At 42.5% G+C, this 70898-nt stretch overlaps 5 protein-coding genes across 12 annotated transcripts in view; 3 read left to right on the forward strand and 2 right to left on the reverse strand.

Annotated features, from left to right (window-relative positions):
• Window positions 1–1307: 1307 nt before the first annotated feature.
• popdc1 (popeye domain cAMP effector 1) lies at window positions 1308–9981 on the forward strand. The gene is made up of 8 exons (XM_085421996.1): window positions 1308–1435; window positions 3024–3275; window positions 4295–4419; window positions 5329–5516; window positions 5653–5761; window positions 6416–6583; window positions 6687–6828; window positions 8492–9981. The coding sequence occupies exons 2-8, from the start codon at window positions 3047–3049 to the stop codon at window positions 8614–8616; spliced, it is 1086 nt and encodes a 361-aa protein (XP_085278122.1). The 5' UTR covers window positions 1308–1435; window positions 3024–3046; the 3' UTR covers window positions 8617–9981.
• Window positions 9982–17407: 7426 nt separating this feature from the next.
• On the reverse strand, window positions 17408–33866 carry cnot10 (CCR4-NOT transcription complex, subunit 10). 3 transcript variants are annotated; one of them, XM_085421999.1, is made up of 19 exons: window positions 33661–33866; window positions 32042–32133; window positions 31160–31321; window positions 30929–31079; window positions 28573–28709; window positions 27754–27822; window positions 25380–25463; window positions 25100–25217; window positions 24787–24936; window positions 22112–22314; window positions 21227–21348; window positions 20679–20858; window positions 19352–19432; window positions 19140–19253; window positions 18821–18951; window positions 18708–18740; window positions 18415–18542; window positions 17944–18019; window positions 17408–17739 (listed from the first exon to the last, which is right to left on the reverse strand). In XM_085421999.1, the coding sequence occupies exons 1-19, from the start codon at window positions 33674–33676 to the stop codon at window positions 17597–17599; spliced, it is 2190 nt and encodes a 729-aa protein (XP_085278125.1). In that variant the 5' UTR covers window positions 33677–33866; the 3' UTR covers window positions 17408–17596. The 3 variants fall into 3 exon arrangements, with proteins under 3 accessions (XP_085278125.1, XP_085278126.1, XP_085278124.1); XM_085422000.1 differs by having other exon boundaries at window positions 18415–18539; window positions 28573–28712; XM_085421998.1 differs by having other exon boundaries at window positions 28573–28712; window positions 33661–33865.
• Window positions 33867–35235: 1369 nt separating this feature from the next.
• calhm6 (calcium homeostasis modulator family member 6) lies at window positions 35236–39525 on the forward strand. Its single transcript, XM_085424227.1, has 2 exons — window positions 35236–35799; window positions 37474–39525. The coding sequence occupies exons 1-2, from the start codon at window positions 35254–35256 to the stop codon at window positions 37906–37908; spliced, it is 981 nt and encodes a 326-aa protein (XP_085280353.1). The 5' UTR covers window positions 35236–35253; the 3' UTR covers window positions 37909–39525.
• A 3797-nt stretch (window positions 39526–43322) lies between these two features.
• On the forward strand, window positions 43323–47646 carry LOC146658397 (calcium homeostasis modulator protein 5-like). Its single transcript, XM_085422002.1, has 2 exons — window positions 43323–44166; window positions 45115–47646. Exons 1-2 carry the CDS (start codon window positions 43624–43626, stop codon window positions 45505–45507), a joined length of 936 nt encoding a protein of 311 aa, XP_085278128.1. The 5' UTR covers window positions 43323–43623; the 3' UTR covers window positions 45508–47646.
• Window positions 47647–54266: 6620 nt separating this feature from the next.
• The window catches only part of tcaim (T cell activation inhibitor, mitochondrial), an 18906-nt gene continuing 2274 nt past the window's right edge, over window positions 54267–70898 (reverse strand). For 4 of the 6 annotated variants that reach the window (XM_085422006.1, XM_085422005.1, XM_085422003.1 and 1 more), the window contains 10 exons: window positions 64324–64456; window positions 63861–64011; window positions 63523–63778; window positions 63031–63153; window positions 62793–62890; window positions 57583–57621; window positions 57410–57501; window positions 57095–57327; window positions 56893–57024; window positions 54267–55016 (listed from right to left, as the gene is read on the reverse strand). In XM_085422006.1, coding sequence (XP_085278132.1) covers window positions 54791–55016; window positions 56893–57024; window positions 57095–57327; window positions 57410–57501; window positions 57583–57621; window positions 62793–62890; window positions 63031–63153; window positions 63523–63778; window positions 63861–64011; window positions 64324–64456 — 1483 coding nt within the window. In that variant the 3' untranslated portion in view covers window positions 54267–54790. The remainder of the gene's footprint in view (window positions 55017–56892; window positions 57025–57094; window positions 57328–57409; window positions 57502–57582; window positions 57622–62792; window positions 62891–63030; window positions 63154–63522; window positions 63779–63860; window positions 64012–64323; window positions 64457–70898) is intronic. The other 2 variants (XM_085422008.1, XM_085422007.1) reach the window with 2 other exon arrangements.

Genomic DNA, 70898 nt, shown 5'->3' on the forward strand with positions numbered 1-70898 from the left:
CTTCATGCGCTAAATCGCAGTGCGTGGAAGTCAGTGTCAGTCAGGCTGCAGACATGTTTGCAGACAGGTAGACCGTATACCTGAGCACGAAAACAGTCTGTAGTGTTGTTACTCACAGGGCCATAATTTATGGGGCAATGAAACTTTTGAAACTTGCTTCGGATTTTAAATCAAACGATCAAGATCTGTTAGAAGTGCAGAATTTATCTTTATTTTAAGGGGTTTAGCAAAATGATTGCATTATATGACTTATACACACTTTTATACAGTTATAGCGGCGCCAAAGAGAATGGACAGTAAATTAAATTATGGACAGTAAAAATGTAGCAGATCTAAAACTCTGGATTTGATTCTAAGTGTTGACGTTTGGAGAGTTAATGCAAAGAGACACAGATGAAGGATGACATCATCAGGCTGCAAAGCCAACAGAAGCCCGTCAGAGAGGAACAACTTTAAGAGTGGCAAATCAACAATCGTGGACATTTTTAAGAAGGATGCATTGGCCAGCTCAGCAGTAACTGAAGGCCTGGACAGCAACTAAAAGGAATAAATTCTTTCTGGGTTTTGGGGGGTTGTTGGGTGCTGGGGTCCTGATCTTTGAGACTTTTCACTCTCATTGTTAAGTGCATTTTGTGACAAACGCACATACTCAGACAAAACACAGAAAACACAAGATTGCTGGTTTGTGTATCCATTTTTTCCTTGTAGGCGCTGCTTGTTTTTTATTGTTTTGTCTTACAGGTGCAGCAGTTGGAGACTCATTGTTCTTCTGTCACAGGACAGCAGACGTCTTAAATTCATATGATATTGACGGATTAGATCAATATGTGTTGTCAGTGGTACACTGACTGATGTTGTTCTGTGACAATAAATGATTTTACTGTGTAGATGCCAAACACAAACTTAATCAGTTTTCTAAGCACATGAGTCTGGAGTTCATTTTGTCAGTATGTTAGGAAGTCTAATGTATAAATATATTTTCAGCCTTAATGCCTCTGAAAGTGAAGTTACTGCGGGTTTGTCAACCAAACGCTTCGACAAAGATCCACACACCCAGCAGAGTCATTCAGATGCTGGTGCAGTCTCACTGCTTGTGTTGAAAAAGTTCACATATAAGAGTATTAATAAAGTATGAATAACAGAGGGTCGTTTTGTGTGATTGGATCCATTGAGGAGAAGAGAAGGATGATCCGAGCAATTCTGACGATTTTGGAGAGAAGAAGCAAATTTTCTTAAGAACTTCTTCTGAAAGTTAACCTTTGATCTGTCGCCCCCTGTCGGAGCTCTTGGGCACTGCTCTCGCCTTGTTCCCCTTTTAGCGTTTTCCTGTCAGCTGTGTGGAATGTGAGACGCACACAGCATCAGAGGCTCCAGCTATCCGGCCGCTTTTCCCTCTCACTGCTGTCCAGAGCTCCTCCGGCTGCTCCTCTGATCGGTAAGTGAAGAAGTCCTCACTTTTACGGGCTTTTAAGTTGAACCTAAGAAATTCCAGCGCAGCTGCGCAATGTCTATTTCTACATGTGAGCTCTGCGCGTGCTACAGCTGCTGTACAGAAATATTCACTGGCGTCCACATTTACAGTCAGATGTTGATAAAAGAGCTTCTTTACCATGAGCTGTAACGCGTTGTGTAATCTGACTACTGCTGCGTAGACTGTAAGCTGTACTTTCCCACCGGCGTTGAAAAGACAGAAACATGAATTCATTCATGACTGCAAATATGCAGCTGTGTATGTGTGCGAGTCTTCTTCAATGACAAACATGACGGAGCTCAGCTAGACCCAGTGTAGGAGCTCACTGTTGCGTTCACTAATGAATAAAAACGAGAGGGACAGTTTCTGTCGTGAACCTAAACCTAGCATCAGTAGAGTGACTGTATGACTTAATGAAGGGCAGCTGGGTTTCAAACAAACCGAATTCTAAAATAAACGTGTCAGGGGAGATTTGTGACAGAAGGATAGCAGGAAGGCTCCGAAACCAGTGAAACCAGCTCTGACGTATGGTGTGGACACTGTGGGACCAATTAAAACCACAGGAAGCTGACCTGGAAGTGGCAGTGGGAAGATAAGATTTTTGTTGGGAGGGACCAGAAAGGATAAAATTAGAAATGAGTATAGGACAGCATATATGAATAACAAGCAGAGAGCTAGTTTCACTTTAAAGCCGAGTCTGGTCCACCTTTGTTGTCCTGGAGTGAAAACAGATGACAGTTAATTATGCACGTATTTGAAACCATCTACTTTACTCTCAGATGAAATTTCGAAATGGAGATTTTGTCAGGTCCTGACATCTAAAAGACCCTTCAGTTCATAGAAGTAATAAAAGAATAAAAGCTGTTATTATTATCATGTCTGGTTTTTCCTCCTGGTCATTCCCACAGTTTCAATGGGAAACTAACCTGTAAGAACACTGGTTTGGTTCAGTTCGAGATGTTGTCCTCAAATTATTTTTGTAGGGCAAATGTTCACCGGTGTAACTGACATTCTCGTTTGGTTTAATGTTACATTGAACAATGTTTAGTGGATGAATGGGAGCAAAATGAGAAGTGTTTTGTCTACATGGAGGAAAATGTTCTAGCATTCGTCTGCCTGTGAAACGCAGCAAACATCATGGTAAGTATTAACGTGCCATCCTGGAGGAAGGGGACTCGCTATGCTGCTGCCATACGTGACACTGACCCCAGCCAAATGCTAAACCAGTGAAACTACAGTTGGAATATATTTAAAGCCCTTCCTATTTTGGAGCGCGTCTCATTGTTGCCTGCTGTTAATTCCAGTAACACCAAAGCAGCTGAAGTTCACTAACAACCCACTTCACTCCCCAGATCAGTTTAGCAGACTCGATGCTGTACTCTGATTAAAAGTGTTCCTTACATTGTTTGAGAAGTATATTAACATACAAGTACCTTAAAATATTAGAAGCAAAGTACTTGAATAAGTATACTTAGTTACCTTTCACAGCTGTGTAGTTTGTATGCTTTGAACAACCATCCTCCCACATTCACTTGTGCTCGCCTTACTCCAGTGTCCAAGGTGCCTAGCCAAAGGATGTCCTCCACCCCAGATGGGCCCACCCTCCTGCTCACCACGCTGTCCTCCTTCCCTTCTTCCATCCCGGCCGCCACGTCTGCAGATTCAAATGCCACCTCGTGCCAGGAGTGGGAGCAGACCCACCACCTGCTATTCCATGTGGGAAACCTGTCCCTGCTGTTGGGCCTGGCCATCCCGACTACTTTGGCTCTGCACATGATCATGCTGCGCCTCCTCCTGACAACAGGTCAGTTCACAGCTCGTTCCCGTGATGGGATCCAGAAGCAATGTAGTGGGGAAGATTTAAGGAACATAAAGTTATCACATCGTAAGCAGATGCGTATTCTGAGTAAAAGCTGCCCGTGCGTTAGTAAACTTCTACCAGGACAGGCTTGTTGACAGTTGACTGTAACGCTGGCATTTTAAAGATTTATTGGAAACTGTTCTGCACAAACAGGGGAGACCCTAAAAGGCTGTGACAGTGGGAGATAAAAGCAGGATGGAAAAAGCACTTCCAACATGTTTATCTTTGCTTGGCAAGAGAATGGAGACAGGAAGCAGCAGGACTTATTGAGGCTGTGGTTGTAATGTTGACAGCTCCGTTATTTATGCTGCTATTTTAGAGCAAGTCAAGTTTCAGTCTCTCAGAGAGCGAGTAAAGGAAGAGTGCTGAAATGTGTAAGGCAGCAGTTTTGGTGGTTTTATCATAAGACTGGATGGGTAATCATTATATAACACCGAGTAAGACATTTATTCATGTATCCAGACGAGCACATTTCTAAATAATTGTCATGATGTCTAAAATCAAAATATGTGAATGCAATGATTATGAATTTGTGAGCGATACAAAAGTAAAGTTTTGCACAATACTCCCATATATGAGCTTAGAAACAGAGCAGTGTGTGGCTCAGCGTTGTCCCGTAAGTTTCCCATAGAGCGATTTATTTTAAACGTACTACATTTATGGAACAATTAGACTACCTCGCTTGTTTGTCTCACTGCCCAAAGCTTTATTATTGTTTTGCTGGCAAATTCAGATTCTGAAGTTCGAAATGTGCAAAAGATAAGTGAACAGAAGAAATAAACTGGGAGGAAATCATAAATGAATGGTGGGGGTGGCTCAAGACTTTTGCACAGTAGTGTACATTAAAGTAATTTCTGATATTACAACCATACCAGATAATTTCTCCAAGATAAGATGAAGTGTTTCTTGTCTCAGCGTGGTGTGTAATCAAGTGCAGTGTGTAAGTCGGGTTGTTCTTGCAGGATGTGGTTTATTCATCGCGTGGGCCACGCTGTTCAGGTGCAACATGGATCTAATGGTGTGGAACGTGGTCTTCCTGGTGATCAACTTCGTGCACCTTTTCTACCTGTTGTATAAACGCAGGCCGGTGAGTTCAGCATCAACATCACTCACATTATACAAGATCATTGCAGGCCGCCCACGTGTGCTCATCAGAGGAGCAGTGGAGCTTCTAGCTAATAAATATGGGTTCAGTTCTGTTTCGTGGTAACACAATGCGATTATGTCTGCAGCAGCACACACCTACACTTTGGAGCAGCAGACAGGAGGAGCAACAAAGTGCGGCCGTAGTTGTTTTTTCATCAGAGAATTAAAGCCTTTCATTCATTAAAGTTCAAAAAACATTTTTATAACTTTTATAAAAAACATTTTCTCTCGAGTTACTTTGATTCTCTTAATAAGTGACTTGACATAAAGGACTGTTTTTATTTCTTTCATCCTTTAATTAACCAGGAAAGTACGAATAAAGCTTTTTTCATAGTGTCAGTGTCTGAAGTGTTTCTGAAATATATCTGGAGGACAAATTACAGCTGTTCTGGAAACTTGCCAGAGGTGTTTTTGTCTTCGGTGCAAACGAGACACGACTCGAGTGTACAAACTGTGGAGGCAACAGAATCATCCTGGTTATTCATGCGCTGGTTCCCTTTTCTTAAATGGTCAAACTCTCTGTGTGTGAGGTTTTTGAAACACTTTTGTGACTATTTACTCTTTATTCTCTTTATTTGTAGTACAACAGTTTTAAAATGTATCCACACAAAGTAGCTAAACAAACATAGTAAATATGCAGAATGCCCCATTTAAGAACAATATGCATCATGTTGTTGATTCATTAACTTGTGAATTCATATAATTCATGTATACTTATTATTTTCTATACCATAATTTATAAATGGCTCGTGTCATTATCCCAACTAGGCCTGTGCTTCAGTGCGCTGGGCTACACTGACTGTGGATGAATGCTCAGGTCAGACTAACCGTCTCAAACTGTTGCTGTCAGATTAAGATTGACAGGGAGCTGCGGTCAGTCTACAAGAGGATGTTTGAGCCTCTGCATGTGCAGGAGGCTTTGTTCCAGCGACTCACGGGACAGTTCTGCACCATTCAGACGCTGAAGAAAGGCCAGGCCTACGCTGCTGAGGACAAGACGTCTGTAGACGAACGCCTCAGCATTCTGCTCAAAGGAAAGTATGTGCTGTTTGTTTCCCTAATGAAAGTCACATAGGTCTGACTAATACACACGATTAAGGTTATTATTTTAACACCGTGCTTTTCTGATTTAGTTGGTCAGAATTTTGAATTTCATTTTTTTTGTGTGTGATAGGATGAAAGTTTCATACCGAGGCCACTTTCTGCACAACATCTATACCAACGCATTCATTGACTCTCCAGAGTTCAGGTCCACTGAGATGCACCGAGGAGAGAAGTTTCAGGTAAATTCACTTGCATGGAAGCTCTGACATAAAGGATGGACATCGTTTGCAGGGCCGATTTCCTTCTCTGGCTGTAAAAACATGTCTGACTTTGCAGAACATGAATATTCAATAAAGATTTAAGGAGGTCAAATTTCTTTAAACAGAGCTCTGGAACATGATAAAGTTTCACATGCATGGTAATTCAATGTAGCATATTTTTGAAGTACTAATAATACTACTACTAATAATAATAATGCTAATAATAATAATAATAATAATAATACTAAACATAGTAAAATAAATGTTCTTTTGCATTCAGAAATAACAAAAAGCTTTTGAGAAAGTTGTCATAAAATAAAGCGCTTAATTCAAAAACTTGTGGAAAGGTATCATTTGACTTTCCCGTCTTCTTTTTTCCTTAACTACACTTCATGTAAGCAGTCTGAAGTAATGTTAACTTTAAATCCTCTGAGGTCTCTGAACGTTCCCTTACTCATCTCCTTACAGACTTCTGTTCAGCCATAGACGCGCAGAGACGGCACAGTGTCTCAGTCAATCTGTAGATAGACGACGAGAACAATCAGGCCCAAGAAAACCGTGAAACGAAGCATATAAAAATATGTATCCCTACCTGTGGACACCTTAACACTTGTTAATGTGTCTGATTGACAGGTGACCATCATGGCAGAAGAGAACTGCAAGTTCCTGTGTTGGTCGCGAGAGAGACTTACCTATTTCCTGGAGTCAGACACTTTCCTTAATGAGGTTTTCAGGTTCCTCATCGGCAAAGATATCACCAACAAACTGTACTCTCTGAATGATGCCACACTCAGCGACAAGGTGAGTCCCGCTGGTGTCGATTTATTGGAGCATCTTGTTTAATGTGACAGCTGTAAGAGTGCTCACTGTGCTGACGAGGATGTTGGTCATGGATATGTTCTAGGCTGTGAAGAAAATGGACCGACAGCCCAGCCTGTGCTCCCAGCTGTCTATGACGCAGGTGAGAAACAGCATGGCGAGCAGCAGTGACACCGACGATGTTCTCAACCAGATCCTACGAGGTGGATCTGCTGGATCATCACTCCGTGAGTCTTAATGGGATATTTACTCTGTCACTGCAGCACGTGCTACAGCAGCGATCCACAGCTCTGCCAGTGTTCCCAGCAGCTCAAACGAGTGGGGCTCCCTCACTTCCTCCATAAATGTTCAGTGATGTTGAGGTTTATCTTTGGACTTCTGCATGTTGCCTCCTCGCAGGCTTCTGTTCACACGCACACATTTATATTTCTAAAGGTGCTGCTGAGATGAAATCCTCACCAGATGTTGGTAACAATCCATTCAATCCACACGTGAAAATTAAAATATGTTTAACAGTGAGAAACGACACATGAACACAGTGAGGTGCAAATAGTCATGAACTCTGAAATCCTGGCTCAGCTGCAGAGGGCTGGTGCAGTGGATTCAAGCGGAGGCTATGGCCACCTTGGGCGCCATGCAGATCCTGGTCCACAATACACTGGTTTGACTCGAGACGTTGTTGGACGCAGAGCGGATGGAAATTAAGTGTGTGCATGGGGATAGTCACATAGATCCCACGGTGCCAGTGGAAATAACGTATACATAGACTCGAGGCTGTGGTTTGACAAGTTAATGGGGCAGTGTGAAGAGGTGCGCTCACAACGTGTAGGGACATGTGATGTTTGTGCTGCGCTCAGTGGTGATGCAAAGTCGTCTAACACTGCTGATTCTACTGGTAGGGCAGATAGTGTGCTAGTTTGGGCCATTAGTGGGGGTCCTGTTCGAGCACACTGGCATGGACCCCATCATGGCATCATGGCACAGGGTATCGCTTTCATAAGTTCCTTCATGAGGACGAATGCAGTTGGGATCGCTGGCTGGACCCTGTGTTGTTGGCACTTCGGGAGGTGCCCTAAGCATCCATGAGTTGCTGTTCAGCAGGAAGCTGCAGGGGCTGTTGGACCTTAAAGAACACCGTGAGGAAGGTCCAAGCCCGGGTAAGAGTGAAATTCTGACGTTCCTTGTAGCACACCTGTGCATCAGAGAGGTTCCTGAGGCAGGCGGGGCTCACAGCCAACCTGAAGAAGTGTGCGGTTGGATGGAGGGAGGGACAGTATCTGAGGTCCCACTTGGGATGGTTGTTACCGACATCTGGTGAATTTTATGTCAATAACACCTTTAGAAATATATTTCTTCAAAAATTGGTGAAATGTTTACTCGCTGTATGTGATGTTAAAACAGTTCTTCTGTAGTGCTAGCTAAATGCTGTACACACGCTTAATGTAATTGATCTGTGCAGCATGAATGCATAAAGATGAGAAGGGGGAAAGGATGCATGGTAGGATTGTAGGATGACATTAAGTAGCAAATATTATGCTGCTGGCTGGAAGCAACGCAAGGGAATAAGATAGCAGTGAAGGAACACACAGGTGGACTGTCTTATGCAGAAAATGTCATCTGAAAGGTAAACTGCATGGTGGAGTCAGCAGAGAATTCATTTCATTCACTTTTGTCCTATAACACCAAAACACAACACAGTTGCCTCAGGGCACTTTATATTGTAACGGCCAAGGAGGGGCGCCCAGCTGCAGTGGATGATACAGGACAAGGACACCCTGTGGAAGAGAGATTAATAATAACTAATGATTACATGCAGAGTGCTGCATATGCTCACACTTCAGATTGTTTAGCCACAATGTTCCATATTTTTTTCATTTTGTGTTTTTCTAGAGATTTCACCCGGCACCAAAGCATCCTCAAAAATGAATCCTATAGAAGAAGGCATGGAGGATGATGTGTTTGAAGAATCGGCCTCGTCTGACCACATGCCCAACACTTCCACTGAGAATGTGTAGCCAGCAGCGCCCACAGGGGCATACTATGGAGTCCAACACAGCTGACACAACTTTCCTTGTGTTAGCTTGAGGGAACGCAAAGCCCCATCAGACACGATGGGTATCATGACGGTGGTTGTCAACTTATGTTTCCTCACATAAAAATGTGCATCTCATGTGTCATATGTCTTTTCATCCCTGTGACTGCAACATACTAATTAGGAGATGTTATCAGAGAAGAATCTTTAAAAAACTTCAAAAATATAACTACAATGTAATATTGTTGCAAATAGGACCAAAGTTAATGCTGCAAACATCTTTAATACAGTGATTTAGCACAAAGTAAACCTTTTTAATTGAGATAATATATTTATTTTACCCCTGAGTGCGCTCTAAAGCTGAAACTTCAAACTGGATCGATAGCGTAATAAAGGCTATAGGAGCAGTTCAGGCAGTGTAAAGGAGACACGTAAATCTCAGAAGGTTGATTATGTTCTCTCACTGAAAACATCCAGATGAACAGAATCAACCTTTAAAGTATAAAAACATTTATATATTTTCTGCATCACCAACTGAGACATACAACTTAACAAATTTCTCATATAAAATTTATTCTCCCAGCAAAGAATCCTTTTAAGAATCAGTGAAACGTGGTACTAACTCATTTTAATCTGAAACTCTAAACCACGGAGTTTACAAAGACAGCCACTGTCATCATGCAAACCTCTGTGTTTAAGTCCAACATAGCTCACTAACCCTTAATCTTGCTTCATAGCACATCACTCACCTCTATAGTCTATAGATATGTTTAGCACTAACTGGGATAGCTGCAGCTCAGGAGGCAGAGCAGATGGTCTACGGTTGGCTGGTTTGATCCCTGGCTGATCTCCAGTCTGCACGCTGAAGTATCCTCAGGCAAGATACAAAACCCAGAGTTGCTCTCTGATGCACTCATCAGAATATGAATGTGTCATTGTTAGATAGAAAGCACTTAGGCTTAGAAGGTCTTGCATGAGCGGATGTGAATAGATGACTGAGGCATGCTGTACTGACTTTGAGTGCTCAAGTAGAAACTGTTCATTTACCATCAGTACATATTTGTCTCAGACCTGAACAAACAGCAGCAAAGTTGATACATTATGTCTTATTACACTATAATGTTCTTAGTTCTTACTGCAATTGTTTCATTTGGAGTTCACTGTGTATTAAATGTATGTGATCACATGTATGTACAGTGCATCCAGAAGGCATTCACAGCTAGTTCCATATCCTGTCATGTTACGGTGCTTTTCCACCCTAAAACCCTACACACATACCCCGCAGTGACAAAGGGGAAAATGTTGGCTTGAAAATTCTTCAAAATGTATTAAAAAAAACAAAAACGAATTACATGTGCATATGTTTCCATAGTTTTCACAGTCAGACCTGAGCTAAGGAGCATCCTGTTTCCACTCAGTATCTGTCACATGTTTCTACAACTTTGTTGACCGTCGTAAATTCAGTTAATTGGACAGGATTTGAAAAGGTATGCATCTGTCTATATGAGGTCCCCTAGTGGACAGTTTATACTGAAGCACAAACCAGTCCAGGAGTCTAAGAAGTTGCCTGTACACTTCCAAGACAGGATTGTAATTGAGGCCCAGAACGGGCGAAGGGTACATTTCTGTCACATTGAACAAATGTTGGACCTTTTTTATTTTAAATTCACTTGTTTTCTGTGTAGTTAGTCATGCATTTTTAAATTAAATACTGTGAAGATATCCACACAAGCTTTGGTGTAGAAGTGGCCGTAATAATACTGCAAAGATCTGATTTCTGATTCACTGATAGTGAAGAAACGCACACATCATGGGAAGCAGCAGCCTATTGCAGCGACACTAAGGGAGGATTCGGGGTCACCTGATCCAGCCCTAACTGTGTCAGCAAAAAGGAAAGTGTGCTTTAAGTCTGCTCTTTTGGGGTAATACGGTACTGAGAGTTCATTAAGATTTGAGCCCTTTTTGAAATGATTAAACTATTTTTAGGATTTAAACCCTTTAAATCTCAGTTTAAACATTTGAGTTACTAAATAATTATTGAAAAAAAACTAACAGAAAGCTGCTTTTTTCCATATAAATAGTACGGGAGTGGGACGCTGGTGCTGATTAGAGTCTTGGACGTTTCAAAGATCAGCAACAAAACTGATTTTCATGCATTTTCGTTCTTTTGTATATATGGTTCCAGATACTCCCTAAAACGTTCACCTCAACTAAAACCACATGTTTAATCTCTGCCATTGCAGTGTAAAACAGAAGTATTGATTCCTTACTGGAGGGATGGATTTTGTCATTTAAGTTATTTAAAAAAGTTACAGAATTACTGAATCTAACACAGAGCATGAAGTTAGTTTGTACAGTGGGTCAAACGTCATCCTGCTTTACGCCTCCTTGTTTGTTGCAGACTAAATATATATGATGGATGAAAGTGGAGCTAAAGGCAGAGGAAGAAGGAGATGCTGCGGCTCGATGATGACAAAATGTCAGTCTACTGGAAGTGCAAAATACTACAGACCCCTGGCGGCATCGTGGTGGGGGGCGGCATCACAGCAGAGTGAAGCTGACCCCCCACCCACTTGAAACGTAAAGGCAAATAGGCGGAGCGGTTAGTGCTACGTTTGTGCTGATTTGTGCAGGTAAAATTAGCGTTTGTGCTGCTACGGTTTCCGAGATATTAAACTTTATTTTATAGGTCATTCAAAGGTCACCATCCCCCCAGACTGCTCCAAAACAAACCAAAATGGTCTACTTTTTTAGTGCTACGTTTGTGCTGGTTTGTGCAGGTAAAATTAGCGTTTGTGCTGCTACTGTTTTAAAGATATTAATGAAAATGTAAAGGTCAACCAGCCCCCCCACATTACCCAAATCCAACAAAAGTGGTATCAAACGTTTGTGCTGGTTTGTGCTGCAAAGATTTTCGTTTGTGCTGCTATCATTTTAAAGATATTAATAACAATTTCTAGAGGTCATCAGAGGTCAACCAGCCCCCCCACATTAATTAAATCAAACAAAATGGGTGTCAATCAACTGTGCTACGTTTGTGCTGGTTTGTGCTGCTAAAATTTTCGTTTGTGCTGCTTCTGTTTTAAAGATATTAATGAAAATGTAAAGGTCAAAAGGTCAACCAGCCCCCCCACATTACCCAAATCCAACAAAAGTGGTATCAAACGTTTGTGCTACGTTTGTGCTGGTTTGTGCTGCAGAAATTTTTGTTTGTGCCGTTATTATTTTAAAGATATTAACAAAAATTTCTAGAGGTCAACCAGCCCCCCCATATTAATGGAATCAAACAAATGGATGTCAAACATTTGTGCTGGTTTGTGCTGCAAAAATGTTTGTTTGTGCTGCTAACATTTTAAAATGTTTAATAAAATAACGTCTTGATGCGTGCTTAATCATCCAGGTAAGTAAATCCCAAAAGGTTGATTCTGTTCATCTGGACATTTTCAGTTGGAGAAACGTTTCGTCATCATCCAGGTGACTTCTTCAGTCTCAGCTGACTGCAGGTTTCCCCAACCTTATAAACAGTACATTTTTGCATAGTGAAGGAAACTAGCGCCACTGAATGAACAATGTGCCGGGGGGTTAATTCCATGATTGTTAGTATGCAAATTCTTATGACCATTGATCAATGACAACTAATCAAAGCCTATTGATCAATGGCCATGAGTACCATTCACAGAAAGTGGGGAATGGCTACAATCACAGCATTGTAGGATGGCGAAAGATGTACCCTTGGGCCCCCCTTCTCGATCCAGAGATGGTCAGCATCCTGACAGCCCGATGGACGAAGCTGTCTCTCAGTCTGCTGGTTCTGGCCCGGAGGCTCTTCAGTATCCTTCCTGATGGCAGCAAACTGAAGACGCTGTTGAAGGGATGAGTGGAGTCACCTGTAATGGAGACGACCTTTCAGATAGGCAGGTGCAGTAGATCTCCTGGGGAGGGAGGCAAGAGAGGTCCCCACAATGCTCTCTGCTGCTCTCACTACCCGTTGTCATTTTTTCCTGCAGAACCCAGTGCAGGAGTCATACCACACAGTGATGCAGCTGGTGTGGATACTCTCAACTGTGCCTCTGTAAAAGGTGCTCATAATGGGGGTTGAATCTCTTGTGCTTCTCAGTTTGCAGAGGAAGTAGAGTCACTGTTGGTCTTCTCCACATTCAGGGACAGGTTGTTGTTGCTGTACCACTCTGGCAGATGGTTAACTTCACCCCTGTAGTAGATCTCGTCGTGGGTCAGCAGAGTGAAGAGAAGGGAGCTCAACACACATCCTTGGGGAGCCCCCGTATTCCGTGTTCTTGGGCTGGAGGTGTTGCTGTTGACCCGTACTGTCTGCTGTCTTCCTGTCAAGAAATCTAGCAGCCCGTTATACAGCAAGGTGCTGATCCCCAGCAGATCCAGTTTGTGAATGAGTTGCTGGGGAATGATGGTGTTGAATGCTGAACTGAAGTCTATGAACAGCACTCTGACATATGAGTCTCTAGTGTTCAGATGTGTGAGGGCTGAGTGAGGGGCAGTTGATTCCATCATCGGTTGAGCGTTTTGACCGGTATGCGAACTGAAATGGATCCAGGTTGGGGGAAAAGCAATAATTTGATTGGATGCATGACTAACCGTTCAAAGCACTTAACTTAATAATGATGGAGGTGAGTCCTTAAAGCAGGAGATAGATGACTTCTTGGGTTCAGTAATGATGGTGGAGGGATCTCCACACACTGTCTGGGGATTGTGTCACCACGGTCTGTAGAGTGGGCTTGTAGTCTGTGATGGTTTGTATTCCTTGCCACTGCCTCCAAGTATCTCTGCTGTCGCTGAAGCTTTGCTGTAGCTGATGCCACGTGACAGGTTTGCCCTTGGTGTTCTTAGACTCACCTAATTCCCGGCTCTGAAGGCTTGCATTTTTCAACCTTAGGAGCATTTAAACCTGACCTGTGAGCCATGGTTTCTGATTGGCCCAGACAGTGATAGTCCTGGTCTCTGTGACATCATCGATGCATTTTGGGATGTAGGCAGTGACAGTTTCTGTATATTCCTGAAAGTCTGTGGTGTTGTCGTGTGTGGCACCCTGTGGTGGAAAAGCAGTGCCTCTGAGGACCCTTCTGGCCACACCTGTACCTGCTTACGAACTGGTTTGGTGACTTTGACCAGGGGCCTATGGGAACCCATGGCACACCTAGATTTCTGCCTGTACTGACCCTTATGCAAAATAGGTGGAATTAAGACAGTTCCAAAAGCAAACACAACTGATCAGTGCTGAGAGTGGTCCTGTTGCTGAGGTTGGGATGATCCTGTAATCTCTTATGAACGACCTCCAACGCTTCTATGACTGGGATGCAAGTGAAGACAGATGTAACATCTCTCTCTCACTGTACATGTACTGTTTATAAAATTAGGGAAACATAACCTGCACAAACAAAATAATTTGCAGGACAAATGTTTGACATCAATTTTGTTCGATTTGAAGAAGGTAGGGGGGGCAACTTCACTCACGGGTGTTTATAAGGTTGGGGAAACCTGCAGTCAGCTGAGACTGAAGAAGTCACTTGGATGAGTGACGAAACGTTTCTCCAACTGAAAATGTCCAGATGAACAGAATCAACCTTTTGGGATTTACTTACCTGGATGATTAAGCACGCATCAAGACGTTATTTTATTAAACATTTTAAAATGTTAGCAGCACAAACAAACATTTTTGCAGCACAAACCAGCACAAACGTTTGATACCACTTTTGTTGGATTTGGGTAATGTGGGGGGGCTGGTTGACCTTTTGACCTTTACATTTTCATTAATATCTTTAAAACAGAAGCAGCACAAACGAAAATTTTAGCAGCACAAACCAGCACAAACGTAGCACAGTTGATTGACACCCATTTTGTTTGATTTAATTAATGTGGGGGGGCTGGTTGACCTCTGATGACCTCTAGAAATTGTTATTAATATCTTTAAAATGATAGCAGCACAAACGAAAATCTTTGCAGCACAAACCAGCACAAACGTTTGATACCACTTTTGTTGGATTTGGGTAATGTGGGGGGGCTGGTTGACCTTTACATTTTCATTAATATCTTTAAAACAGTAGCAGCACAAACGCTAATTTTACCTGCACAAACCAGCACAAACGTAGCACTAAAAAAGTAGACCATTTTGGCCCGTTTTGGAGCAGTCTGGGGGGATGGTGACCTTTGAATGACCTATAAAATAAAGTTTAATATCTCGGAAACAGAAGCAGCACAAACGCTAATTTTACCTGCACAAATCTGCACAAACGTAGCACTAACCGCTCCGCCTATTTGCCTTTACGTTTCAAGTGGGTGGGGGAGAGGGCGGGGCGGGGCGGGGCTGGAGGGAGCAGCGTCTAATAACCAACATCGCAAAATAAAAACAAAACAACAAACACGAAAACAGCAGACATCATGATGCAGACTTATAATTTGCACCCATGTTGTTGGGTTTTCTTCGAAATTCTATACGCGAAAAGTGAGCGCGAGAGCCCTCAGTGCGCATGCTCGCTGCTGAAGTCAAAGTAAACTTTTTTGCTACATACAGTCCGACGAGGCTCCAGTTACAGCAGTGCAAGCAAACAAACAATAAATATAAGAAGAGTAAGAAAATAAATATACACTTTAGGACTCGGGGCAAAGGATCAATAACAATTTATAATTTATATTTTGATGATTTAATGTCTCACACACAACCCGTGGAAAGGGGAGGGGCCGGCTGCTTCCAAATAGAGCACATTTCATTCATAATGTTGTGAATCCAAGCCCATCATTCATTCATGCAGAGGGAGTCTTCGCCCAGGGCGCCGAACAGGCTAGGACCGCCACACAAACTGGTTCATCTCAAAGACAAACTTAACAATGTGCTGTACAGTGTGGCTCGGACTCTACATTGGACCAAACAGCCACTTCACAAGTGCATAGCACAACAGAAGAGTCACCTCCAAGACTCGGCTGTTCATCGGCATCTGAAGGTCAAAGGTCACTCTTTCAAGGATGCCGATGTTCACATTTTGGACAGAGAGGACAGATGATTGGAAAGAGGAGTGAAAGAAGCATCTGTGTCCACTGTGAATGACCATCTTTGAACAGAGGGCGGGGCTTATGACACCAACTGTCTGCCATCTATAATCCAGTTTTGAGATCAACAGATACTCAACATTTGATTGTTCAGCATGTCAGCAGCCTGCGTCTATTGCAGCATAACTAAGGGAGGATTCAGGGTCACCTGGTCCAGCCCTAACTATATGCTTTAGCAAAAAGGAAAGTTTGAAGCCTAATCTTGAAAGTAGAGATAGTGTCTGTCTCCTGAATCCAAACTGGAAGCTGGTTCCACAGAAGAGGGGCCTGAAAACTGAAGGCTCTGCCTCCCATTCTACTTTTAAATACTCTAGGAACAACAAGTAGGCCTGCAGAGCGAGAGCGGAGCGCTCTAATAGGGTGATATGGTACTACAAGGTCATTAAGATACGATGGGGCCTGATTATTTAAGACCTTTGTAGCTGTCGCATTGAAATGTAATTATTATGTGATTGCAATGTTCAAAATTTGGTGTTTAATCTGGATTCATGTTGTGTTGTCGCCACCTACTGGTGGGCCTGAGTGTGGCACTTTGTGGTGCGCATGCTTTGGGGTGATGCTCAATTAAGTGCACATGTCACCAGAAACTGAAGGCTGGAGCCAGAAAGAGAATGCTGGCTTGTGTAAAAGGTGGAAATATAGAAGATATGGACTACAATTGCTCATGAATGTTCAGTAGAAAGGTGCACACGGTATGTTGGTGCATTTACTTTGTGTGTATCTTTTATTTGAGTTGTAATTTTTGTTCTGCTGATGTAATATCCGTGTTTTTATTGATCATTTCACCATAGTTTTTCACGGTGTTTGCTGGTGAAAAGAAGATTAAAATACTGGCTGAACATCAGTTGGCCCTTTATTCTACTTCGAACATGAAAAACCTTCAGGAGCAGTTACAACCTTGTATGTGAGGAGCAGGATTTTGAATTCTGGATTTAACAGGAAGCCAAAACAGGAGAAATCTGCTCTCTCTTTCTAGTCCCTGTCAGGACTCTTGCTGCAGCATTTTGGATCAGCTGAAGGCTTTCAGGGAGTTTTTAGGACTTCCTGATAATAATGAATTACAGTCGTCCAGCCTGGAAGTAATAAATGCATGAACTAGTTTTTCAGCGTCACTCTGAGACAGGATATTTCTAACTTTAGAGATGTTGCACAAATGGAAGAACGCAGTCTTACATATTTGTTTAATATGTGCATTGAAGGACATGTCCTGGTCAAAAATGACTCCAAGGTTCCTCACAGCGTTACTGGAGGCCAAGGTAATGCCATCCAGAGTAAGAATCTGATTAGATACCATATTTCTAAGCTTTTCAGGGCCGAGTACAATAACCTCAGTTTGATCTGAATTAAGAAGCAGAAAGTTAGCGGCCATCCAGGTCTTTATGTCTTTAAGACATTCCTGCAGTTTAACTCATTGGTGTGTGTTATCTGGCTTCATAGATAGATATTGATCTGATCTTCTCCACCTGCTCGCCTCACTCAGACTTTGAGCCTTTAGACGTTCTGCCCGAGACTTTGGACGCACTTCCACCAGATCTCCGGACTACAACCCAAAGACTACAGATGGAGAGGCTAACCATTTAAGACCAACTACACCTCCGCAGTCATTTACAATCCAAATGTTTTACACACACACACACACACACACACACACTGCTGTCCTCTTCCACATCCTCCCAGGCAAACATAAACCGAGCCACATGTGATTCAGTAAATAAAATTTATTTTCATTCTTCACACACAAATTCCTCATACAGTGAAAATAAAAGAGGCCGCTCTCTCGGCCATTTGACACCAACGCAGATGGTGTCAAAAGTCCCCTCAGTTCATACAGCTTCATAAATATCAAGGTTCGGCCAGGATGTGTGGTCTGGAATGGGTGAGGTGGCTCATTTCCTCTGGATCTGAGTAAAAGATGAGGGCAACTGGAGCGGCTGGATGGGTTTCTTACGGAAGTCCGGGGAGACTCTCTGTTGCGTGGTAGGCAGCAGCTGGTTGCGTTTGATGATCTGCAGAGCCAGCTGAGTGTTTCCTGAGGACCAAACATAACATTCAAGGATCAGGTTTAAAATGCCCTCACAAACACAACAGCTCAGCCTGTTTCCACTGTTTGCAAAGCCAATACGACGCTTTGATATGTGGAATACGAGTGTGACAAACCAACCCAACCAAAACAGGGCGTCAGGCGAAAAACACGTTACAACAGGTGTAACTGGTGACGCAGCAGCTCACTGACCATTCTGCAGCTCCAGGTACACTCCCAGCAGGATGGCTTCAGGCGGGATCTCCTTGCTGTTCATCATCGACGCAGCCTGATGGTGACAGCACAAATTAAATTATTACTGAACTGTCGGGACGCTCACTGCTTTAAGCTTCCTGATGGGTTACACACATAATTACAGCATTAAAGAAACGGGGCGAATCAGATGCTTTTGAACAGTAACAGTTTCCAAAATGAATTTTAAAAAGGCTTTAATACATTTGTCGAGCATAAAATGCAGCAAAAACAATCAGCAACCAGTTTGATCAACATCGTCACTGAAATGTGATCGTCCCAGATTCTTCAACGTTTATTAGTTTCTCTTTTCTCCCCATAAAAACATTTCTTCGAACCACTGCAACAATGAAGTAACATGTCTAATGCCAGAGTAACTAGATTTTGATTGGCCAGTCCTGGACATGAGTTGCATAAAGTTGCCATGGTTACCTGAGTCAGGCACTTGCGGGCCTTGTCGTACTCACTCCTTAAACAATAGGCACTGCCCAGGTTAAAGAGCATCATAGCTCGAGCTGATGTCACACTGCTGGGATAACACAGTGGAGTCTGCTTCCCTGCTGCAACACGTACGCACACACGCACGCACGCACGCGCGCACACACACACACACACACACACACACACACACACACACACACACACGTTATTTTCCTGCTGCAATGTTATGCTGTATATAAGATTTTGGAATCAAAAGCAAACACGTTGCCTAAAAACAAACTCACAGGACTCAACAGGCTCATCTCCTTTGTCGGACCCTGCTGACAGAGAGGAAATTATTCAGTGAAAACAAGACTGCAGCAAAAGTTTAGGCGAGGAATGATTTCAGCCCACGCACCCTGGTCTTGTTCGTTCATCAACATGCCCACTGACACATCACTGACGTTCTCTGGATTAAGGTGAGCGATAGCGTCGGAAATCCTGTCCAATGAGATGAGGGCTTCGGCAGCATAGAGGTGACCGAGGAACCTGAACAGAAAAGGTCCAAACAGAGAACAGTTAACTCACTCAAGTACATGAAGACCCTGATCGTACAATGACAGGACTCTTTTCTGTGTCCTTCTTTCTCAGACTTTATATCCTTTTTACAGACTTTCTGATTTTTAAAATCACTTCACAAGGATCCTGTAAGCTTCTCCCCACCTGTAACCACTTACTTGAGCGATCCGGACAGCTTAGTTTGATGGAGCAGCTTCTCGGCGTGGTTTAGGGCTATCAGGTTGTCTCCCAGCGCCAACGCTACATAACTGCTGCAGGCCAGGATGGAGCACCTACTCACACAGCGAGAATCAACGAGTGGCATTTTGGTCCTAATGACATGAACCGTCAGGACGTGTAAATGAGCAGAGAATACGGAAAGCATCATTACCTGAGGTTTTCTACCTCCTGTTTTCTAAGAGGAGAAGATGGAGCAGCGGACAAAAATTTATCAGCATCCTGACCTTTTCCACTGCAAAGAAACACAGACCCTCCATCAGAGCACATATCAGCTCTGACAGTTTAATGTGACCGAATCACAGGCCACCACAATTCAGCCATCACCGTTTCTCAGTCCTGCATCAGAAAACATTCTGAGATGAAGGTCTCCTTGCAACTCCACCCTTCAGTCCAGATCCTCTTCCCTGTAATGGAGTGACTTCCAGATCTCTTCCTGGTGGGTTGGATCAACTGGTCAGTTTCACTGACTCCCGGTGTTTAGCTTCACTCCTGGATCTACAGCTGTGTCTGCTCTTTGTGGTGAGATGGCTGGACACACCGTGTGCACGAGTGTGGCACTGAGTTACAGGCTTTCTTGCAGTCAACCCAGGCAGTGGTCAGGCCGCCCTGTCTGGTGTGCACGCTTCTTGACCAGCAGCTGATATTTTGACCCCATTTTGACGTTCAGAATGACGAGCTGTGTTTGCAGTTTGTGTTCATGACTCTATGATGACTGAGTGGATCCAACTTGTCATGCAGAGGAAGGTAATGTTCCAATAGCTGAAGGCGTCACTGTAAGGATGTTGTTGCTGTTAGGCCAGTCTGGGTGTAACCAGGCATCCACAGTGTGCTGTTAGCTGCGGCTCGTCTTTGTGGCATCATTTCATTGAAGCTGCAAGCACAGCCTGAGTGGATCTTGGGAGAATATGTAATTTTTTCTGTGACCTTGTTGCCAGAGAGATATGAACCATAATGTAGTAGTTTTAGAGCCTCAGTTTATGTAAACATCTCCCATCTCTATACATCATTTTGCACTGGGTAGCATTGGGAATCTAACCTGATGATCCTTAATATCGGATGCTACATGACTTTATGCATAGCAAAAAACAAATCCAGAAAATGCATTTTAAAGATTATGTACGATATTAATAAGATCTATTCTTTGTTTTTCCATCATAGTTATATAATGCACGAAAGTACCAGACTTAATGAGTGTATATTTCTTGACATTATGACGGATATTAAGGACTCTAAGTTGTAGTCCTCCTCAGTATGCAGCAGAGAGTGTGCATTTTAAATTCAGCAGTAAATACAAATTTACACACAGATTGTGTGACTTTGTACAGTTTTTGAACATAATCACTGGAGAGATGTGTTGGGAATACAGAACAAACAGGAACACTTTATGGAAAAACAGAAATATAGTTTGGAACCAGCGAGTTAAGAAGGCATCACTGCCTTTCTGTAACAGGTGGGTGGGGTGGACAGACGTGTCTGACCTGCAGGCGTCGCTGTTCTCGCTGCCACTCTCGGTGCTTCCTGACTGACTCGAGTTCTTGGAGCTGTTCTCTGTCTTGAGTTCTTGCTGCTGGTGTTCAGGCAGCAGCAGCAGCGCATTCCTCAGGCAGATAGCTGCAAACTCCATACTGGCCACTGGAATAGCTGCTGATTGGCCCTCACTATACAAAGACAAACACTATGAGGTCAGTCTACCTCACATTAAACTACAGTAAGATTAAATATCAATTGGATGTTAAAATGTACACATGGACAACCTGTTAAATATGATAACTTCATGACATGATAGTGGAAACACAATAACCAGCATGTCAGTGATGTAGCAACTGATGTAACGTATGTTACTCTGTAATCATTGTATGTAGGCTGAGATGCTTTAAAACAAAACAAAAAACAGCTTTTGCTAACCACTTCCTGTTTCATACTGTGGACCCCGATAGTTTAAACCAAACTGGCAGAACTCTGTTATCGAGGAGTCATGTGTGTAATTTATTGGCTCCGTGTGGATTTATGGGTAGTGAGCACTGACCTGTACGTGGTGTTCTGCATGGACTGGGACGCCAGGATGATCTTGCGATGGTAGCCCTGGCCAACAACAGACTGAACGATACCTTTTTTACAAGGCAAACCTTTGCTTTCCTGCTCTGAACCCTTGAAATTGGAAAATAAAGATGATATAATTTTAGATTTTACCCCCATAAATCCATTCAAAGATGCAAAAAACAAACAAACATTTGACTAAAGTAGTGTGGCTGAAATATTTTGTCCATGGTAGAATAAGTTAGAAAGGAAAACCATTACAGGAGGACGGCCTTATGTATCCTTGAGCCACCAGATAGGCATCAAAAATAATAAAGGAGAAAATATGTGCACATGTGAGAGCAGTTTGATCTGATCTCCATCAGAGATGAACCCAACCACGGTGTCATCAGCATACTTGATGATAACATTGATTGGGTTGGTGTGTGGGGGGGCTTTGCTGCGGACCAGTAACCAGGAAGTATTATTAAACCATACTGTAGCCAGTGGTACCCTTGGCTTCCTGGCTTCCTACTAGATACACGTACGGTATCAATTTGAAAATTTGACGTCACTTTGTTCTCAAGATATGAACTCCAAGGTTTTCAATGGATGCACCTATGGCATGAATTTCAACTGTTCTTCTTGGGTTATCACATTCACAAGATTTTGAGAACACTTGACCTTTGACCTTGAAGTCAAGGTCAGAGATTTAAGCTTGTCCAAGACTTTTTGCATTCACAAACTTGGGTGCCATTACTGCCGGCCTAGCAGGGTGACAACAACATCCCGTTAGCCTTTTACGGCTGAGGGGTAAAAATGACAAAGAATAAACAGGTAAAAAGGAAAGGTCACCATCGAAATGCTCAAAAACATCCACATCTTACAAACATACCCCTTTGTTAGCAGAGATGCAGCACTCGGCAAGCCGCAGCCACAGCCGAGGGTTGAAGTGGTAAACCTGCACCGCCTCCATCAGACATTCAAATGCTGCCAGAGGTCTGCCAATATGCAGTAGCTGAATACCGCAGTTATACAACAGCTCGTAGCGTTTGTTGGCTAGTAAAGCGCACATCGGGATACCTGTGAATTTTTTAGCTGAAAACAAAAGAAAAGGACTTTTTGTTACTGAGGAACACATAACTTACACCTGTGTGTAAAAACACAAAATACATACCAATATAAAACATTTCTATTGTGTCAAAGCTGAACAAGTCCAACACAAGACAAGAACAACCAAAAGGGGATAAAAACAAATTACTTCTGTGAATTTTAAATCCTACATCATCTGAGTCTGCCCTGAGTCATTGCACTCATGAACATGCGTGTCCACGCCCCCCACCCAACTCCCTGGGCGAAGGCAATAACCCATCAGCCTTTACAGCTGAGGCGTAACAACAAAGATCAGCAGGGTGACAGACACTGAAAAAATGATAACTATATCAACCACTCACAAGGCTCAGGGTATAATGCACAGATTCAAACTGACATACTTGGGAGTAAATTTGCCGCCAGACTTCTCCGAATTAAAATCTAGAAATAACGGTCCTTTAATTATTGTGGCCCGTATGTCTTCCCCACTTCTCTCTCTGCCCCCACTTTCCTGTCGTTTCTTTACTGAATCTATCAAATAAAGCTGAAAAAGCCCCCCCCAAAACATTTAAAGTTGTACATAGCACTGGAAAATTTGAAAGCGAGCAGTGAAGCACACATAAATGAGAAAAAGCGGCTGCAGGGAGGTTATCGATTCAGGTTTGAGTTTGAGCCAATCGTTATCACGTCTTCCAGGAATGTCTCTAAATTGTTCCGTACTGGCAGGAGTTGAAGAATTGCATAGAAAGGTTTTAAAAGTATTGTTTTTACATTCAACTTCCTTTACATGGGAACAAACACGTACAAAGTTGATATGTTTAGGATCATGTTAGTCACTAGTAAAAAATCCATTACTAGGGATTGGCTGAAGACAGAGGCCCGTAAGCAGCAAGTTTGGACTGAAGTGATGCATAATGTTTATGATGGGAATGGTGACCTTCACTGGCAGACTAGAGTTGGGCAAATGTAAGTTTTTCTGGAAAAACTGGGTGGACAGATTTGGTAGAGTAATAGTTTCTGGTTCTGTGAAACCCTCAGTTTAGTGCGACAGACTGTATGTAGTTGGCCAACTAATTTTCAGGGTATAATAATTTGTTTGTCTTATTTGATTCTGCTACATGGATTATGTCAGAAGAAGAAGACACAAAGAAAAGTGGAAAGAAGAAACGATCAAATGTATTTTCTGCTTGAAGTTAACGTGGTCATTAATGCGTGTAAATGACAATCAGGGTGTCTACAATGTCCCAGGACAGGATTCTGGTGATGTTGTCATTTGCAGAGGTTCATAAAAATAGAGAACAGAAAAAAAAAAAAGTAAGGAAGTCCAGTCGCTTTCTTTGCAAGCTTCATTGGCTTTCTCAGATCTTTTACCATCAAAGTCTGAACCAGTTTTTTCCATAATAGCTGGTAGACGAGGTTTGCTGTGCTCTTTGTTATCGTTTTTCCTACCAGGTGAAACGTGACAGTCTCGGGCTTTTAAGTATTACAGACGAAATCTGTTATTTAACACACAGTTCACAAAAGTTAAAACAAAAGCCAAAAAATAAATAAATAAAAATAACCAACAACAAACAAGGTTGGCCAGATTCAGCTTCATCTTTTTGCTGACAGTACGTAGCAGTGAAACTTGTTTCCCCACCCTTCCTAAAATATAAAACCTAATATAATCACAGGCCCCGTTTAATGCTGGCTTTCACAACTGTCTCACTGGCTCCATAATACCAACTATGTGCACATATCTGAAGGTTTTACAGCAGAGGAACTGATGTATACGTGAAAGGATAGAAACAGCACTAACAGGATAGTCATAGTAATACTAAACACAAACTACTAACACTCGGTAGCTGCTCCTGTTATGCTAGCTTCGGTTTGTGTTATTACTGGTATCCAAAGCTTTGTTTATAAATGGGAAAATCTTCAAATTCTCTTCAAACCTAAATACTTTTTATTTTGAGTATGGACACAACTGTGGGAAACAGTAATGTGTATATCTTTCACTTGGTTACCCAAGTTTCCGCCATCAGCCCCAGCTGGTAATGGCAGATAGCTGCCGGAGGTCTGTCCCTGCTAACAGGGAGCTTTTCACTTCCCACTGTCACCAAGTGCTCACTCAGAGGAAGTCGTTTGATTGCTATGGTTTTTGCTGCTTCTATACATTATAAAGTGCCTTGAGGCACCTGTGGTTCTGAATTTGTGTTATATAAATAAAATTGCATAGAATATAAGTAAACTGGGGCAGCATACTGGTGGAGTGGTTAGCACTGTTGGTAAGGAGTTTGACTCCACCTTCGGGCTTCAGTTTGCATGTTCTGTTTGCGTGGTTACTCTCGCGGTACTCAGGCTTCGCATTTCTTGGGGTTAGGTCAACTCATTATTGTCCAGCCTGCCTCGTGCCCTGTTGGTAGCTGTGATAGGCTCCAGGCCCTCTGGGATCCTGATAAGTGGAAGAGAACAGATACATGAACTGCCTTCACTTACACTGGCCATTGCTACCATCTCCCAGCTGTGCACAGGTGTGGTCATTCTCTTGCAGAGCCTTCTTGAAATAGAAAATGCCGAGATTGTGTTTCCCCATTGCAAAATGAATGCAGCCCAGGTTGTTCCAGAACATACATCGAACACATTCACCTAAATGAAAACAACACGCATGCAATTAGCAAATCATGAAAGCCAGTTACCCCAGTAATGACGTCAACATCTGGAAATGCAATTAGGCAACAAAACCTGAGGACGACAAAGTAAACAGCAGGATTATAACAGAAAGCCAAATGATCCTGCGAGCAGCCGTTACCTGTCTTGATGGGCCCAGCATGTTCTGCAATATTGGAGCTGTTCAGCAACTTCACTGCTTTCCGGTAGTTTCCTCTCAAATACTCAAAATTACTCTTGAGGAACAGTGAGGGTGCAGACTGATGACAGAGAACAAGAGAGCGTGGAAGCAAAGTCAATTTCCAATGAACTGCAGCGCCCAAAGAAATATTTGAGACAAATTTTAAATTGCATCATATGCCAATCGCATAAGGCATACTGCATCCTCTCCCCTTTACATTAGAACTAACAAGCAGACTTACATTCCCTGCTGTGTTCATCACTGACTTGATCTCCCTTTTACAGGCCTTGGAGGATTTCATCTGAATGTACGCTCTCACTTTGTACTGCAGAAAGGACAACATCAGTTAGAACAGGGGTCGGCAACCCTGGGCACGCGTGCCACAGCTCCCACAGAGGCCAGCAGGTGGATGAGGGAAGGGGAGGCAGGAGGAGAGCCCCGAGGCGGCCGCCGGTCCGAGTGTCAGGTGAACTGAACTTCAGGTAAGAAGTTATGACCTGCAGTCTCTCTGGGTCAGATATAAACCAAGTTTAGGTGGAGTTTATTTTTGTTCTGCTGACTTTTTACAATCAGTTGCAATAACTCGTACTGCTACTAGCAAGCATGACGGAGTTTAAATACAGCTGGGTGGGTGCTATGTTACTGATAGTGAACTTGATTTTATTCATAAGGTTAGTTAGCAGAGTTGCCAACGGCTCCTTGAAAAAATGGAATGGTCCCTCATTCAGAGAAAATATTACACGTTTCGTATTGAGGGGAAAAGGAACACAAAGCTGGATTTATTCTGTGTCTTTGCTGCACAGCTGCCTCTTCTCCTCTCACCCTCTCTCTCCTGTCGCTACTTCAATCATGAAACTGATCAATGATCAGCTGATCGTCTCTCTTGTTTATTTATCGCCCACTTTGCGCCAGAAAGAGGAAACCAGCGGATGTCGTGCTAAACAACAGCAGCACGTTTGATCAGCTGTTGTTAGAATGTATTTAATATTAATTTCTAGTATCAGCTGATGTTTGCTGGAGCCAGAACAGGTTTACCTTTTAGGTGACATGGATGAGTTGAAGGGAAGTTATGAGCTGTTTCTGAGAGACAAATAACACCAGGATCCTTTTCTAAGCAGCTGACAGCTGGTAACTGTGCAGGGGCGGGTCTAGCAAAGTGTTGCCAGGGGGGGCAGGTAGGACATTAACAGGGAGAGGGGGGCACAAAGACATACTTTTCTTTCTTAGTCTCATTTAAAATGTTTTGCTTTTAATAAATAATTATCTGAGTCTTACAACCAAAGTTTTTATCTGATGTAAAATGTATAGAAATCACACATATACCAACAAGACTGTGCATCACTGTCACCACAGCGTTTGTTTTCATTCAAAGGCTTTATGGCTTTTATACCTGGGGGGCCGGTCTCTAGTCAAAATGTCCAGGCTGATGTTTTGTCCCAGTCCAGCCCTGGGCACGACACGCAGCGAGTTAATCTGAGAGGTGCATTAAAAAATAAATGGCCGGGCCAGCGGTGCACATCGCAAATTGCAACACAACTAATGTGTCCCATAGACACATTCTTAATGACGGTATCTTAGCTAACGACCCCAACTACCAGATTCAACTTGTAATTGGCTAAAAATCACTTAGCCTAGCGGTGACAGGGACGTTGTTAGCTGGTAGTTTTTTCAAGAGATGTTGAAATTTTCACGTTCTGACACTTCAAAAGCTTCAGCAGCTGTCGGCTCAGCGCAGCATCAGCACCGCGGAGATACACGGATACATCCGTAGACTCGAGACAGAATGTGTTTTCAGGACTTTCAGCTGTTTGGACCAATGTTTTCTTTTCTGATCAAACCAGAAGCTTTAATGAGCAGCTGGATTTGTCTCGCATTAACTGGCTCGACACATCGAAATGCAGCTGATTGAACTGAACAGCTCGACTCTGTGGGGTCAAAGTTTGCAGAACTACGAAGCAGCTGGACTCCACAGCTGTGCGTGTTCATGGAGCTGCATGTTCACCTGCTGGACGTCACTACCTGACAGGTTTAACTGTCTTCAGAACATTGCAGAGGCCTTATTGACAGTGTTTGGCTCTACATGTCTGTGTGAGCAGGTTTTCTCTCACATGAGTCCTCAGGTCTGAATGCTGGACACTGGGAGACCTGTGTCTCTGACTGGGAGACCAGAGATCACAGTAACATGTGTGTCTCTGTATTAACAAACATGCCATATTGGCCCAGTTTATTTTTCTTATCATTGTTGTGAGGAGACCATAAATAGCATTTGTATTTTCTGTTGTTCAGTTCATTTGCTGTTATGGATTAAAAGTGTTTTGTTTCTAAATAGCTGATAACTATTCGCTGACAGCTGCAAACATCTGTGAACAAATATAATCCTATAACGTTGTTCTATATAGTGAGTAACTGTTCATATAGAGCGTTATTACATTTATTGCTAATGCAGTCATACGGCACACTGACCTCTGAGGAAATGGTAGATGCACTCATCATCAGAAAGGTTGCCGACCCTGCTCTAAAAGCATGCATTACAAATATTACAGCCCCTGAGTTAGAGCATGCAGACGAAGGCTGAAGCAGTTAAAGAGTGAAACATGGGTGAACCCAGCTCTCACCTGGTGAATTTTTGATTTGGCTGCTTCAATCATAGCTGCTAACTCGGCCTTCTGGTTTCCTCCATCTTTCTGAAATAAAGCACAGAACTTAGTCAGCTTCATTTCACAGACTTAAACTTGTGAAGTCGGTGACCTAAGAAACAGCTTCATGACTAAGGTCCTTGCAGTTTAATCATTTAAAGCTCAGCTATTCATCGACTCTTTGATGTTAGTTCTGTTTGTGGTTGAAAGATTCATTTGCTTTGATAGAAACATTTTCTGTAAGAGAGTACACTGTTCTTCTTCAAACACTGTGACCACTGCAAACTGAATTCAGCTCACTGTAGTAAGAAATCTCACAACTGTGACTCTTCAAAGTTACCTTTTAAGCTGCAGCTGCAAAGCTTTCAGCGCTGATATGTTTTTAGATGCCTTAAATAAATATGGAAGGTGGTGAGCGATAACTGTAGCTCAAAAAGTGACTTTTTTCACTGCATTGTGCGTCCAACAGTTCAGACCCTTTCACATGAAAAACTGCTGATGGACAGTCTGAGCTGTGAGACACATTCTTGATGCATAACACCATGGATGCTGGAAAAAGATTTGTGGGCACAGCCAGAGATTTCATTTCAGATTTCAGGAGTGAAATCTCTGGCTACAACAGACGCTGATATGAAAGTCTGTCAGTTTGCACAGAACAGATTATCAGGGAGTATTCTATAAGCAGCAGCAGGTGTCTGCAGTGCTGCTCGAGGAGACGATCTTGAATGTGCACACTAATGGGTTTGCTTTTGTTGTGCACATTCCTGTTTTTATCACACATACTGTATTTGTGTCTACCTCTCCTTTGCCGTTCTTGTTGCTTCCTTGCACAGAGAGTTTGTCCAGCACAGTCAGCAGGTGGAGGGCCTTCTCTGGCTGGAAGGTGAGCAGGTAGAGATCCACCAACAGGAAGCACACAGACTGTGCAAACTTTTCTTCTAGGGGAAATAACATAAGACATCAACAACAACTACTACAAGTACAAAAACAACAACCATTATTATTATTAGCAGTACAAAACTGTGCAAAAGTCCTGAGCCAAACTCCTTCGTACTTTGGTCCCGAGGGGCCAGACTTTGTTTTTAACGTGGTCTTGAGTTGGGTCTCCAGGCTTTTCAAGGTCTTTGAACATCATCGACTCCAATAGTTCTAAAACAGCAACTAGTCATCTGCAGAAGAGCGGTTTGATTGTTTCAATCAGGTTTCACACGTCACCAAAGTACAGAACAAGTACTGGGAAGGTTACCAGTAGCATTTATACGGCCTCTGACACTGGACTCATCTCTTGTCCTGCTATCAGTGCAGCGTTACAGTTGTCCTTAATATTAGAGATCAGTAGGTATGAAATATTTACTGCTGATTCAGCTGCCTGATGCACTCCAATTTTTCCATGTAAACCCACAGGGTTCCATGATAGGACCAGTTATTAACATTACACATGCTTCCATGTATAACATTTAAAGACATAGTATACATTTTCACTGCTTTATTATTATTATTATTCCATGAAGCCAGATAAGATCACACACACACACCTCAAATTTCCTGCTTTTAAATTTAGATAAAAACTGAGGTTATCGTGTGTCATCTGGCTTCACTGATGATGGAGCGGGGAATCATCTGCATAGCAGTGGTGCTGCCTGAGGGCAGGATGTATAATGTAAACAGACCTGGCCCTTAGACTGAAACCTGTGGAACTCCATAATTAACCTGTGTGTTAAGAGGACTCTGCAGCACTGCAGTGTTGGGCGATCGTGGCAGTTCGCCTTGTAGTCGGAAGGTTGCCGGTTCGAGCCTCAGCTTGGACAGTCTCGGTCGTTGTGTCCTTGGGCGAGACACTTCACCCGTTGCCTACTGGTGGTGGTCAGAGGGCCCGGTGGTGCCAGTGTCCGGCAGCCTCGCCTCTGTCAGTGCGCCCCAGGGTGGCTGTGGCTACGATGTAGCTGCCATCACCAGTGTGTGAATGTGTGGATGACTGGATATGTAAAGTGCTTTGGGGTCCTTAGGGACGAGTAAAGCGCTATATAAATACAGGCCATTTACCATTTACTTTTAATTCCAATAGTATGCTCTAATCACGGTAATAAAATAAGAAAATCAGGTCAACAGTACGAAACACTGCACTGAGGTCTGGCTGGGCAAACAGAGATGAGTCCACTGTCAATTATTTACTTTCTTTTTTAAGATAACAATAAATAACAACAGTCGGCTGTCTGTTAAACGTTGTCTAAGGAGCTTGGAAAGAAAAGTGTCTGCACTGAAAAGGTTTCACCTCTCATCTGAGAAGCTTCTTCAGTTCTGGGACTACAATGAGCTGGATGACTGAGAACCTTCACAGACACATCTGTTAAAAGTTGTTTAGATTTGATCATTTTAACCTTCACTAACACAGTTTCTGTACTTTGTTGAATTCTGAAGCCTGACTAAAACTCTTCAGATAAAGCATTCTCTGAGCTAATGACTTCTCTGAGCAGTCTTGAAGTAATGGGATCTCACAGACATGTTGATGGTTTTGATTACTGAAGTTAACTCAGATCAATCAGAGAGTCTATATACATATCAGTACTACTAAACTACTAATCTCTATGAGACGTCTGCGAGTCATTTTTCTCTAATGATTTAAACTTTATTAGTGAAGAAAATCATTAAGTCATTACTTCTTAAGGTCATCTTTACTCTGATGCTTAAAGCCTTATTGTTGATTCAACCACAGTCTCTATAGTGAAGCAGTTGTTTGACAGGATGAAACGGGGAAAGAGCCCAACTTGTTTCATTGTTGTGTGAGCAAAACTGTGACATCATTACTGCTGCTGATACAACTACAGGTAAGGTCTCACAAACCCTACCCTGTACTGCCTGATTGTTTTTGTCATTTCATATATTCAAAGTATCGTCACCATCAGTGTAATACACAATACAGACAATAATAAAAGTCATTCTAAAAACCGTTGCATGCTGCACTTGAACTTAACACTTTAAACATACATAAGAGGGGACTGGCTCTCCATTCACAGTCAGTAAGATATTTCAGAAAGAGCGCACAACTGAGCCGGCCTTACAAAGAAGAAAAACGGCAGCTGACAACATCACATCCTGGAGCTGATGCTTTGCAACAACCCTGCCAATTAAATGCATGGAAGTTAGCACGACATACCAAACGGTTCCAGAAACTGGTAGAGCTTTTCTCCGATGCAGATCGCATCAGAGAACTGCCGCATGTAATAGTGGATGATAGCTTGATTGTAGTACAGGAAACTATTTTCAACATCATCCAAACCATCAACATCTTCTGCTGACGTGTGAACCTGAAACACAGAAAGTAAGCCAGGCTCTGAGTTTACTGCAAACAAGGATTAAACCTATGAAAAGAACTCGGTTTAATTACCTGGTTCTTCATTGACATCAGGGTCTGCTTCAGCAGCCCTGTGGTCGTCTGACCGCTTTTGTAAAACTCAACAACAGCTTTATTCATTGCAATCTTGTAGTCCTCTTTAGTGAGCTCCTGCAGGGCTTCAAGGTGTCTGAGCGCCTCGTCACATCTCCCAGCCTAGAAGAAAAAACAACGTTTCACAATGTTTGGATTTCTTCTCACAAATACGACAAATAACAAGAAAAAGAGCAGCTGGTCAAACCTGAGTATACAGCGTGAACTGATGAGCAGGAGTTTACGAGTACTTTCATTTTATTCAGGATTTCCACGGCCCTCTAAAAACTTGGCTGAGACTGGAATTGCCTCATAAATGTGGACGGTGTCACATTTTAGGGGCTGAGACCATTTCAGGTAGAGATACTGTTGTGGAGCGAGCAGTTTGCTCATTTTACTCTGGTTAGTGTGACTCACTCGTCATAGATGATGCACTCAAAAAGACTATCTAAAATACCTAGAAGACCCCTCATGCTGTGCAACAGTTAACATAATATACTCTGACACTGCCTCCACTCTGTCCAGTTAACCTCTTGAGCCCAGCACCCTCGGTACTGGGGGGCAAAACGGGGCAGATCCTGTTGAATCGGCTGTAACATAAGTCCCAGCGTGTGTCCACAGAAACCTCTAGATCTCAGCTAAACGCTCATATAGACCACTTCTACAAACACAGCAAAACAACATAAAAGTGACAGTTGCTTTGCTCCAAGTACTGAATGTGTTCATATTCACATCTCTCTCACTTCTCTAAAGAAGAAATTAGAACCACTTGCAGTATTTTTTTATATACACATTCATTGTCAGAAGACACTGTGGGTTAAGTTGAAATGTTTGATTATTTACCGTAAATGCTTCGTATGCGCTGGCTGCCATCTCCTTCTCCTGGTCTGTCATCCCCGGGGACGGTGAGCCGTCATGCTTTGCCTCATTTTGCTCTGATTTAAAAATAAATAATAATATTAAGTATAAGCTGAAACACCAATTTGTGAATACCCATAAATAGTATATATTTTATTTGTTGGTTACATGATAAACATTTGTGAGAATTTTTTTAGAAACGTTTTTGCAGCAAAAGTCAAAATTAAGCAAAATGGACTCACACAGATGATGTGAAGAAAATATTTGCTGAACTTCCATTAAGGGGGTGTACCTAATAAAGTGCCACTGAGTGTAATATGCATAACAATGTACAAACAAGCCAGCTTACATAAATAGTGCCTCTTTGATTGTATGATTTATCCATATAAAACCAACCTGTTCAGAGCATTCACCAAACAAGGCCAGGGTTAGGGTTATCACCTGCTCCTCCTGTCACAGGTCAGCCCTTGCACCTCGCCCCCCACCTGTTTGACCCGCTGCCCTTGGCTTAAAAACAGCTTCGTCCCTGGAGCCTTTCGGACCGGTGTTGTGCCAAATAGTGATCGCCTCAGTGAACGGGGTTTACAAAGGGCTTATATATAAAATTTAAATATTACCTGTTTTTCAAGTATCTTTAAACTCTGCGTGTTGTACTTGCATTATAACCTATCCAGTCCTTTTCCTCCACTTAAAATATGTTCACAGAACTGTTGTAATATTTGTTGCAATTCCCGCTTGGCCAGATTAGTCTTACTAAAGACAGTTTCAATCTTAACGAGATTTTTTTAAATATAAAAAGTCACTGCTAAAAACTGATTGTGGCTTGTACTTTGTTACAGGAATGTTGTTTCTAACTGACTTGATATCATTCGTGAGGGAAACATCTGACATGTTTCACATATTACAGACCAACAAGTTATTTATAACAGTTTAAATACGAACAATCAGTTCTTTGCAGACATAATCTTTTGGCACAACACCGGTATCGGACACGATCCCACCCACGGTCTGAGTAACGCTCATCACTCACACACTCAGACCAAGTCCTTTACAACCTGTTCTCCAATGTGCGCCGTTCTCTTGTTTTGTATATATTCCTGCTGTCTTACTATTTCTATTTTATACCTACACAGTTGGCGTGGACAACGTCGTACGTGTACATCGATAATAAAGGGCTACTCGTTCTAATCTGGTGCTGCATTAGCTGCTAGCTGTTAGCGGCTGACTGTTTTTGAAAGGGCTCGAGGACTTACGGTTTTATTACCGAGGTTTTACTATTGGCTGGATTAAATGTACCATAAAGCTCACGTTGTAAACGAGCGAGGACTAAAATTCCGTTGATTCATCTTAGTTTAGCCCAAACGAAGGCAGAGAGGGAAAAGCGCCTGCTGCAGCACACAAACCGTCTAAGTTAACCGAGAGAAGTCATTGGGATCCCGAGGATCCAGAACACACCAATAAATAAAGACTGAAAGACCAAGACATGAGTAAATCCCAGTGAAATACATGGGCGGCTTTTCATGAGAGACAAATGGGTCTGCTTAATGGGTTAAAGCTAGCTCTTGTCAACCACAGCAAGCTACTTGGGTAATCTTCACACTCACCTGTATTTTCTGCCATTTCTGAGGGCTTCTTAAGAGAAAATTAAAAGTAGACCAGACCGGGTTACTGCGATAAACTAAAACAACACCAGTATAACGAATAAATGTGGAAACTTTTCAAACACAGAGGTTAGCCTAGCAGAAATCTATCCAATTATCACGGCACTGTTTCTTCTTTGCTGTTTGGCGATAGCTTCAAACGTCGCATGATAAGGCAGTACCGCCCCCTGTCGATATGCGCGTGTCAGGAAAATCTTCTTCTTCCTTCCTTTGTTGGCGGTTGGCAAACAGCAAAATGGTGAAATACCGCCACCCTCTGGTGTGGAGTGTGAACTGAAGCGTTAAAAAACACTCAAATCGTCCCAAACAAATGAGTCTGCCTTAAAAACCAAAATATAGCCTGATAAAGTTCACCATACACCAAGTCCAGTTTCATATGGTAAATGGCCTGTATTTATATAGCGCTTTACTAGTCCCTAAGGACCCCAAAGCGCTTTACATATCCAGTCATCCACCCATTCACACACACATTCACACACTGGTGATGGCAGCTACATTGTAGCCACAGCCACCCTGGGGCGCACTGACAGAGGCGAGGCTGCCGGACACTGGCGCCACCGGGCCCTCTGACCACCACCAGTAGGCAACGGGTGAAGTGTCTTGCCCAAGGACACAACGACCGAGACTGTCCAAGCCGGGGCTCGAACCGGCAACCTTCCGATTACAAGGCGAACTCCCAACTCTTGAGCCACGATCGCCCCAAGTTATTGATCAATTGTCTTCTTTCAGCATAAACAAGATGCTATTCAAACCAGTGAGTCGAGATAGAACCGTCTCCTTCCTCCTGTTTCTTCCTGTGCTCCTCATTTCTCCTGTTTTCCTTTGGATTTTGTAAAACCATCACCCCTTCCTCTCTTCCTCCCATTGCTGTCAGGAAAATTGAGGTTCCTGAACTTCAAAGATTCACTCACCGGGCCTAGTTTGTTAGTCAGGTGGCCGCAGGGCTCTCTCTCTCTCAAGTTTGGATTAAAATAGCAAATTCAAAAAGAACATATATTAAGTAAATTAATCAATAAATCAGATTTTTGGAAATGTGATACATTCCCTTTGTACTTTCCTCAATAAAAAGTATAATTCAACTTGTTCTTTATTACTTTCTGCAAAGGTGGAAATGGAATTGCTGTTTAGTAGACTCTCATATGCTGACTGGGATTTCCTTTTAACCAAAAGTAACGTTTGACATTTATGTCCTGTTACAACAGTGCCGGATCTTACAGAGCCTGCTTTGTTTTCACTTTATTTGGTGAAATCTGCTCCAGTGTTTTCTAATTTCTGCTACATAACTTTGCACTTTTGCTGTAACAAAACAAATTTCCCACCTGTGAAACTAATAAAGGTCATCTTATCTTATCTTATCTTATCTTTATGCAGGTGTAAACAAGGGGCCCTATAATGCAGGAAGAGCAGTCACTGTCATCTCGTGTGCTATTTTTCAAAGAGGAAGTGGTAGAGGACTCAGCGGTGCAGCTAACGTTGAAGCTGGAAGTGAAACAGACGTTGTTTCTCAGCGGTCGCTTATTTACGCAGCAGTTGAAGATGGACAAGTTTAAGACTGTTCTGAACATTGCAGGCAAACAGACCAACCTTGGTTTTGGCCTGATAGCTCTGTTGACAGCGGGAGGAGAGCAGATATTCTCTGCAGTGGTATTTAAGTGTCCCTGCAACGAGCTGAACTTTGTCTATGGGATAGTGTTCCTGCTGGTGCCAGCTCTGGCTCTGCTGCTGCTGGGTTACATCCTCAGTAAGAAAACGTGGAAGCTGCTGACGGGTCTGTGCCGGCGTACGGACAAGCTTTTGTGCTGCAAGAAGCTGGTTGCCGCTGGTGTGGTCCTCTGTCAGATCGGCACCTTTGCGCTTGTTGCGCCTTCTACTTGGATAGCTGTAGCTTTACTCAATGGAAACTACTACGAGTGCGCCATGACAGGTACAAATGTGAGCATTTACAACAAACACGTGTGCAGAGATAGGAACTCTGAGATCCAGTGTGAGAAGGAGCTGCACCGGTTCCCGTGTGGGAAAAGCATTAGTGTACCTCAGGCTGCGAGAGAAGATGTTCTGCTTAATCTCCGAGCTGAGTCTCAGGTACGTAAAATGCTCTGCTGCTTTCACACTCATGTGAAAGAGTTCTTTAGATCTGTTTGGGTTTTTTATCTACAAACTATCAGCAAACTGAAAGTTATTTGCTCAATAGAACAGCTAGAGATGCCTACGGTGTAAATGCTTTGATTTTCATTGGCATTGTTTATCATATTTTTAATGTTATTATTTGTGTTACTTAATTCTGCAGTGGTTCCCAGTTGTGTTCAGGAGTTAGTTTATGTTCTCTCAGAGCTTTACGCTCCTGTTTATACAATCTGCTATGATCTGCTTTACCATCAAACGTCATTTGACCCAGTGTTTTGTAGGTTTTGGGTTTTTTCTAGTCATTATTTTGAAATTCGATTTGTGGTTTGGTTGGTGTTTTGTGTGTGTGTGTGTTTTGTGTGTGTGTGTGTGTGTGTGTGTGTGTGTGTGTGTGTGTGTGAGTGTGTGTGTTAGGGTTAGGGTAAGCGACTAGGGAAAGCATTGTGTCAATTAGGCGTCCCCACAAGGATATAAATACACACGTGTGTGTTTGTTTAGATTTCACTTCTCGTTTTCTCAGCATCATAAACAGCTCATTTTTTGTTGGACGCACCCTGGCATGTCTACATTTGGGTCTTCCACACTAACACTAAGTCTGCATGACTGTGACACTTGCTTACTTGGGTTTAATAGTCAGGGGTGTCCAACTCCAGACCTCGAGGGCCGGTGTCCTGCAGGTTTTAGATCTCACCCTGGGTCAACACACCTGAATCACATGATGAGTTTATTACCAGGCCTCTGGAGAACTTCAGGACATGTTGAGGAGGTCATTTAGCCACTTAAATCAGCTGTTCTCCCATTCTGGGTGAACTCTGCTGTCATCATGTGCTTCCAGCAACATGCAGCTAGGTGATGTAGGGCTGCACAAAAGTGCACCTGGGGTGGGTGAAAATCATCCGTGACCCCCAACCTTCCACCCAAATGGATAGATGGAGGATAACAGTTTGATGATGTTTTCATGGATAAGTCTGGATGGTAATTTGTCTGTATAACAAAGTTTGGATGATCATGGGATGGCTGTAGCCACTTCTTCCACTTAACAGATTGTTTTTGTTCCGATCCCTGGCTGCTCCAATCTGCGTGCCAAATATTCTCGGGCAAGATACTAAACCAAGCGGCTCTCTGATGCTTCCATTAAAGTAAGACAGTACAACAGTAGGTACGTAGGTTGTATATGTTGTGTTCAGCTAGAGGAGAAATGTGCTACAGTAGAACCAGTCAATTCACCATTTCAGCAGGTTGAGACTTTTATTACACGATTAGTCTGGAAGATCATGGTTAAGTTGATACATTCATGGGATAATTAGTCTGATCATCATTTTACTGGATCACATGGTTTGCATGATGAGTTTAGTGGATCATGTTGAGTTCATGAGTGTGTTTTTGTGCTTATCAGTGAATTAAAAGTGTAACAGTATAAACACAATACACATAGAAATGTGATACTGATATTTAATGACAAAATGTACCAGTGTTCTGTTTTCATTTGTAGCCGTTGACCTAAAGAACTTCAGAAACGTTGTTCCCTTGTTATTTTTTTTGACTTTCATTTCCTGGTGTGTGACTAAACGGTTAAACTGCTTTTATTACCTCTATTACCTGTTTACTATTTACTATAAATACTGTCCGTAGATTCTCGGTTGGATGCTCATCACTCTCATCATGTTGACAAACCTGGTGCTCACCTGTGTGGCTCGGTGCTCCTCCCCTATTAGCTACCTGCAGCTGCAGTTCTGGAAGGCGTATGTGCATGAGGAGAGCAATCTACTTGATTCCTATACGGCTAAGCACGCCAAAGCGTTTGCTGAGAGAAACCTAAAGACCTTCTTTGAAAAGACACCACCTGAAAATGTCATCACACCATCCAACCGAGACTGGGAGAAGATCTCCTCTCTCTACAAGTTCACCTCCAAAGATACCTACTACAGCACTTTGCACCGATATGTGGAGAACTGCCAGGAGACTGACAACGGGACGATGAGGATGAGTTCAGTCAAGTCAAACGAGTCTGTAGAAGATAACCCAGCTGTTCTTAGTTTTGTAGATGATGGGAGAATGCCACTGTGAGTCACAGACTACCCACATTAAACTGTAAAAGGTGTGAAGTAGAGAAGCTCTAGAAATGCTCTTAACTTCGTAATTTTGAAGAATAAATGAAATATGCATGAAATAATCATTTGTATGCTTAATAATGTAGTTGCATAAAGTGGGACAGTGAAGGATAGTGTGCAGCAACTTTTTATTATTTTGTATTTCCTTTGTCATGTCAGTCTTTAGTTTTTAATTCCATGTTCTGTTTGCAGACTCAGGAGAATCTGTCTGATCCTCCCGAGTCTTTCATCCTGTGTGAAGTTTGTGTGTCTGCATTTACCCCACTGCGTTCCCACAGTACCTCCTATATTCTGTTAATAACCTCTTTGCTTTGACCGTCCTGCAGAAGTTTAAAGAAGAGAAAAAGCAGATGAACTCTACTCTAACACTTTGTATCACTGTAAACATAAAAGGACGGCTACAAGAAATTTATGTCCTAACTTAGGTAGTAACCAGAAACGTGTTTTTTCCCTAGGCTGCAATCTTCCATGCCGTTCGAGTTGTTGTGGTATGCATCGAGCAGATGTGTAGTTAAATTTCTCAGGAAGTGTACATCAGGTTATGTAGAAGGTTGCAACGCAGAGCTAAATGGGGTTCTGGTGCATAGTTACCCATATGGTAAAGAAATAGAAAAAACTTATAAAAGACTTGCATCAGATGTGGCCTACTTCAAATAGTGAATCATAGAAGGCTTATGTGATCTACTCATGAAAGTGGCCACTTTCATTTATTGTTTTAGTATCCAAAACATACAAGTTTCATTTATATAATTTTTCAAGTTTTCACTCTTGTATGCTTTTCATACAAGATTCACACACGACACATACAAACTTTAGAAGATTTATAGATCTTTTCCATGTGGGTATTCAAGTACAACATGCAGTGAAATGTGACGTTATGATGTAGATCTGATGCAGGAGTTGAATCAATGTGTTACGCTTGTCTCTCCTTAACAACGTGACATCAGATCTCCGTCATATTAAAACTACAACTGCACTGTGGCCATGAAACATTCATCTTTCATGGCCACAGTGTGTTCTGGCACCGTTGTTTTATAGAAGTCGTATGAACGAGAACAGGCAAAGGTTTCCTTTGCACTGATTATTTTGTTGAGAAATGTGGGATTAAAAGTTTACCTCTGATTACAACGGCGAGAGTAAAAGGTCTTAACATCCAGCCTCTTAAGGTTACAGTGACACAACGTGTTTGAACACAGTTTCTCTATATGTGCTTTTACTAATAGTAAATCAGCTTTATTCTTAATCAAAGATATAATCAAAGTAAGTCTAATTAATATGATGGATGAGAAATGCAGTTTGAGTAATTAATATCTGACCTTTTCCTGTGATGGGTTTGTGTTGTATGTGCTTCTGTGGTGGGGTTCGTTGTACCAGTGAGAATCTGAGGACTGTAGTGCTTGGTCAGAACAATAAACAAATATTCAGAGACAGTATTTTAATATATGATTTAATAAAAGAAATTAAGCTGAGTATATTATGACTGAAAAAAGAAGTTTTGAAGACAAAAAGTGAGTGAAAATGTAACTGAAGTAAAACAGTATTAACTGAGTGAAACATGAAGAATTCATTTGTGACTGAATGTTCATATGTGATGGAATTAACAATAAAAGATGTTAAGTACAACACAGAAGAGAAGGAAATGTAACAAAATGATTTTAAAGCTTGAACTTTGTTGTAAATCCCACATGTGAAACAGTCAGAGAACCGAGGATGGTTGATGGACATCAGCTGAGTCACTGAGAATTTTCCTCTGTGAAGAAAACTCATTGAACTTTGTATTTTGTAAATATTGGAGTCCTGGACACACAACTCACACGTCCTTGTGTTGTCACTGTTTGTCTCACCGTAAACTGTCTCAGTACCATCCCAAGTCCTGCAAATGCACGTGAACCAGCTAACTGAAACTGTGATTTATTTCCTGTTGCTGTCAAAGCACAAAGGGTAGTGGCTTAATTTGCAGAAGTTCATGTTTTTACAGGCACTGAAGGACCAAGTGTTTGTTAGTTTGCTACTGAGTGACTGAGCACTCAGGCTCAACGTGTTTATGAAGTCACACAGCATTGATTAGCGGCTGCTAGTCATCAGAAGGATCGTGACCCGTGGGTTTCATAATCCACCTTTGTAGACTGACCTCTGATCCAGTATATATGGAGCTCAGTTATTTATTAGGCACTGAGAGTGTCAGGATGAAGGGGCTGTCTATCCGGTCGTTAAGTGATGACGTGACGAATCCTACTTCCGGGTCTAAAGTAGTCTGCGTTTAATATGGCTTTTCTGTTGTTAACATGTTTAATGTTATGTATTTTCTTCTATTTGATCTCAAAAAGCTCCTAAAACAGTCAGTGATCACTGTTGACCTCCCTTTATTACCGCTAATCATTTATTTAAGCTCAGTTTTTAAAACCTTAGGATGTAGCTACAGCCCAGCCCATGCAGCAGTATATGAATGACTAACCTCGTGTTGTGGATGGATTATCTCAGTTGTTCTCCTGGCTGAAGTTTGGTCCTTTTACAGCATCCTGCCATGCGATTACATTTGTTCCTGACCACCGAGAACACTCACGTTAACTTTTATCGAGTGGAAAAAAAGTTAGCTTGTTTATATTCTGCTAACATAGCTGTGTCGCTAGCGGTCACGTAGCACATCATTATATACCAGCTAGCCAAACTTCAGTAGCCCTACAAACGTCACTGCTGTTTAGTTTTCTGTCTTCATTTATGTTGGAAGTGATAGCAGAGCTGTACGTTTGAATTTGTTTCAAAACCCCGCAGTCAGGACATGCTATATTGTATTTAGATAGAAGCTAGCGAGCTAACTCCCTGCTAACTTCTAACTCCGTTAAATGTCATAAATTCCGTTTTCATGGATGCCTGGATGTTAAACTCAATTGTTACACCTGGTAGAGCAGAACGCTGATCATTTTATTAAAGATGAAAGACTTTAGACAGTTTTTCAACTCTCAGTAATGCCATAGTGATCGTTTGATATATGGACCTGCAGCGGAGTTTAGGACCAGACACGGCTAGTGACGTCAGACTGAACGACCGGATACCATGTACCAATTAGAAGATACTCCCTCTACTCGGATTCACACAGATCAGTTTACATTTATTGACACATTGTTTGAAAGAAGATGAATTCAGCAGCAACTGAAAGAGAAATCTTTTAGATGGATGTTCTGACACCCCCACTATACTCACAAACATCCTGTGCAACCTTCTCTGAATAAAGTTGAAAATAAGCATGAAACTGAATCGGAAAAGATAAGAATACAGATTAATACAAGTTCAATAGTTCAATTGGGAACATTTTAAAGTTTGAATAGTTCCTGCAGCTGAAAGTATGTGGAAGTACTCAGAGTTGGAGGTCGATTAGGTCGCATGTGGCTTTAAACATTCTTTCTATCCAAATACACAAAAGATTGCTTTAAAAAGTTTAATGTTTTAGGAAACTTATAAATAAGAAGCTGAATGATGGTTTTTCTGGAGTTTCCTATATTACCAGATATATTTGCTCGTCTTCTTTCTTTGCATATGAATCCATGGCTTTAATATGATGTCGTCCTACTCTCTGCAGCTATAACAGCTTCAACTCTTCTGGGAAGGCTTCCCACAAGGTGTAGGAGTGTGTCTATGGGAATTTTTCACCGTCTTCCTGAACTGCATTTGTGAGGTCAAATACTGATGTTGGATGAGACTGTGTGGCTCGCAGTCTCTATTCTGTCTCATCCCAAAGGTATTTCAAAGTGTTGAGGCCAGAACACTGTGCACACCAGTCAACGTCTTCCACACCAGGCTCACTCATTCATGTCTTTAACAGGCAACAGGAGGGGGATATTCCCAGACTTTCCCAATTTTGTGGGAACTTTGTGTGATATTGTCCAAAGTTTCTTGGTATGTTGAACCGTTAGGAGTTCCTTTCATTGCAACTAAGGGCCTGCACCCAAATCCTGAAAAAGACCCCACATCATACTTCACCCTGCACCAAACTTTACACTGGTGGCACAATGAAGTCAGACAAGTACTCCCAGCAGCTCCCAGACACGATTGGATTAGTCTGATTTGTCACTCTACAAAACTTCCACTGCTCTACAGTCAAGTGCTTTACACCGCTGCGTCCTGCGCATCGCATTATCGGTGATGTGATGCAGCTCGGCCATGGAAACTTCTTCCATCAAGCAATCATCAAGCCACATGAGGTTTGGAGGTCTGTAGGGACTGACTCTGCACACTATGGGTGTCACCATCCACTGAACCCCACTGTGTGATGATACGTGGCCTACCTTTGTGGCCCACATGCCTGTGTGCTTGATTTTATACATCTGTGTATAAAAGGGATTAGAACACCTGAATTCAATGATTTGGATGGGTGAGTAATATAATGTATGTAATGTATGCTTTTGCTCACACTGGGTGCTGCCTGCAATCTCAAAGTAGGTGGATCTGAACATTTTCTATTATTTCAGTAGCCCCCAAAAATGAATGAAAACCTAAATATTTTAAAACCTACAGTCAGGGAAATAATTATTATAAATAACTAGTAAAGAAAGGACCAGTCTATAACTTGAGTGGTAGGTTTATTTGAACAGTGAAAGACGGAACAATGAGCAAAAAAATCCAGAGTTATGAATTAATTTGCATTTTCATGAATTATACCTTTATAAACAAGCTTCACAGAGTAAAATAGAACCGAATGAGAGGGCACTTCATAGCTTGACTAAAACAGATCAGTGATGTAAATGAAACCTAATGAGAAACCTGCACTGGGCTAATGTTTGTATGCAGAATGCCTACAGGCTAGCAAGGGTCACACCACTCTGACACCACATTTCCTGTCTGCACAGACAGATCACACCTTGGTTTACTTGATGGGTTTCATGTTTAATTCACATCACTGACAAAGATGTAGACATACGAACATCAGTCCAGGGCAGGTTTTTCATCTGACACTTAGTTAACACTCATTTTCGAAACACAAATGTGAGCTGTAGGAACTGTTGATGTGTTTTACACATGAACAGATTTGTCAGAGTGCAGCATTAATGCACTGCAAGCTTCAGTCCTGTGGGACAGGAACAGACACACCACATAGATGTTTGCACTTCCCCAGCACGCTAAGCGCTGACTGTCTCTCTGCTACAGACGCCGCTGGTGTGCGCTCTAATAATCTGCTCTTGTGTTGCTGTTGTGTACTGTGTGTCTTCCCACTTTGCATGTTCTGTCATGTTTTTGCTCCTCAGATAGTTTCAGGTTACAGTCTGGATTGCATAATAGTTAAAAGACAACCAGAGTAACTGAACTAACAGGATTTTTCTCCATGACTGACTCACCTATGCTGGTGCTGGGGTGGGGGGAGGGGGGGAGTAAAGAGGGATGGTATAAGAGAAGAAAGCAGAGTTGAACTTTTTCACCTTTCTTTTTAGTATCGACTCTTCTCTGGAGATGGAATAGATATGGTAATAAAAGGGGAAGTGGTTGGGAGGAAGTGCAGCCTCACTGAAGGAGGGGCCTGCAGAGAAGACAGAATGCCAAAGGGAGGGGCACATCCAGGCTTGGCAGATGAGTTTGGTCTGGCTGTGGAAAACAGCACAAAGGAAGTGACTCCACACTGACACTTGGCTCTTTCACTTTTAGCTCTCTGCTGTTCCACTCGGATTTATTAGCCGACATCATGGATAACTTCCAGAGTATCTTGCGTTTCCTCGTGAATCAGAAAACCACAATTGGCTACAGTTTCATGGCTCTGCTGACTATAGGCGGGGAACGAATTTTCTCCATGGTCTCCTTTCAGTGTCCCTGCAACCACGACCAGAACTTTGCTTATGGCATGACATTTCTGCTGGGACCAGCTGCAGTGCTGCTGATCTTTGGTATTTTCTCCAGTACCCGCTTTTGGAGGCTCTACACTGGGTGCTGCCTCAATCCCACGAAGCTTTGCCCCCGTGGAAACTGTTTCGGCTGTCTTAGGGTGTTCCTGAGTATTTTCACCGGGGCCTGTGTGGCTCCTATAATGTGGCTCTGTGTGGCTCTGCTCAATGGAACCTTTTATGAGTGTGCTGTTAGTGGTCTTGATGATAGTCTGGTGGTCGATCTCTTCTGCAAAAACAAGACATTGAAGTGTCGTGAGGAGCTGGCCCGGGTGCCCTGCGACCGCTCTAAACTGTCTAGCGAGGAGCGCATGGAGCTGCTGCTGATGTTCAGGGCTCAGTCTCAGGTAAGATTTCATAGTGATGTCGGGCGACTGGGATCCAACATTACAGACTTTCACACAAATTTGAAGTATGGGGTTCGATTGATCAGTATTTTGCTGTTTGTCTGTTATGGTTGTTGTGAGTGTAGTGGGGTTTCTAGTTTAAACAGCAGGCCATCACTGAAAAGGCACAAAGACTGATCATTTGTGTTAGACCATTATGTTAACAATGAAAAACTATCCTCTAACTCAGGGCTGGGCCACTCCAGGCCTCGAGGGCCGGTGTAGGTTTTAGACCTAACCCTGGGTCAGCACACCTGAATCACACGATGGGTTCATTAGCAGGCCTCTGAAGAACTTCAGGACATGTCGAGGAGGTCATTTAGCCATTTAAAGCAGCTGACACATCTAAAACCTGCAGGACACCGGCCCCCGAGGCCTGGAGTTGCCTACGCCTGCTCTAACTAAAGACTTACTGACCGATTTGTTAATTTATTTAATTTTGCTTCACTTAAAATAGTGTCTAGCTGCCAGACAACTTTTAGTAATTGAATATTGGTCCTTTATGGAAGTGCAGTCCTGAATTGCTGTTGCTGTGGTTCTTCATGTTGCATGTCTAAATAATGAAATCAAACTAATACATTTTACTTCCAGCTTTTTCATGTTTGCGTGCTCTGACTGCCAAACGCTTCAGGCTGTTCTCTTTACGTTCAAAGGAAGTATGAAGAACATAACTATTTAAATACTGCATCACTGCCAAAAACAAACAAAAAACTGGGGCCTTCTTAGAAATCTAAGAGACTGAATTACTCTAGTAATTGAGGTTTGTGCTTCCAGGTATCTCAGTGTGATGTATTCAGGTGTTACACAGTCTGAAGGTGTCAGTTATCCCCCAACTCTCCTTTCCACCTTCTGAATTCTCTGCCGTCCCTAAAGACAGTCTGAAACTGACAGCATCATTTGTTTCTGCAGATTCTGGGCTGGTGCATTATCATTATTGGCGCTTTTGTAGGCCTTCTGGGTACCTGCTACAAAAACTGTCGCTCCCAAGTCAGCTACCTGCAGCTTAAATTTTGGAAAAGCTACATAGACAAAGAAAAGGAGCGGTTTGATGCCCTTGCTATAGAGTATGCCACCAAACTGGCTGAGAGAAACCTGGAGAGTTTCTTTGAGAACAAGGCACCCGATCCATTCCCGTTTCCCAACCACAAAGCCTGGGAGGAGATCTCTGCATACTACACGTTTTCCAGGAGCGAGCAGTATTACAGCACCCTGCAGAGGTATGTGGAGAAAGCGGAAAACAGGAACCTTCCACCAGAGAAGAGACCCGTCATGGATGTAGAGCACGAAACAGAGATGAACTAAACAGCATTTTATCTGGAAAACAGTTATTCCGATGTTCAGGGAAGTGATAAATAATGAATACACTGCATTGTGATTGTTCCTACTCAGCACTGATTTTATTGACAGTGCAAGTCTGACTCAGGAAAAAGCCTCCACAGCTGTCTCTTTATAACAACGCTGCCCCCAGTGGTTTAACCAAAGAATGAGCACATGAAGAGCATAACCACTTTGAAACCAAACACACCCACTGATGCTGCCTACCTCTTTTAGACTTCATGCTTTTGAGACCTTTCATAAATGACACTGCTGGGTAAAATGTCTCACTTTACATTTCCAGAGTAACTTGATTTAAACACAAAAAACAGCCGTGTGCCATTTGAACACTGACAATAACAGCTGTAAATATAGTGTATTGTTATAACAGAGGGTAATCTGTAAGTGAGAGGAAAAGAAGAGGGCCACAGGAGGTTTTTGGATGCGGTAAAGGATTCCTGCTATAGAAGAGGGTGCAGGCTGTAGGCAGACCAACCCTAACAAGAGCTGCTGAATGAAGTATTGCACTAAACTGCAACAACAGCCCTCTGAAGACACTTGCACTGCAAAGATCCTAGTCTGAGGTGTCCCCAGCTTCAGAGTTGCTCTCCCAGACCACAGCAGTGCTCTGTGCTCCACAGAAGCTCTCCATCATGGATCTCAGAAATAGATCCTGCTCATGCCTTCTTGTGTGCAGCCTCTGTTGGTCTCATAGCTCAGCTTGTTGTCAGTTGTTCTCTGGCACCACGTCCATGACAGACGTGGACCTTTCACCGTCATCCACGAGCGCTCTGTACGCCTCCTCCATCACCTCAGTGACACACGTTTTGTTTTATTCAGTTTATGTTGATCATGTAAAAAATAACCAAACAAATTTCCCACGTGTTGGACCAATTAAGGTTCACCTTATCTTATCAATATACTTGTATGAAAAACAAGAAAAAAATCAAATAAAACTATACACTACAAAAGAAAAAACTGTACAAAATGAAGCAAACTAACATATCGCACCTTTCCTGATTGAGTTTACAAATCCAAACAAGAGTGGGAATAAGTGCATGCTTCTCTAACACCACCTCTTCTCCTTAAGTCATCTCTAATTATTTATGCAGCTTCTTGTTGTTATAAACTTAAATAATAATAACAAACATACTCCAAATTGCATAGAATATAGTTCGTACATTAGCTTGTTCCTACAAGTCATTCACAAAACAGATGTTAATGAAAAATTCTGAATATGCACAGAAACTAAATAAACGAGACATTTACTGAAATTCAGCATCTTTATGTCACGTGAAGACTTTTTTAAACTGCTTCAGCTGTTGCACAGTTTCACTCCATGCACTGAAACACAAACATTTTTCCAACATTTAGCATGCAGATACATAACTTCCTACTTTCAGGAAAAAAAAATACTTTGAGTATTTCCTGATTTATTATTTTTCAATCTGAATTACATTTGTGCTCTCTGCAATTTCACTAGATCTGCATATTTCACAACTTCAGGCTGTAAAAAGAGTAAATTTGAGGGAATCTGTATAACCTGCATTGTAATGATTATAAATTTTGTCTTTCACAAAATTGTCCTTTACAGATTGATCACGCTTGTCTTTTTAGCATTAGCGCTTCTGAAGAGCATTCTGTACCTTTGCTCAGGTGTGCAAAGAGTCCTGGCCTCTGTTACTCTGTTACATTCTCAAAAAGAAATAAAGTACTAGACTTGAAACCACCACGAGCCTGGAAGATCATACACACAACTGAAGAGTCAACACGTTCTCATCCCAAGGCGCAACATGCCAACAAGAAGAATTGTTTTTGTGAACACTATGCTCAGTGTTTTAAAATGTTTGACACGTGTGATGTGATGTTACACATATATATGAGAGATTTTCATAAAACTTTTTATTAGTATGTTATGCTTTGAAAATCTGTTTTTCTTACAGTGTGTAATTTTTCTAAATAAAAACTTTGTTCATTGTGTTTATGCCTGATCATGTAATGTTAATAAATAAAATATTTAATCTGGTATTTGTGTATTTTGTGGATAATGATTAAAAATTAGTCCCATGACACTGATGAGCACAGAGGCTAGCAGCCCTGACCCGAGTCTGCATGTATCACGGGGAAGCAGCAGTGGACTCCTCTGTCACAGGGGCATTTATTCTGTGTTACTGATCCAATGAAACAGGAAGAGCTCGTGTTACAGCACATTCCTGCCATCCTGTGATCTCTTTTGGCATATTCTCCTAATATCTCAGAGTTATTTCATAGCTAACAAAGTTTATTTTAGATCATGTTTTTAAATCAGGTTGTGATCTTAGAAACAGCTTCATAGCACGGATTTTAGAGTCATGTGCACATATATCTAATTAGTTCCCAGAACTCAAAGACTAAGTAGAGCGTACTTAAGATGACTGTTAGGACAACTTATTCATTGCACGTATGCCGTCCTAAGAATAACTGGATGTTTCCGACTGTGCAGTACTGATGATTTACCCGCTGACAAACGTTAACGTTCTACTAAATTAAAAAGCAATTTGTTTTTTTGTTTTTGTTTTTTAAACCACATTTCGTTTTGTCATCCTTGACATTTCTAGTACAACACTTATATTAATATAACACTGAATGCAAATGTGAACCTTTAAGAATAATTAACAACACTTCTTGTAGTGGAGTTAAAATCAGCCCAACTCTTATTTTCAAATGTAATAAAGTATAACAGCCAACATACTGGACACTGTTCTGCTGAACAATTACCATCATCGGTCTCAGATTTAATTATTCTGAAACGAAGTTTAGGCCCACCACAACTTTGTTTTGTAGTTACATTACTGATATAATCAAAGTGAAGTGTATTTATTGTTCAGTCTCTAGTTTAAACAACACATTGTTTTGCATTCAAACACAGAGGCTGGTATGATGTAATATTGTAAGGATGCTTGTTTCCAGGCATTACTGCCTGAATGACTGTCATGGATCGAGGTGATCCAAATGTAAGTGCAGAGGAAAGTCTTTGTCTTCCCTTCAGTACAGCGGCAGTGGATGTGGGTTGGAGATGCAATGAGCTTGAACCTGCAGGCGACCACCTTCACTGACCTGTGAAGGAGGACTCATCTCTCCTGCAGTCCTGCAAGCAAACAATCATATTCTTTGCTACACCAATTTATTTGCTTTCTTAAGACATTTTTTCAAACATTGCAGACTCCAATTCAGACGATCTCAGGCTCCCTCCCCACTGGAGAGGTGACATTCAGTGTCCCACTTGTCAGTCTGGATAGCCCTGACCACCACCCCACACACAATAATGCCATGAAAGCATATTTTTAAAAAGGGCTATGCAAACATGGCCAATAACTTTCATTCTGATGATGTGTAGAATAATTTGGGCCCAAAACAAATTTCACTGTTCATAAACTTCCAGACTTGACTATATAAGTCTGTGGGGTTTGAATAAATGCAGACCAAACTGTGGTTGTTTGTATTTACTTCCACAGCATGTCTTATAGAAGTAACCGGAGTCATCAGAAACAGCAGAGAGCAGTCATATCTCAAGTCTAATGACAGAAGGATTACAAAATGCTTTTTGTAATTAAAGTGGAATTTGAAAAAGGTTTTTGAAATGAAGTTTTAAAAAAAGCATTTTAAAAATCAGTTTATTAAATTGGAATTCAAAAATGAATTTACAAATGCAGATTTTATTCTACAATTCATTATTTAAGCACAGAAGTCTTTATTTCCATGTGCATGGCTCTTGTGGTCCTCCATACCTTCCAAGCCAAAGACTAGAAAACAAGGTGAAGCAAATCTTCCCTTTGGCTTCACCTGCACAGGTGCCGAGGTAGGTCTCCCTGCAGGATTGGTTTTCCCTGCGTCGGGAGCAGCGCTGGGCTCTTCAAATCACGGACAAACAGGATCCCACAGCTGTTTGTTTTTGAACCCATTTTGCACAGAGAGGCATTTTTTGAAAAATGTATTGATGCAATGTTGAATATTATTATTACACAGGAAAAAACAACTACACGTAAAATAATAAATGTGTAAAAATGTCACAGAAACAATATGTGGAAGAAATACGTGCAGGACTGCAATGCTAGGCTGACACCTTGTGAGCAAAAACGGAAGTACACAGAGAGGCAGTGGGCCGTCTGATCTATGTGGCCACATGAGTTTTATAGTCAGTAAACTTTCACAGTACTCAACCAACTGAAGACCAATGGACTGCAGTAAAACATGAACTAAGATATTTGAAAGGGGCATCTGAGACAGACCTGTTACAGGAAATGTGATAACGAGGAACTCAGGTTGTGGGCTTACAGTGATGCTGATTGGGCAGCTGATGTCACAGACTGACGTACAACTAGTTATTGTATAAGTCTGGCTGTAAATGGTCATTGATTACATGGAAAACCCAAAAACAACCTACTGTTGCATTATCTACCCGTGAAGCTGAGTACATGGCTTTAGCGGCAAACCTACAGGAGTGTAAAGAGGTATTGATGGACAGAAACGTGCGCCGCCAAAGGTTTATGAACATAACCAGGGTGCCATGGCGTTGGCTGTAAACATGTTGACAGCATGACTTTGTGAGGTCAACTGTGAGTGAAGGAAAAATAACTTTGGATTATTGTTCATGGTGGCAGATGTAATGACAAAACCTACAACAAAAAGTTGTTTAATTTTGAAAAATGTGTGTTTGGACATTAACCCGGTACATGAACATGTACACAGTACTGGATGAGATGCAGAGAGGTGTCTAAGAAGAAACACCCAGTGCATCATGGGAATCCCCCGGCAGCCTACGTCTATTGCAGCATAACTAAGGGAGGGTCACCTGGTCCAGCCCTAACTATATGCTTTAGCAAAAAGGAAAGTTTGAAGCCTAATCTTGAAAGTAGAGATAGTGTCTGTCATAACTAGGCTGATATGGTACTACAAGGTCATTAAGATAAGGTGGGGCCTGATTATTTAAGACCTTGTATGTGAGGAGCAGGATTTTGAATTCAGGATTTAACAGGAAGCCAAAACAGGAGATATTACTATTTATATTTTATTCCTCATTTGACAGAAATGAAGGTGAAAATCTTTTTCTTTTACTTTCACTGAGATCACTGGTGTGTGATGTGTCTGATGCTGAGAGACCACAGAACTGTAAGAACAGGATTGTTAGGCTGCATCTCCTGACCCAACAGTAATTTTGAAATTAGCTAGTAACAGCTAGCTAATGTACTTCTGGAGACTAGAGTCTATCACACTTTGGCAATAAAGTAAATATAATATGTTCAACACTGAATTGATTGTATTCCTGATGGACTGAGCAGTAAATGAAAGTCTGCCACCGGTTAGTCCAAAAAAAGGTTTTTTATTTAACGCAAAAACCCCAAACTTTGGTTAAATTATACATGAATCTAAATCTCAGGTCCATAAAAGAGGTCAAGTAACAGAACTGGACTCAAAAGCTGGCAACAAACAATACTAACACAAACAAACTGACCTTCTGAAGCAGACTTAAATAATGTCTGATCAGCCTACAAAGACACAAAAAGAACACACAAAAACCTAACTGAAACTAACATAACAAATTCCATTTACCCCCCCCATGATCCAGAGTAGTAGTATGACCCAATTTGCAGGTCTCCATATAGGCTTGCTCCGCCCCCTTTTCCACCTCCTAGCTCATCAACCAGGGACTGGAGCAGCTGCCACTGATGTAACGCAGAAAACAGAGAAAGATTAAATCATACAAATAGCAGTGTAAGCTAACATGTGCACACTTGCTTTACAGTATTGTGTGACTGTATAAATAAATAAATTCTAAACCAAAACCAATTCTTTATTACCCTGTAAATTATATCCTATATTTAAAGAAAGAAAAATAAAAGTGTAGTGTGATGCACACGTTTGGTAGTTGCAGCGTCCTGATTATTCCAGAGAGTGATGGGAGTCACAGAGTAGGTCCTGGTCTGTGTGTGTGGGCTTCCTGTGAACTTCAGTGTTGAGGTTTCTGTTTTCCTCAGTGAGCAGCGAGGCTCATGCTTCGTGCTTTTAGTCTTGAGCCAGGTGTCATCCACCTGTAGTGGTTAGGTGCTTTCCCTTTAACAGAGCCAAGAGCTTTATTTTCCACTTCTTCCATGTAAAGGTCGCTGTTGATGTTTGTGTCCATAGAAACCCTCATATTTAAGGGTGTCAGAGGTTTAGCAGTGTGCAAATCTGATCGGGGGTGAAGCTGTTTCTGTGTTGTTGTAGTTGTTTTCTGTCTCCACCTACACGGACTATGGTTGTAGGTATACACGTGAAAAGGGAGATCAGAGGACGCTGTGGTTTCATCTTTATTCAGTGAAAGCTTTTGGACCTTGTTGGTGAGGACAGTAGAGTTTTTGATGTGATGGGGTGTGTTCCCCACATGGGGGAGCTGGGACAGTGGTGAGATGGGTCTGAGTGGAATTACTGCTTTGTGGACCTTTGGTAGCTTTATCACAAACTGTGCCACCTACAAAGCAGCTTTGAGATCCCTTCCAGCTGGCAACATTAATGAAGATGCTTTCAAAGTGAAACTGTGAGGAGATGCTACACTGATATTATTTTACAGTCATGAAGTACAAACTACAAACAATCCTCATTGATCATGCTCCACTTTACGACTTTTTTCATTTTTGAATGATCCATGCAAGCCAACCAACAGCTGCCAGCACCCTTCAGCCTCATGGTTAAAAGCTTCTACAGAATACATTTGAAAATTCTTCTGAAAACTTGACCTCTGACCTTGGGGTCAACAGAATTTAAACTCATCCTAAACTTTTAATAGCTGCACTGATGATATGAATTTTAAAATCCTATGTCACCTCATTCTTGAGTAATCATGGGTGTCTATTAGGGCTGGGTTTTGATAATCGATTCATCGATTAAAATCGATTCTCGCTTGGATAACGTGATATCGATTCATTAAAATCCTGATTTTTTAATATAAATGTATTGAATTTTGCCCAAAAACCAGAATCTCAGGTGAAACCTCACAAAATATCAACAACCACCAAACAGCTGAAACAGTAAATGAGAGCAGGAGCACGGACTCTGCACAGAGACGTGAACACAAAGCTCGACCCGCCGACGGATCAGAATCAGTGAGCTGTGACTTTCTCACCGACGCCACGGACACGGGCGGGTCGGCGCTTTATGTTCACGCCCTTTTTGCGCTGATTCAGAAGCTGTTAGTTTATCTCTCTCCAAACAACATTGACTGAACCAGCAGCAAAAGAAGATCCAAACTACGCTTCACACAAACATCGTCATGGATTCTCTGACTTTTACTGTTTTGCTTCCACCAGGATAAAATCACACCTCATGCACAGCTCTCTCTCTAACAACAGTTTCCCGTCTAAAAATCGGTTTTCTTCATTATTCGCTTGCTTGTTACGCACAAGTCTACATTGTTTACAGGCTGTCGGCTGCTGTTTTTTCCTTTTACTTACTTCCAAAAAGAAAGCCTAATTTCTGCCGTTTAACAGGCTTCTGAACAAATTTAAACTTTTAAAAATTATACAAAATGCAAAACTCTCTAATAAAACCGCTGTAACGTCAGAGGTGATGTTCATATGTTGATTACTGATTTTCTTTCGTTTTGATCTACTGCAGAATATTTTTATAAAGTCCCAGAACAGGAAAATCACCTTTACTGATCTGAATTATAATATTTCTGACTGTCTGAGGCAAAATTTCCCAGATTCAAATCGAATCGATTCTAGAAACCAGTGACGATACCCAGCCCCGGTGGCTATGCCACCCACCTGTCGAAGGGTGCAAAGAGGAAAACTGAGGTTTTCAGATTCCTGTCCTGCCTGCAGAGGTCCCTCCATGTCATCACAAATTCCTCCTCATCATTGTTGATCATTTATAGTCACATTGCTGCTAAGGAAAGTTTCACAGCTCCAAAACTCAAGAATTTACCTAATTTTGTTCTGTGCTATGAGGTACAGCTCAGTGGGTCCAATAAAGGTTCAACAGTTTGTGTTCAGAAGCAGAATTTATTTGTAATTTTGACAAGAAGACAAATTTTATGAGAAATCAATGAAGAAACACCAATTCTAAGGAGTTAACTAATGTTTTTTGTCAAATACGAGTCAGAATTAAAATTCCACTGTGAAATCTTTTTGTTTGAATAAAGGTCAATTTCAATTAGAACGATGAGAGTACGGCGACTCCAGTCATCGTCTTTATAGCTTCACACGTCTGAAACACCCAACAGTCCCCCAACAGCTCCATCCACTGAAGAAGCCGCCCAGTTCCACTTAGTCCTCTGTCTGCACCACACAGCACAGAAGGTTTGACTGGTCTGACTCCCAGTTTATCTCATTATAGTGAATCAGGGTTATCCATCCATTCTCCTCCACCTATCAGGGTTGCAGGTGGACTGGAGCCTATCACAGCCCTGCTCAGGCTGTCAATCTGACCTGGGCTAACACAGAGACTCAACCAATCACACTCACATTCAGACCTGTGGGCAGTTTGGAGTCACCGAATAAGCTAACCCTAACTGACTCAAAAGACAAAAGTTTGCACACCCCATGATTCAAGCCTGTAGAGCCACCTTCATCAGCAAGTCATTTTCTCTGAGTCATTGCAACACCTTAGCTCTTGTCTTGGGATCATCGTCCTGCTGAGTGAGCTAATACCAGATGCCCAGGTCCATCACTGTGCTGACAGGGTGTCCAACTGCAGGCCTCGAGGGCCGGTGTCCTGCAGGTTTGTGTGTCCTGTGTGACCAGATGCAATTTCACAAACCTACATTTGGTTGTTTTTGTTGTCGTTTGGTTTTTTAAACAGAGAAGAGCTTTTTCTTTCACACTTGCTGATGATTGACGCGTTGGATCAGCAGCACATTAAAAGCAGGGTGGATATACAGAGGTTTTTATTGGACTCCTGTGAAACGTTTTCCACACTGACTTCACATTTCTACAAAGTGAAAAATCACTTTTCATACTCATTGCAATAAATACTTACAACTTTGACAATTCTGTGCTTTAAGCCACGTCTACACTACAAGTCACACGTTTGTCACACATCACTTTGAAGTGTAGCCCGGTCGCATGTGAACATTGCAGGCTGTACAGGTATCCTTCACTTGTGCTCTTAAAGTTCTCTGAACATTTCCTTGACAAAGCATTAGCAGAAAAACGTCTGTGATGTCCTGGTAAATGTGCTTATTTTCTGCTCAACAGTATCAATGTCTAAAAGTAGTTGTCACACATGGACCGACAAAAACGTGTAAATCTGGAGGTCAGCTCTTCCAGTCCCAGGGGACACACAGGTCTCCATCTTGCATGACAGAGTAGAAGTGAGAAACACAGATCTGGAGGCCTTGCATGTGGGGGGAGCGCTGCTCCAACAGTCTTTCACAGCATTGAATCATCTGGGCAGGGCTGACACTGGGCTCCTTAGACAAGCTCCTCAGAGACAGAGTCTCAAGACACAGCTTCACCACGGCCTCCTCCTCTGCCTGCAGTCTGCACACAAACAGGCAGGTGACAAAGTCAACATACAGACAAACAGGATTCTTAATAAGCACCAGATACCAAAACTCTCAGGCTGCGTTCACTCTGCAGGTCTTGATGCTCAATTCAGATTTTTTGATCAAATCCGATGTTTTTGTCTGCTCGTTCACACTACAAATAAAATGCGACAGCAAACGCGCTCTAGTGTGAACGCTCAAAGCGGCGCATGCGCAAAAGAAGACGTCACACACAACACGCTCAGTTTAGACCCAGAGCAACAGTATGTGTGACTGATGGCCTTAATATAAAGACTTTACGTTTCCCAATTTTTGCTTTAAGTTACTCTGTTATTTACATAATGATGTAAATAACCTAATAATGATCCTTGTTGCTGTTTTAGAGGAGCGCTGCTTCAAAGGATAGTTTCTGTCAGAATCTGCAGATTATACAGGACAAAGAAAATGTTCACATTTCTCCAACGTTGTCTTCCCAACAGTTTCACTGGATGGCCAGGAAGCGTTCACGTCGTCTTCTCCGGCGCTGATATTTGGCGTCTGTCTTGTGTCGGTGACGTAAAAGACGGATTCAATGCGACCTGACCATCAAACAGCAGTCGCTTTCTGAAACATCAGATATGTATCGCATTCAGCACCACATATGAAAGTGACCCAGATCAGATTTGAAAATATCAGATTTGTGCCGTTCACACTGTCACCATGATCAGATAGATGGTCGCAGAGGGTCAAAAAAGTCGGATTTGATGCGCTTTCGCCTGCAGTGTGAACGCAGCCTAAGTATGTTTTGTCCTCATGATGTTGTATTCGTTTGTATTAGTGTTACCATGATTAAGTTCCTATAATGATCTCTGAGAGCTGCTTCAGCAGTTACCTGTGACCGATCACTGCCGTCACATATTCATTCTCTGGTGTCCTGGATTGTTGATTACCTGACAGGAAGACCACAATATGTACGTCTCCCACAGTGTGTGTCTGACAAGGTGATCAGCAACACAGGGGCACCACAGGGGACTGTCCTCTCCCCCTTCCTCTTCACCCTCTACACCACAGACTTCAGCCACTGCACAGAGACCTCCATCTTCAGAGGTTTCCTGATGACTCTGCGTACTGGCTAGTCAAACAAGCACGCTCAGTGAGAGACTGAGATTACCCATGATGCACCACTGAACGACACAGGAAGTCATTCCTGCCCGTGGCCGTCTCCCCGTACAACTCCTCCATCCAACACACTGTGAACACTGCAATAGTTACACCCTTTTTACACACACTCTTTCTACTCTAATATTCTTGACATGTATTACTTGGTGACTTGTATATATTGTGCTATCCTCTGATCTTAACATATTGTGTTGATAAACAGTCTAGTTGGTTTTTGTTAATGTTACTTTACTGGAGCAACTGTATCCCGTCGGGATTAATAAAGTATTCTGATTCTGATTGATTGAGCAAGTTGACAAGAAGATCTCAAATTCTAACAGTAAACACAGCGACTGAATAGACTAAAAATAAAAACTAGTAATTTCAATCAACACCGTCTAGTTAAACTTGGGCAGTTGTAGGTGTGGTGGTCACATTGTATAAAGCAGTCATGGATGTAGGCGTGTGGGGGGTTCTATCACAGAGGCAGTGCTGGGTACGTGCTGCCCCATAAATCGGCCTTCATGGAGTTCCAGCTGTAAATCGTATTACTGCTGGCAGGAGCAAAATCATTTATGATTGTTGCTTGACAAAGTTTTTGAAATTGTTTCTGCAAACATGCTAGCATCTTGTAAGAGAGGAAAAATACTAAATATGATATAAACTATAAAAAGACCCCTCCCGCCCCCCCAAAGAAAGACAGCATGCAAACAGACAGACTACGTCACACTCACTGGTTTTTGCGTTGGATGCGCCGTCGGGCTTCAGGGGCCTGGTTCTGAAGGAAGACCTGTAGTGTAGGAAGATCACATTTGATGGGAATAACGAAGTGTCCCATCTCATGAAGACTGGGGTTGGAGCGGTCACTGGAAGAGACACAAACATTAAGTAAACTGCACGTGCTTGTGATGGTCAGTGGTTAAAAGGGTTTCGTACTTTTCCAGCAACATGGTGAGGCCCTGCAGACTCCTGGGGTGCAGACGAAGGTGGTGGGACATGAGACGTTTGTGGAAGGTGTTTAGGGAACTGTAGTGCTCAGCTATGGGCTGAACTGGTCCCAGTCTGTCCATGTGCACCACTTGGGTTCCACCCAGGAGGAGGCTGATCCTCTCCTTCAGCCAGTGTGTCTGCTGCTGCAGGCTGTGATAACCAGGCAGCTGCTCAAAAAGCTGGAGGCACACAGCAGGGGTCAGAAAACGAAAGGCAGCACAGAGACTATACATGCCAGCAGGACAGCGACAGCTGCATTACTTTTGTCCACTGATGATGAACATCCATGGTTCCCAGCATGACGTGTCCAGAAGCATTCATCCCTGACTGGTCGGCAAACACAACCGTATGTCCTGGTAAGAAGACGAGTGCGTGAAAACTGTTCTACACATCTACACGCAGTGGCAATGCTCCCAAAATGATGAGATACCCACTCTTTCCACAGAAACAGGTCTCTAGGATATGATCACTGTCTGAAAACACATCAGAGTTCGATATGAAAACCTCACGCTGATGGAGGACGTGACTTTGTTTGGTGAAAACAGTGTTTGATTGAAATAATCGTGCTAAAACAAGAGTTTACATGTTCTTTAATACCGTAAATCATCTCTAATAACCAGAAATATTAATCAGAGTCTTACTGATATGCTGAATGAGTAATGATGGAGGATGTTTCGACCCTGGCAGATCAGGATGTGAAAGATAAGAAACGTGTCTCCAGCCCGTTGTTATGGTTGTATTTGCTCAACACAGAATCATAATATAAATGTGATTGTGGTCAAAGTTAACCATTACAACTAATAAGAAAATATAATCTATGACATGATTCTGATAAAAAGGACCTCACTGAGACTCCGTACAGAGCGGCCTGTTCGGGCAAAGATGGCCTTGGCGGCTGTGTGTGTGTGTGTGTGTGTGTGTGTGTGTGTGTGTGTGTGTGTGTGTGTGTGTGTGTGTGTGTGTGAGAGGATGGAGTGACACACTAAGAAGCCACTAACCTCAGAGAATCTCTGACTTTACCATGTATCATTTTAAAACAAGTTATATAGTGATTAACAAACCACAAGCCAGTTTTGGAGGCCGTGGACTGGAGGGCCAGGTCCTCTGCCTGCCACCCAATCAAGTAAGCACCAAACCCCTACGGCCCTCCTGTGGATGGTGAGCCCACAGGAGGAGGGAACCATGTCGCTATTCCTAGATGTGCCCAGCCAAGAAACCCCTGAATTGTTCCCCTTCAGGTTGGGGAACTTGTTCCCGAGTTAGGGATGAGTGGAACACAAGACTGACAGACAGTTCCAACCGTCGGTCACAAGCTCTAAAAGAACGAGGCTGATATAAGACATAAGCGTCAGAAACGAGTCTCCTTTGAAGAGTGGCTGGGCTGTGCCTTCCAGACAGAGGGAGGAGCTCACTCATTGGAGAGGCTGCGTTCACATTGCAGGCGAAAGCACATCAAATCCGATGTTTTTGACCCTCTGCGACCATCTATCTGATCATGGTGACAGTGTGAACGGCACAAATCTGATATTTTCAAATCTGATCTGGGTCACTTTCATATGTGGTGCTGAATGCGATACATATCTGATGTTTCAGAAAGCGACTGCTGTTTGATGGTCAGGTCGCATTGAATCCGTCTTTTACGTCACTGACACAAGACAGACGCCAAATATCAGCGCCGGAGAAGACGACGTGAACGCTTCCTGGCCATCCAGTGAAACTGTTGGGAAGACAACGCTGGAGAAACGTGAACATTTTCTTTGTCCTGTATAATCTGCAGATTCTGACAGAAACTATCCTTTGAAGCAGCGCTCCTCTAAAACAGCAACAAGGATCATTATTAGGTTATTTACATCATTATGTAAATAACAGAGTAACTTAAAGCAAAATTGGGAAACATAAAGTCCGAAGTCTTTATATTAAGGCCATCAGTCAAACATACTGTTGTTCTGGGTCTAAACTGAGCGTGTGGTGTGTGACGTCTTCTTTTGTGCATGCGCCGCTTTGAGCGTTCACACTAGAGCGCGTTTGCTGTCGCATTTTATTTGTAGTGTGAACGAGCAGACAAAAACATCAGATTTGATCAAAAAATCTGAATTGAGCATCAAGACCTGCAGAGTGAACGCAGCCTAAGAGTCGCTGTTCCTGCAGATGGAGCCTGTCGAGGTGGTTCAGCCCCCTGAGATACCTCCTAGGTGAGGTGGTCAAACAGCGTTATAGAAAGAAGAAGTGAGGAAAAGTGTTCTAATGTAGTGAGTCAAAACGAGGTCATGTTGGAAGCAAAACTAAATGTCATGACTCTGTGTGTTCAATTTATTTCGCTCATGTGAATGATCTCCAGTCCAAAGTTCATGTGAGTGAGGTAACGATAAACACTGCTGAAGTAAAGCAGCATTAACTGAATGAAGCATGAAGTATAACGTGTTCGATTTAATGTGTGATGGAATCAATGATAAATAAGGTTAAAGTAAAATGGTTCTAATATAGAGCTTTGCTATTTTATTTGGAAACCTAAAGCACTTGATACAACTTCTGTCAGTCACCCATTCACACAGAAAGAAAACACACTGGAAAAAAAAATCATTCACACACATTCATACTGTGATGGATGCATCAGAGAGCAACTTGGGATCAACAGCCAGGTATCGAACCACCAACCTTCGGGCCTGCCCTAGCTTAGGAGCTACAACGTAGAATAGAAGAAAATGTAAGGAAGTCCTTTTAAAGTTTCCATTTTGTTTTAAACCACGGTGAAGTATGGTGACGGGGGGGGCTGACGATCAGCTGATTCAATGTCACAACGGGGGAGGCCAGACGCCATCTCAGACGCTGTGACGCCCAGGAAGAGCAGGAAGAAAACTGAGAACAAAGTGAGATGCTGCTTTCCTGGTAGACGATTATTATCAACGTGACACAGAGTCCACTCAGGCCTCGATGTGCCCGTTTTCTCTGCCTTAGCTCACAGTAGGTAAATTAGATAATTCACGTATTTGACTCTGTTCATCTGGATGTTTTCAGTGGGAGAAACGTTTCATTCGTAAAACCTGTAAAAACCAGTAAAAACCTGCATTTTATTATAATATCACTCAAAGGGTTCTTATAGGTCACTACTCTTACAAATGAACAGATCCTTGGGGCTAGTTTTCAGAGCCGCTACATTTAACCCAGTCAGTTACCAAGTGCACAGATTTCGAGGAGAGCTGCTTACAGAAGGCTGAATTCAAAGACACCTTCAAAATCAATGTGGTGGAAGGTTAGTCCAACTCTGCCCCCTTATGTTCTTGTACACATGCCTGAATGTCAGGGCATGCTCCTAATGAGATGTCCTGTGGATCTCCTCCTAGATGTGGACCAGGACATCACTGAGTTCCTGCACGTGTTTCGTACTCTCACCACTGAGGCCGAGACCTGTTGTGCACCAGGAGGAACCCAGAAGCACTGCACCAGCGTAGGGTCTAACAATGGGTCCAAGGATTTCATCTTCATACCGAATGACAGTCAGGCTGCTGTTGTACAGCCTGTAGGGGTCTAACAGTGGGGTACATCACAATAGCTAGAATCACCTGAACCTGTTAGAGACCATAGAGAATATGGAAACACTGCGGTGCTTTTTCTACCTGTGGTTAAGGGATCTCAAGATTTTGAGGGTATTTCCACGGCACTACATACATGTACGGAGAGTTACACAGTTGTTGTCCTTTTGCCTCTGTACACAACCAAATTATAAATCAAATCAAAATATCACGTAAGTGTAGACTTTCAGCTTCAATTTAAAGGCTTGGTTTATGTAAAGGTTTAATATTAATGGTTAATATAAATATTTTGTAATTACAGCAATTTTTATCTATGGTCGCCCACTTTCAAAGCTTCAAAAGTAAATGGACACTGCACTTCCTGTTTATACCTCATCTCTGTCTGACCAACCTAGCCAAATTATAAGAGCCAATCACAGCAGAGGATCCCTCCAGCAGGTAAGCTGTCACTCATGAAGGGTCTGATCAACTCTGTACAATGATGTGTGGCAGCTAGCTTAAACGCTTTAACAATGGGCATGGCTGTTAAAGCCACAGGAAATCTCATGATGCTTCTAAAACATGTACTGTTGCTAGCCGCCCACATGGAAAAGATCTATAAATCTTATAAAGTTTGTATCTGTCTTGTGTGAAACTTGTATGAAAAGCATACAAGAGTGAAAACAGATATAAGATCCCTTGAAAAATTATATAATGAAACTTGTATGTTTTGGATACTAAAACAATATATGAAAGTGATGAGAAAGTGGCCACTTTCATGAGTAAATCATAGAAGCCTGATATGATTTACTCATGAAGTAGGCCACATCTGATGCAAGTCTTTTAGAAGTTTTTTTCTATTTCTTTTCCATATGGGTAGGGTTGCCTTTTCAGATAAAAACCGACTCAGTGACTCACAAAGTTCTTGCTCTCCCCTCACACGTCTACGGTGGTATGCAAAAGTTTGGGCACCCCTGATAATTTTCATGATTTTTCTTCAATAATCATTGGCTGTTTGGATCAGCAATTTCATGTAAATATATCATATAGCAGACGAACACAATGACATTTAAGAAGTGAAATGAAGTTTATAGGATTTACAGAAAGTGTGCAATATTACTGAAACTAAATTAGGCAGGTGCATAAATTTGGTCATGAAGCTCATCGAGAGGGCCGAGGGTTTGCAAAGCAAAGCGTGGCTACCTACAGCAATCTAAGAGCCCTCGATGGGCTGTTAGCAGACGCTCATAAATGTTACGCCTGATCATTGTATGTGTGTCTGTGTATTTAAAGAAGATGATGCTTAGAGATTTAATTTACATCCTCGATCACAGTGTGTTACCTCTATAAATGAAATCGACTGTACATTTGAAAACACTACAGAGAAAAAAAGAAAAAGGAGAAAAATACACAGCATTAACAGAAACAATGGTACCAAGCCATCAGTACTCAGCCTAAACACACTGTTGTATTTGGGTTTTTTGCACTACATAAGAACATTTTAAATCGGTTGTCTTTTGTAGACTTTGCTGTTTTGTTGCTGTATTTTTTGCACATCAGAAAACTTAAAACTAATTTAGCTATCAAGGTTATTTTTTGTACTGTTTAAATCTTTGAAAAAATAAAATAAAATAAGCCTCTTAATCTATTTCCTCCATGGTATTTAAAATGGTGTTAAGTATTGTCTTTGTCATCTGTATCAGATTCTATCATCATAGCACCCTGTGAGCCCTGAGGCATCTGAAAGAAGAAAACAGAGTAAATCATGCTTTATCCAAGTACTGAAACAAACCTTATCATACTTATGCAAGTTTGTCCAATTACTTTTGAGCTTCAGGAGGTGCTACAGATAACGATGGCTGGTATTCCTACAACAATGAATGCAGTACTTTTATTAAACCCTTGAAGTGAAGCTGAAAGTCTCCATTTCAGTCACATTTTGACGGCTTAATTAAAAATCGACTGTGTTGGAGTGAAGGACTGTATCACACATAACAGGCACGTGACAGGACTGACGGTGGTAAAAGCCATGAACCTTTTTACCTGATGGACAGACAACAGTTCAGAGATCTGTGCTACTGTGTGTATTACTAATGAACGCAGCTTGCTTGTAACCTCTCAGTGAGATTATTTACCTTGCAGGTTGATCAGAGCCTCGGGGTTCTGGTGAGACAGGCGGCTCAGACTTTGAAGCTGACAGTACCTGTGGGAGACTCCCCAGCTGCGCTGCCATCTGCACCACACAGCTGATCTCATCATTCAGTAACAGTAACATGTACACAGTTTCTTACAGTTCAGTGCACAGAATAAAGACCTCTGTGCCCTCAGGAACAGCAGACAGGGCAACCTCTGAAACAGTAAAGACGGCTGTACCTGATATCGGTCAGATTAAATCTGCGACACAGCTCCCTCTTCAGTCTCTTCAGTTCTTCTCTCCGAGGAAGACTCGCATTGTGTTTCTTTGAGGCTTCAGGTTCGTTGTTTCTCAACCACACACTGGCAAAAAAGATCGTGTACAAGTCATTAAATATAATTGCTGTAGTTATGAAAATCTGTCATCACCATCTTTGCAAAACATATTTGTGTTGTTATATATGTCACATTACTCTGACGTCTCCCTCTCTAGAACTGTGTGAACTATAAATAAAGTACTTTCACATTATTACATTTAAATATAAGTGACCATGTATGCACACATTAGCTTTAGCATGCCCTATTGCTATTTACTGAATAGAAATAAAATCCACAGCAAACACAGCAGTGTGTCTCCGTGACTGATCACAAACAGCAGTGTTTGAGTTTAGAAGGTTTCAACACTTTCCTACAGTTGAGATGAGACAACCACAACCAGAGAGCCGAGCCTACCTGAGCGTAGGCTCGGCTCTCTGGGCCTGCTGCAGCTCCTGCTCGGGGTCTTTGAAGCCAGTGAAGGTGTAATAGCTTTTATCCCATTTGATGGTTCTGTAGAAAGGCTCCCCCGTCTCAGTGGGACTTTCACTTGCTGCTTTACTCGCCGTTAGTCCCTTCATGTGCTCCACAGGCAGGCTGCAGCTCGTCAAAACATCCATCACTGTGCTCAAAACATCATTTGTGTGCAAAGTAAAACTTACGGAGCGGAAGCCTGAGAAGCAAACAGGAGCAATTTTATGTTAAAACCCCCAAAAACCCTGACTGGTACTTTGAGCATTTTAAAAGAAATGCACCTGAGCTGATGAGTTCTGGCTGCACCTTACTGCTGTACTTTGTGTTCCTTATATAAAAGGTGAGCTTCATGGGTTGAACTGAACGTGAGCCGGGCTTCTGCAAGTTTTCCAGATAGCCATTCAGCCTCTTTAGCGAGTTTTCATTCACCTCCTGTAACACAGAGGTACCAGAACTTACATCATGGCAGCTCATCCCAACAAACGTCTGACAGTGTTGTATGTGCACAGATTATTATCATTAAATATTATTTTATATCACATCATATTACTTTATATTGTATACGGATCCCAGAGCACATAGATGATAAGTATTCTGTACACTATGGATTGCCTCTTCTTTGTTGTGCCTATAAGGCGTCACACACATGTAAACCTGGCAGTAAGTTTTCAAACTGTTACTTTACGATCACATGTTTCCAATAACACATATTTGGATTTATGTCATGACAGATATGAGACCTACCCGTTCTTTGGGATATTTACCGAAGAAGTCTGGGTGGACTGCAAAATAAAAGGGCCTGAGAGCATTTACAGCCTCTGCCCCTGACAGAGCTCTCTGTTGCACAGCATGTGTGGCAAAATGCTTCCACTGCAGCCTGCAGAGAAAAGGACAGACATTACAGAAAAGAGACTATTTTACATCATTGAACCCTGCTCTCCAAAGCTGACATAGGCATAACTGCAGCTGCCTGCAACAATGGGCTTTTTGTTCAAACTGAGTATATACTGTCGTCCACTTTCACTGTGCACACAAGAAAAAACTCAGTTTTCTGCTATTGTTATTATCTGCCATGGCTGATTTCTTTTTCAAAGTGTCCAGAGTCAGGAGAGACTGAGAAATCCACAGCGTGACACGGCAGAGGTTTTCCACCCATAATGACACCCCAGGACAAATTCAGCAGTGTGTGAAGAAGAGGAGGAGGAAGAGGAACCAGCATCAGCTGGGAGATGAAGAATAGGACGAGAACAGACTGGGACTGGTGGGAACGTTTAAAACTATTTCTAGATACCTCTGCAAATACAGGAAACGAGTATCTCCAACACAAACTTTAACAGCTGCATACAGAGAGTCACACAAAGACTCACTGATGTTTATCCTGCAGGACAGGATGTGATAGGGGAGGACGGAAAAATAAAGGGAACCACAGACAACTTTGATAATACTTTTGTTTTATCCAGAATATATTTAGTTAAGAATTGTTTTAATCAGAATAGAATAGAATAGAATAATCCTTTAATTGTCTCACAAGGGGAAATTTGGTTGTAACAGCAGCAATAAAAACACACATACAAACAAACAGGACACCGAACAGAAACATTTTCTTACATATTTACATCAGGGACAATAGTTACCAAAAACAGAGTACTGTACCGTTATTGAATTAAATAAAAGTAAATATGAGTTGGTGGTGATTTGGATTAGGTGGCGAGGGAGGACACTGGACAGACCTGACACGCCCAAACGTACAGTGAGGGTGTGCTGGGAACGTTTAGCAGAGCCCCCGGTCTGCGAGATCTTCAACGCACACCTCCGGCAGAGCTTCAACAGCACTCCAAGGGAGACTGGGGGCATTTGTCCGAGTGGACCATGTTCAGTATCTCCATTGCCGAAGCTGCTGCACTGAGCTGCGGATGCAAGGTGGTTGGTGCCTGTCGTGGTGGTAATCCCCGAACCAAATGGTGGACACCAAAGGTGAAGGGAGCCACCAGGCTGAAGAAGGAGTCCTATCTGGCCTGGTTAGCCTGTGGGACTCCCGAGGCAGCTGACAGGTACCGACAGGCCCAGTGGAATGCGGCCAAGTGTGAAGCGGTGGGAATGAGAATCAGCACCTCCAAATCTGAGGCCATGGTCCTCAGCCAGAAAATGGTGGAGTGCCCACTCCTGGTCAGGAACAAGTTCCTGCCTCGAGTGCAGGAGTTAAAGTATCTCAGGGTCTTGTTCACGAGTGACGGAAGAAGGGAGTGGGTGATCAACAGACGGATTGGTGCGGCTGCAGTGCACTGTACCAGTCTGTTGTGGTGAAGAGAGAGCTGAGTGTAAAAGCGAAGCTCTCAATTTACCGGTCGATCTACGCCCCTACCCCCACCTATGGTCACGAGCTGTGGGTAGTGACCGAAAGAACGAGATCGCGGATACAAGCGGCAGAAATGAGCTTCCTCCGAAGGGTGGCTGGCCTCTCCCTTAGAGATAGGGTGAGAAGTTCAGCCATCTGGGAGGGGCTCAGAGTAGAGCAGCTGCTGCTCCACATCGAAAGGAGCCAGCTGAGGTGGTTCAGGCATCTGACAAGGATGCCTCCTGGGCGCCTCCTGGGTGAGGTGTTCCAGGCATGTCCCACCGGGAGGAGGCCCCGGGGCAGACCCAGGACACGCTGGAGAGATTATATCTCTCGGCTGGCCTGGGAACGCCTTGGAGGAGGTGGCTGGGGAGAGGGAGGTCTGGGCTTCTCTGCTTGGGCTGCTGCCCCCGCGACCCGGCCTCGGATAAGCGGAAGAAAATGGATGGATGGATACAGATAAGAGGCAAACCCATGTTGTAGTGTGAATCAGTTGATAAAATAGTGAAAGTTACAGCATTGATGTAAACATCTATGTTTGTTGGGAGCAGTTCTGATTGTACAGCCTGACAGCTGCAGGGAGGAAGGACCTGCAGAAACGCTCCTTCATGCATCGAGGATGCAGCAGTCTGTCACTGAAGCAGCTCTGCAGTTCAGCAGCATTTACATGCATGGGCTGGGAGACTCTGTCCATCAGAGATGTTATTTTGGCCAGAGTCCTTCTGTCTCCCACCACCTGCACTGGGTCCAGGTGCATCCCAGAACAGAGCTGGCCTTCCTGATGTGGTTATCCAACCTCTTCCTCTCAGCTGCCGATAAACTGCTGCTCCAACATACCACACTGTAAAAAATGATAGATGCCACCACAGAGTCATAGAAGGTCTTTAAAAGCGCTCCCTGTACTCCAAATGACCTCAGCCGCCTCAGCAGGTAGCGTCTGCTCTGACCCTTCCTGTAAAGAGCATCAGTGTTGTGGCTCCAGTCCAGTTTATTATTCAGGTGAACACCCAGGTACCTATAAGAGTCCACTATCTCAATGTCCACTCCCTGGATGTTCACCGCTGTCAGTGTGGTGGGTCTGCGTCTCCGGAAATCCACCACCAACTCCTTGGTTTTCACGGCGTTGATCAGCAGGTGGTTCTGCTGACACCAGAGTCCACTGTCTGTACTCTGAGTCAAATCAAAGTGGGATTGTGTCAGTTTCAGTAAAAAACTATGCAGTCCCTTTAAATAAAAAGTCCAAAGACCTGTGAAAAGCTGTCCATTCATAAAGTTCAACTGTGTTTTATAAGGACGTCATGTGTCTCTATCATCTCTCTCCTGTTAGATCCTCTTCACAAAACACCAGCCTGTTCAATGCTCTGATATCTTTAACATCTTAAGAAAATTATATTGCACAATTTTCCCAGCGTAACAGCCAATAGGTGGTCCACAACCCTTTTGAGGACAAATGTGGGACTGCTGACCATTAAACGGCTTCAAGGACACTTAAATAGTCCAGATGTTTTTCTTTCCAGGCTCCTTAGACCACAAACCTACACAAGGATCGCGTCTTTTTAGTTTATTTTTAGCTGTCACTCTGGGATACTGCCCTTAAATATAACTAACTAAAGTTTTCAGACAGTTTTAGTGGTCACAGTATATTAATATTTGTCTGTGAGACGGTCACACAGGTACTAAAGTAACATGACATAGAAATAAATACCTTGAATTTGAACTAAAATGTAATATTTGAGACACCTAAGTTAAAATCCACCAGTGTAAAACTTACTTACTGTTTGGCTAGCTGCACTGAGGCGGGAAAATCACCCTGTTAGCTGCAATATTTGAATGAGGACTGTGTGGAAAAGAGCCTTTTCGAATCACGGGACCAACAATCTGGAGTCCAACACTACAACTTTTCCTTGACAGACCAGCTGCACCGAGGCACGCAATCAGCCAGCAAAGTACAGTGGGGCAAAAAAGTATTTAGTCAGCCACCGATTGTGCAAGTTCCCCCACCTAACATGATGACAGAGGTCAGTAATTTGCACCAGAGGTACACTTCAACTGTGAGAGACAGAATGTGAAAAAAAAATCCATGAATCCACATGGTAGGATTTGTAAAGAATTTATTCGTAAATCAGGGTGGAAAATAAGTATTTGGTCAATAACAAAAATACAACTCAATACTTTGTAACATAACCTTTGTTGGCAATAACAGAGGTCAAACGTTTACTATAGGTCTTTACCAGGTTTGCACACACAGTAGCTGGTATTTTGGCCCATTCCTCCATGCAGATCTTCTCGAGAGCAGTGATGTTTTGGGGCTGTCGCCGAGCAACACGGACTTTCAACTCCCGCCACAGATTTTCTATGGGGTTGAGGTCTGGAGACTGGCTAGGCCACTCCAGGACTTTCAAATGCTTCTTACGGAGCCACTCCTTTGTTGCCCGGGCGGTGTGTTTTGGATCATTGTCATGTTGGAAGACCCAGCCTCGTTTCATCTTCAAAGTTCTCACTGATGGAAGGAGGTTTTGGCTCAAAATCTCACGATACATGGCCCCATTCATTCTGTCCTTAACACGGATCAGTCGTCCTGTCCCCTTGGCAGAAAAACAGCCCCATAGCATGATGTTTCCACCCCCATGCTTCACAGTAGGTATGGTGTTCTTGGGATGCAACTCAGTATTCTTCTTCCTCCAAACACGACGAGTTGAGTTTATACCAAAAAGTTCTACTTTGGTTTCATCTGACCACATGACATTCTCCCAATCCTCTGCTGTATCATCCATGTGCTCTCTGGCAAACTTCAGACGGGCCTGGACATGCACTGGCTTCAGCAGCGGAACACGTCTGGCACTGCGGGATTTGATTCCCTGCCGTTGTAGTGTGTTACTGATGGTGACCTTTGTTACTTTGGTCCCAGCTCTCTGCAGGTCATTCACCAGGTTCCCCCGTGTGGTTCTGGGATCTTTGCTCACCGTTCTCATGATCATTTTGACCCCACGGGATGAGATCTTGCGTGGAGCCCCAGATCGAGGGAGATTATCAGTGGTCTTGTATGTCTTCCATTTTCTGATGATTGCTCCCACAGTTGATTTTTTCACACCAAGCTGCTTGCCTATTGTAGATTCACTCTTCCCAGTCTGGTGCAGGTCTACAATACTTTTCCTGGTGTCCTTCGAAAGCTCTTTGGTCTTGGCCATGGCGGAGTTTGGAGTCTGACTGTTTGAGGCTGTGGACAGGTGTCTTTTATACAGATGATGAGTTCAAACAGGTGCCATTCATACAGGTAACGAGTGGGGGACAGAAAAGCTTCTTACAGAAGACGTTACAGGTCTGTGAGAGCCAGAGATTTTCCTTGTTTGAGGTGACCAAATACTTATTTTCCACCCTGATTTACGAATAAATTCTTTACAAATCCTACCATGTGGATTCATGGATTTTGTTTTTCACATTCTGTCTCTCACAGTTGAAGTGTACCTCTGGTGCAAATTACTGACCTCTGTCATCATTTTAAGTGGGGGAACTTGCACAATCGGTGGCTGACTAAATACTTTTTTGCCCCACTGTAAATGTTCACAAAATGTGTTCAGCACTATTCTAATTTACAACCTAACAGCTTACTACACATCACACCACAAACATAACTGTGATTCAAAACATGATCAAAAATCCTGACATCTATCAGCATGTCAGCAAGAGGGAACCCCCCCCCCCCCACCTCCACATTACAGTCTTCTTCATTTACATTTGAGCTTCACATTTCCTCACTTCTAAAATGAGGGAATCCAGTAAGTGAGATGACATGAGGTCTCCAAAAGGTGTGGCATGTCTCTGAAGTTTCCATGCTTCTCCATCAGTTTCTGAGTCCAGCTCGTCGGTCCGGTGAACCAGCTGTCATCTGACACAAACAGGCTCTCCTCCACGCGCTCACTTATAAAGTAAGTCAGTTAAACATTCGGGCTAACAGGTGAATTCTCCTGTGTTAATAATATTTATATTTAATCAACTGTATTCTAAGCACCAGCTGTCTGTTACAATTTTTGTTTTTTTAGAGTTTACTAAAATAAAAATAAAATCACATTAACATCTGTGTGGGGTTTTTGTTCAGTAAGCAGATGTTGGTGTTTCAGTCATGTTACGTTTAACTTTAAAGGCTTGTTAGAAACTATGAAACACACGATGCAGACTTCTGGACATTAGAAGAAAACTAATGCTGCTCATCAATAAGACTAAAGGCAGGAAGTTGTCCTTTATAACTACACATGTTAATAGCACCTCCAGATTTATATGATAGTTTATGATATAGCACGTGTATTTTAGTAATAGTCTATTTATTTCAGTGTAGTGGTGTACAGTTCTTTCTTGTTTGTCCTTGGAAAGTCCGCACGAGTCCAGATTTCCGAGGACACACACATACTCCTAAACTAGAAGTTATCCAAGTTTACTTCAGTTAACCGAGTCAGACAGTTGTAATGAAAACATAAACACGGTGACAGCTGTTTAATTTATCAGCAGCTTATCCAGTAACCATGGTAACCACGGACACTGCGCATCATCACCTCATGTCTCTTTGAAGCTAAACGACAGACATTTATCAGCCGTGCGGTTAGTTTTCCAGCACTGCTGAAAAACTGTGAAACAAACTGAAACGTGCTGATGATGAAAATAATGCGTCTGCCTATAAAGTCTTTGTTTCCCTGCTCGCCATCAGTAACAAAGTCATAGACACAACTTTACATTTCTCATGTTGGCTAAAAACAATCGTACATTTATGGTCTTGAAACAGGACACAGACACTGTAACTGCCGACCTCACATCAAACACAGACTGAGCCCATGTTTGATGTTTTTATATCCAACCTTTACTCTCAAACCTTTAAACAGCAGCGAGTCTCAGCTGAGAGAATAAGTGTTTATATGATGGGGGAACATGTTTTATGAGCAGCAGCCGGCTGTACTGAAATCACTGAATGAAGAGCAAACAGTGCGCCGCATTG

Source organism: Rhamphochromis longiceps, linkage group LG11, assembly GCF_057381845.1.
Source record: "Rhamphochromis longiceps isolate RC_006_pf linkage group LG11, R_longiceps_female_GT1.1, whole genome shotgun sequence".
Taxonomy (NCBI): Eukaryota; Metazoa; Chordata; class Actinopteri; order Cichliformes; family Cichlidae; genus Rhamphochromis; species Rhamphochromis longiceps.

Coding starts and splice junctions, on each gene's coding strand:
- calhm6 (XM_085424227.1), top strand. CDS start 35,254: ATGGACAAGTTTAAGACTGTTCTGAACATTGCAGGCAAACAGACCAAC. Junction 35,800..37,473: donor ATCTCCGAGCTGAGTCTCAG/GTACGTAAAATG, acceptor TACTGTCCGTAG/ATTCTCGGTTGGATGCTCAT.
- LOC146658397 (XM_085422002.1), top strand. CDS start 43,624: ATGGATAACTTCCAGAGTATCTTGCGTTTCCTCGTGAATCAGAAAACC. Junction 44,167..45,114: donor TGTTCAGGGCTCAGTCTCAG/GTAAGATTTCAT, acceptor TTGTTTCTGCAG/ATTCTGGGCTGGTGCATTAT.
- popdc1 (XM_085421996.1), top strand. CDS start 3,047: ATGTCCTCCACCCCAGATGGGCCCACCCTCCTGCTCACCACGCTGTCC. Junction 5,517..5,652: donor AGCATTCTGCTCAAAGGAAA/GTATGTGCTGTT, acceptor TGTGTGTGATAG/GATGAAAGTTTCATACCGAG. Junction 5,762..6,415: donor ACCGAGGAGAGAAGTTTCAG/GTAAATTCACTT, acceptor TCTGATTGACAG/GTGACCATCATGGCAGAAGA.
- cnot10 (XM_085421998.1), bottom strand. Junction 31,080..31,159: donor TGATGTCAATGAAGAACCAG/GTAATTAAACCG, acceptor TCTGTGTTTCAG/GTTCACACGTCAGCAGAAGA. Junction 21,349..22,111: donor GCATCTCTGCTAACAAAGGG/GTATGTTTGTAA, acceptor TCCAATTTCAAG/GGTTCAGAGCAGGAAAGCAA.